The following is a 72,089-nucleotide window of genomic DNA, read 5'->3' as shown; positions in this document are numbered from 1 at the left end:
GCTTTATCTATTCGGAGTCTCTTGTGTTTCCATATGGATTTTAGCATCACTTTTTTCTATATTTGAAAAGGATGTCGTTGGTAATTTGATTGGGATCACATAGTATCTATAAATTGCTTTTTGTAGTATGGACATTTTTGATGATGTTGATTCTTCCAATCCATAAAAATGGAAGATATTTCCACTTTTTAATGTTTTCTATTTCTTTCTTTAATGTTTTATAATTTTCATTCTAGAGTTCTTTGACATTCTTGGTTACTTTTATTCCAAAGTATTTAATTTTTTTGTAACTATCATAAAAGGGATTGATCTTAGAAGTTCTTTCTCAGCTATGGCATTGTCTCTGCATATACAGGCTATTGATTTTGTGTTAACATTTTATATCCTTGCTGGCGCCGCAGCTCAATAGGCTAATCCTCCACCTGCGGTGCCGGCACACCAGATTCTAGTCCCGGTTGGGGTGCGGGATTCTGTCCCGGTTGCCCCTCTTCCAGTCCAGCTCTCTGCTGTGGCCCGGGAGTGCAGTGGAGGATGGCCCAAGTGCTTGGGCCCTGTACCCCATGGGAGACCAGGATAAGCCCCTGGCTCCTGGCTTTGGATCAGCGCGGTGTGCCGGCTGGAGCTGTCATTGGAGGGTGAGCCAGTGGCAAAGGAGGACCTTTCTCTCTGTCTCTCTCACTGTCCAATCTGCCTGTCAAAAAAAAAAAAGATTTTATATCCCACTACTTTATCAAACTCTGTTATGAGTTCCAACATTCTCTTTATGGAGCTTTTGGATTCCTATATTCAGAATCATGTCATAAAAAATATGAATAATTTGACTTGTCTCTTCCCAAATAGTACCCCTTAGATTTCTTTTTATTTCCTGATGGCTCTGGCTAAAACTTCCAGGACTATATTATTGATTTTCAGATGCTGAACCATCCCTGTATAACAAGGATAAATCCCACTTGGTCCTGATGAATGATCTTTCTGATGTGTTGTTGGGTTCAATTGGCAACACTTTCACTGAGGATTTTTGCATTTATGTTCATCAGGGATGTTAGTCTATAGTTCTCTTTCTCTGTGATATGTTTTTCTGGGTTAGGAAGTAAGTGATGCAGGATTCATAGAAGGAGTTTGGGAGGATTCCCTCTCTTTAATTTTTTGGAATGGCTTGAGAAGACTTGGAATTAGTTCTTTAAATGTCTGGTAGAATTCAGCAGTGAAACCCTCGGGACTTGGGCTTTTCTTTATTGGAAGGGTCTTCATTACTGATTCACTCTCCATTTTGGTCTATTTAGCGGTTCTATGTCTTCAAGACAGGTAGGTTGTATGCATCCAGGAATCTATCCATTTCTTCTAGGTTTCTCGATTTGTTGCCATACAGCTATTCGTAGTAATTCCTGATGATTCTTTTTATTTCTGTGCTATCTGTTGTTACATTTTTTATCATTTCTGATTTTATTGATTTGTTCTTCTCCCTCTGTTTTTGTTTTGTTTATTGGGCCAATGGTGTGTTCAATTTTGTTCATTGTTTCAAAAAAACAGCTCTTCATTTCATTGATTTTTCAATTTTTTTTTTTTTTTTGGTTTCAGCTTAGTTTATATCTTACTTAGTTTTAATTATTTCTTTCCACCTACTAATTTGGAGTTTGGTTTGTTGTTTTTTTTTTTTTTTCCTTAAGTCCTCAAGATGCACTGACAGCTCATTTATTTGGTGTCTTTCCAGTTTCTTGATGTAGGCACTAACTGCTTCCCTCTTAAAACTCTTAACGTTGCTTTTGCTGTATTCCATCAGTTTTGATATGGCATATTGTCATTTCTATTCTTTCCAAGAATTTTTTGATTTCTCTTTTGATTTCTCCTATGATCCACTGTTTGTTTAGAAGCATATTGTTCAGTATCGATGTGTGCATATGTTCTTGATATTCGTGAGTTTTTGGTTTTGAGCTTCAATCTGTTGTAGTCAGAGAAGGTGCATGGTATCCTTTTTGATTTTTTAAATTCATTGAGACTTACTTTATGTCCTAATATATGGTCTATCCTTGTTCTGTGCACTACTGAGAAGAATGTATATCTGCAACTGTGGGGTGAAATTTTCTGTAGATATTAGCTAGGTCCATTTGGTCCATGGTGTCAATTAGGTTTGTTGTTTGCTGATTTTCTGTATGATTCACACTGATGAAAGTGTGGTGTTGAAGTCCCCCATTACTATTGCATTCGAGTCTATGTCTCCCTTTATATTTATTAACAGTTCTTTTAACTATCCAGGCACCCTGTTATTGGGTGCATACACTTTTATTATACTTACATCTTCCTGTTGTATTGATCTCTTAGTCATTATATAATGTCCTTTTCTGTCTCTTGGAAGTTTCTGTGTTGATATCTAATTTGTTTAATATTAAGGTGGCTACATTTAGTCTTTTTTCTTTCAGTTACCATCAATATATTTTTCCATCCTGTCACTTTCAGTTTGCATGTATCTTTGTTGGTGAGGTGTGTTTCTTATAGGCAGCAAACAGATGGGTTTTGTTTTTTGATCCTTTCAGCCAGTCTGTATCTTTTAACTGAAGAGTTAAGGTCATTTACATTCAAGGTAACTATTGATAAGTAACTCTTGGCACTTCCATTTTTTCTGTGAATATTCCTGTTGTTTACTTTGGATTTCTTTTGTACTTTTACTGGGGGATTTTCTGTCTTCATATTCTTCCTTGATGATGGTTTTCTTTCTGTGTTTCTGTGTGTAGCACATCCTTTAGCAACTTTTGTAGGCTGGGGCAGTGGTGACAAATTGTTTCAATTTCTGTTTGTTTTAGAAGGTCTTTATTTCAGCTTCATTCAAAAATGAGAGCTTTGCAGGCCACAGTATTCTGGGTTGACCATTTTTTCTCTTAAGATTTGGACTATATCTTGCCATCGTCTTTTAGCTTATACAGTTTCTGATGAAAAGTCAGCTTTGAGTCTAATTGGCAATCCTCTGAAAGTAATCTGGCATTACTCTCATGTGCATTTTAGAATCTTTTATTTATGCTTTCCTGTGGAAAGTTTAATTACAATGTGTCATGGTGAAGATCTTTTCTGGTCATATCTGTTAGGAGTTTTATGTGCTTCCTGTACTTGGAAATTCCTTTCTTTCTTCAAATTAGGAAAGTTTTCTCTAATTATTTCACTAAATATGCCTTCTAGTCCCTTCTATTTTTCAATGCCTTCAGGCACTCCTAAGACCAATATGTTGGATCACTTCATAGTATTCTATAGATCCCCAACATTGTTTTTAAGTTTTCTAATTTCTTCTTCTTTTAGGGGGGTCTTTCCGTAAAATTTCCAGTTATTTGTCTTCTAGCTTGGATATTATTTATTCTGCCTAATCAACTCTGTTGTTAAGGCTTTCTACTGCATTTTTATTTTATTTATTTAATTCTTTATTTCTAATATTTCATTTTGATTTCTCTTTAAAGTTTAATTTTATGGGAAACATTTTCATTAATTTCATGTATGATTTTCTTTAGTTCATGGATTTGCTTCTGGTTGCTTTTGAGCAATCCTATGATTAATTTTTAGTTCTGTTTCCAGCATTTCCTCAATCTCTTAATCTTCATATTCTAATATTGAAATGTTTTGTTCATTTCAGAGATCATAGTGTCTTTCTTATTCTTATTTTTTGAATTTATGCATTCATTTTAAGCATTTGTAAATTTTTTCCTCTGATGGCTTTTATCTTTGAGTTATGCCCCTGTGGCTTAGTGGAATGTCTACACTGTCAGTGAATAGGAAGAGGTATGTGGTGGGTGTGGCCAAGGAGCTCTGGTCAGTGCTACAGAATGGGGTGCATATCCAGTTTAACATCCAAATTGGGCATAGTAACTCTCCTAAGGTTTACTGGATTGAGAGGAATGGTCACCTTTGTTGATGAAACCATTCCTTCTCTTCCAAGCTGAAAAATGCCTAGGTATTAGCCACAGTGTGTTCAATACTCATCTGCACCACCATATGAACTGCACATATGATCTGTGCAGTCCTTCCTGTGAGCATGGTTCCCTCTACTATGAACTGCTGTACACAACCAAGGAGATCTGAGAGTGTGCAGCAGCACCCAGTGATTGCCCAGAACCCAGGTACACCTGCCTCCTCTCACACAGTCACAGTGTTTTCTCGGCACCCAGGGCTGTCAGGGTCAAGGAGTGCCAGTGGGGTCACTCCACCCCACAAGCTCATCCTGTCCACAGGGAGACTGAAGTGTTTCCAAAGCAACTGTCCATGTGTGTTCCAGCTGACTGGATCGAGTCCAGTCTTCCAGACCAGATTCTAAGTATGGGGAACATGGGTTTTTCTCTCTGGTAAAATCTCTCTCTTTTTTTATAGATTTATTTTTATTTATTTGAAAGACAGAGTTACAGAGAGAGGTAGAGACAGAGAGATAGGTCTTCCATCCACTGGCTCACTCCCCAAATGGCTGCAGTGGCCAGAGCTGAGCCAATCCAAAGTCAGGATCCAGGAGCCTCTTCTGGGTCTCCCATGTGGGTGCAGGAGCTCAAGGATTTGACCATCTTCCACTGCTTTCCCAGGCTATTGCCAAAAGCTGGATATGAAGAAGAGCAGCCAGGACTAGAACCAGTGCCCATAAGGGATGCCTGCACTTCAGACAGGGTCTTTAACCTGCCAGCCCCGGTAAGATCTTGTGATCACAGGCACACACAATAGCAGCCAGTTGTAAACCCACTTGCTTCACAATTGTGCTAGATGTGTAGCAGAGTTCCACAGGGGGCACTTCCCTTCAGTAGGGATGCCCCCCCTCCCCACCCTTTGCTGGGTTGGTACAGTTGCAGTGATGGAGCCCATACCCATCAATTGCTCTTGAAATGTTGTGGTTGCCCTTGTTGACTGGGTGGAGGGTGACCCTGATAGTTGCTGGGTGCCTGCACAAAAGCTGGAGCAGCTGCTACCTGCTTATGTCCAAAAATGGCACTAGCCCTCCCACCACCAGCTGCAGGTCACCATGTAGAGGGGAGAAAGAGAGAGAAAGAGAGAGAGAGAGAGAAAGAGAGAGAGAGAGATGCACCACTTTCCTTCCCCCACCACCCAGGGTGAGCAGTTGCACAGCTGCCCTGAGGGATCTGGGCCAGACTCAAAAATGGTGCAGTTCACTAAGCTCTCCCTCCAGCTGTATCAATGATTGCCCATAAACTGATTTCACGGCTAAATATGAAATATATAAAAAGCAGAAAAATCTCTTTCTTCATCTTCTTAAAATGAAAAGAATTTCCATGAAACTGATTGCAATAACAATTTATGAATTAGTGCTATGCATTTGTGAATTGTACAAAACATATTTTTCTGTGCATTACAAATATGGTATCCTTTTTGATTGTCATTCTTATGGGTAAGAGTATATTTAATTTATTTAAGATAGAGAAATATGTTAAAGGGAGAATACTGACACTAGAAAAATTTATAACAGAATTTCAAAGAAACAACAAAAGAAAGTGACAATTTTGTTTAAGTAAGATATCTAATTTTCTGAAATAACTTAGAGAAATACTGTGGAACAGACATCATAAAGTACAGTACAAATGGCATTCATCATGTAAAGTTTGATTAATAATGTGGGAGAGAGGATGGTTGTTTGTTGGAGGAAAGTGTCCTGGGTCTAGCCAACCTCTGTCATGCATTTTGTCTTAGCCTGTGCTTGTTCAGAAATTTGAGGAAATTATATATAACAACAAAACCATATATAGCATTACAACACAAGCACTTTTACAAATATATATGTGTATGTTTTATAAGGATATTTCACAAAGATCAAGAAAATGGGATTAAAGGAAATATTATTTTGGTGCAAAATTTTGAAATCCATGCATAGTTTTTTTATTTAATAAATGTGAATTTGCAAAGTGGAACTTTTGTATTATTGTGGCTTCCCCCGCCCAACCTCCCTCCCTCCTGTGGCTCTCCCCTCTCCCCTCCCTCTCCCATCCCGCCCTTCATCGAGTTTCATTTTCAATTATCTTTATATACAGAAGATCAACTTAGTATATACTAAGCAAAGATATCAACAGACTGCACTCACACAACCACACAAGGTATAGGGCATTGTTCGACTAGTAGTGTTATCTTTAACTCTCATAGCAAAACACATTAAAGACAGAGATCCTACATGGGGAGCATGTGCCCAGTGACTCCCGTTGTTGATTTAACAATTGGCACTCTTATTTATGACGTCAGTAATCAGCCGAGGCTCTTGTCATGAGCTGTTGAGGCTATGGAAGCCCCTTGAGTTCACCAACTCTGAACTTGCTTAGTCAAGGCCATATCACAGTGGAGCTTCCTTCCTCCCTTCAGAGAAAAGCTCCTCTCTCCTTGATGGCCCATTCCTTCTGCTGGGGTCTTGTTCACTAGGATCTTTCATTTAGGATGGTTTTGCCACCGTGTCTTGGCTTTCCATGCCTGTGAGACTCTCATGGGCTTTTAGCCAGATCTGAATGCCCCAAGGGTTGATTCTGAGGCTGGAGTGCTGTTTGGGGTGTTTGCCATTCTATGAGTCTGCTGTGTGTCTTGCTTTCCCCGCAGGATCATTCTCTCCCTTTTAATTGTATCTTTCATTATTTGGCTACACTGGTCTTATTTGTGAAGTCTCTTCGACACTTACCCTATCTTTTTGATTAGTTATGTACTTATACTTATCACTTTACCAAGTGAGCTGGCATTGGTACATGCCTCCTTGGTAAGATTGTGTTGAAATCCCCTGGCGCATTTCTAGCTCTACCACTGGAGGAAGTCCGAGTGAGCATGGGCCGACCTATATATCTCCTCCCTCTCTTATTCCCATTCCTATATTTAACAGAGATCACTTTTCTGTTAATTTTAAATGCCTAAGGATAATTGTGTATTGATTACAGAGTTCATCCAGTAGTATTAAATAGAACAAACAGAGCAACAACAACAACAAAATACTAAAAGGAATAAAATAGTAAGTTGTTCCTCAACAGTCTAGACAAGGGCTGATCATGTCATTGTCTCTCATAGTGTCCATTTCACTTCAATGGGTTTCCTTCTAGGTGCTCATTTAGTTGTCATCGATCAGGGTGAACATATGATATTTGTCCCTTTGGGACTGGCTTATTTCACTCAGCATGATATTTTCCAGATTCCTCCATTTTGTTGCAAATGACCGGATTTCATTGTTTTTTAATGCTGTATAGTGTTCCATAGAGAACATATCCCATAGTTTCTTTATCCAGTCATCCATGGATGGACATTTAGGTTGATTCCATGTCTTAGCTATTGTGAATTGAGCTGCAACAAATATTGAGGTGCAAATGTCTCTCTTTTTCCCCCCCTTTAATTCCATTTGGGTAAATTCCAAGGAGTGGGATAGCTGGGTCCTGTGGTAGGGCTATATTCAGGTTTATGAGGACTCTCGAAACTGTCTTCCATAGTGGCTTTACCAGTTTGCATTCCCACCAACAGTGGATTAGTGTCCCTTTTTCCCCACATCCTTGCCAGCATCTGTTGTCGGTTGATTTCTGTGTGTAAGCCATTCTAACTGGAGTGAGGTGAAACCTCATTGTGGTTTTGATTTGCATTTTCCTGATGTCTAGGGATCCTGAGCATTTTTTCATGTGTCTGTTGGCCATTTGGATTTCCTCTTTTGAAAAATGTCTGTTAACGTCCTTGGCCCATCTTTTTATTGGGTTGTTTGTTTTGTTTCTGTGGCATTTCTTGACTATTTTATAGATTCTAGTTGTTAATCCTTTATCTGTTGTGTAGTTTGCAAATAATGTCTCCCATTCTGCTGGTTGCCTCTTCACTTTCCTGACTGTTTCTTTTGCTGTAAAGAAACTTTTCAATTTGAGATAATCCTATTTGTTTATTTTATCTTTGATTACCCATGCCTCTGGGGTCTTCTCCAGGAATTCTTCGCCTGTTCCAATGTCTTGAAGGGTTTCCCCTATGCTCTCAATTAGTTTCATGGTGTCATGGCATATCTCTAGTTCTTTGATCCATGTTGAGGGGATTTTTGTATAAAGTGTAAGGTAGGGGTCTTGCTTCATACTTCAACATGTGGACATCCAGTTTTCCCAGCACCATTTGTTGAAGAGGCTGTCCTTGTTCCAGGGGTTGGTTTTAGGTCCTTTGTCGAATATGAGTTGGTTATAGATGTTTGGATTGATCTCCGGTGTTTCTATTCTGTTCCGTTGGTCTATCCATCTGTTTTTGTACCAGTACCAGTCTGTTTTGATTATAACTGCCCTGTGGTATGTCTTGAAGTCTGGAATTGTGATGCCTCCAGCTTTGTTTTTATTGTAAAGGATTGCTTTAGCTATTCTAGGTCTCCTGTTTCACTATATGAATTTCAGCATCATTTTTTCTAGGTCTTTGAAGAATGACTTTGGTATTTTGATTGGCATTGCATTGAACTTGTAAATTGCTTTTGGGAGAATGGACATTTTGATGATATTGATTCTTCCAATCCATGAGCATGGCAGGTTTTTCCATTTTTTTTTGTGTCATCTTCTATTTCTTTCTTTAGTGTTTTGTAATTTTCGTCATAGAGTTATTTGACATCCTTGGTTAAATTTATTCCAAGGTACATTATTGTTTTTGTGGCTATTGTGAATGGGATTGATCTTAGAAGTTCTTCCTCGGCCACAGCATTGTCTGTGTATAAAAAGGCTGTTGATTTCTGAGCATTGATTTTATATCCTGCTACTTTGCCAAACTCTTCTATGAGTTCCAATAGTCTCTTATAGGAATGTGTTGGGTTCCCTATATATAGGACCATGTCATCTGCAAATAGGGATAGTTTAACTTCCTCCTTTCCCATTTGTATCCCTTTGATTTCTTTTTCTTGCCTGATGGCCCTGGCTAATACTTCTAGGACTATATTGAATAGCAATGGTGAGAGTGGGCATCCCTGTCTGGTGCCAGTTTTCAATGGAAATGCCTCCAAGTTTTCCCCATTGAATATGATGCTATCCATTGGTTTATCATAAATTGCCTTAATTGCATTGGGGAATGTTCCTTCCAACCCCAATTTGCTTAGGGTTTCCATCATGAAACGGTGTTGTATTTTGTCAAATGCTTTCTCTGCATCTGTTGAGATAATCATATGATTTTTGTTTCTCAATTTGTTAATGTGATGTATTACATTGATTGACTTTTGAATATTGAACCATCCCTGCATACCAGGGATAAATTCCACTTGGTCCGCATGAATGATCTTTCTGATGTGCAGTTGGATTTGGTTTGCCAGAATTTCGTTGAGTATTTTTGCATCTATGTTCATCAGGGAGATAGGTCTGTAGTTTTCTTTCTCTGTTGTGTCTTTTCCAGGCTTAGGAATTAAGGTGATATTGGCTTCATAGAAGGAATTTGGGAGGATTCCCTCCCTTTCAATTGTTTTGAATAATTTGAGGAGAACTGGGTTTAGTTGTTCTTTAAATGTCTGGTAGAATTCAGTGGTGAAGCCATCTGGTCCTGGGCTATTCTTTTTTGGTAGTGCGTTTATTACTGATTCAATTTCTTCCATGGTTATGGGTCTGTTTAGATTTTCTATATCTTCACAGCTCAGTTTACGAAGGTTGTATGTGTCCAGGAATCTATCCTTTTCTTCCAGGTTCCCCAATTTGTTAGCATACATCTCTTTGTAGTGGTTTCTGATGGCTCTTTTTATTTCTGTTGTATCTTTTGTTACATTTCCATTACTATCTTTGATTTTACAGATTTGGGTCTTCTCTCTCCTTTTTTTTGGTTAGTTGGGATAATGGTGTGTCAATTTTGTTTATTTATTCAAAGAACCTGTTCCTGGTTTTGTTGATCTTTTGTATTTTTTTGTTTCAATTCTGTTTATTTCTTCTCTAATCTTTAGTATTTCTTTCCTTCTGCTGAATTTGGGCTTGATTTGCTGCTGTTTTTCTAAATCCTTGAGGTGCATGGAGAGTTCATATGTTTGATTCCTTTCTAGATTCTTGATGTAGGCACCAATTGCTATAAATTTTCCTCGTAGCACTGTTTTTGCCGTCCCACAGGTTTTGATAGGTTGTGTTATCATTTTCATTTGTTTCTATAAATCTTTTGATTTCTCTTTTGATTTCTTCAATGACCCACTGTTCATTCAGGATCATATTGTCCATTCTCCATGTTTGCATATGGTGTAGAGATTCTTGGGTTGTTGATTTTGAGTTTCACTGTACTATGGTCTGAGAAGATGCATGGTATAGTTTCAATTTTTTTGAATTTGTTGAGGCTCCCTTTATGGCCTAGCATATGGTCAATCCTAGAGAATGTTCCATGTACTGGGGAGAAATATGTGAACTCTGTGGCTGTGGGGTGGAAGGTTCTGAAGATATCTACTAGGTCTATTTGGTCTATAGCATCAATTAGCTCTGTTGTTTCCTTGTTGAATTTCTGTCTGGTTGATCTGTCCATTGGTGAGAGTGGGGTGTTGAAGTCCCCTGTTACTATTGTATTTGAATCTACGTCTCCCTTTAAGTCCTTTAGTAATTCTTTCAGGTAGCCAGGTGCCCTGTAATTAGGTGTGTATACATTTATAATAGTAATGTCTTCATGTTGGATGGATCCTTTAATCATTATATAGTGCCCTTCTCTGTCTCTTTTAATAGTTTTTATGTTAAAGTCTATTTTGCCTGATATTAGGATGGCCACACCAGCTCTTTTTTGATTTCTGATAGCTTGGAGTATCTTTTTCCATCCTTTCACATTCAGTCTGCCTGCATCTTTGCTGATAAGGTGTGTCTCTTGAAGGCAGCATATAGATGGATTCTCTTTCTTGATCCAATCAGCTAGTCTGTGTCTCTTGGTAATATAATTAAGACCATTCACATTCAGTGTGACTACTGTTAAGTACTGTCTTTTCCCAGTCGTGCTTCCTGAAATGAGCTGTTTATGTATTTTGAAATTTCTTTGTAGCTTACTCTACATTCGCTTTTTTTGTAGTGAAGTTCTTCTTTTTGTATTTCTGTGTGCAGCACGTCTGCGCAAGTGTTGTAGGGTTGGACGCGTGGATACAAATTCTTTCAGATTCTGTTTTTTATCTTGGAAGATCTTTATTTCCCCTTCATTCATAAATGATAGCTTTGCAGGGTATAGTATTCTAGGTTGGCATTGTTTGTCTTTTAAAACTTGAAGTATATCATGCCATTGTCTCCTTGCCTGTAGTATTTGCGATGAGAAGTCTGGGATGGGTCTGATTAACTTACCCTGAAAGTGATTTGTCATTTCTCTTGGGACATTTTAGGATTTGTTCTTTGTGTGTCACTGAGCTGAGTGTTGCCACAATGTGTCCTGGTGAATTTCTCTTCTGGTCTAATCTGTTGGGACTTATCCATTTGCCTTTGTTGGAAGTTTTCTGATATTATTTCATTGAAAACACTTTGCAATCTATTCTCTTTCCACTCCCTCAGGGACTCCTATTATCCAAACATTACACTGCTTGATTAAATATTGTAGGTTTCCAACAGTATTTTCTAATTTTCTAATTTCTTTTTCCTGCGTTTGAACTGACTGTATTATTTCTGGAAGTTTGTCTTCAAATTCTGATATTTGCTCTTCTATTTCATCTGTTTGATTTCCGAGGGATTTGACGGTGTTTCTTATATGGTCAATTGAGATTTTCATTTCCAGTATTTCATTCTGGCTTCTCTTTGGGATCTCTAATCCTTGGGCTTGCTTTCTGTTCAACTCTCGAAACTGTTTCTCATTATTTCTAAGTAATCTGATTATTAATTTTCTGAATTCTTTTTCTGGCATGATTTCAAATTCTTCTTCTTGAGCCTCTGTTACGGTTGGTTTAGCCTGCTCCATTGGCGAGTTTATAGATTCTTCTATATTCTTATTCTGGATTTTTCCTTTGTTTTTCAGCATTCCGTTTGGCTTGATTTTCAGGTTGATTTCCCTCTGCTATGGGCTGCTGTGGATCTGTACCAATATCCAGTGTAAGCAGGCAGCTCTACCTTTTAGAGTTTGTTTGTTTATTTATTTATTTATTTTTGTAACTTGAGTGTGCTGGTGTCAGGGATTTGAGGTGCCAATCTCCGCCCTTTGGGGGCCAGTTTCCCTGTTCCTTTGTTCGCCCTAACGTGTCTGTGCCTGGGGTTCGTTGGTCAGCCACTCTCCCTCACTGCGCCTCATGCACAAGGAGTGCTGAGTAGCTCCAGGCCACCTTTGGACTCTGCCCCCCCGAAGTTTCCTCTTTTGGAGCAGAGGCAGGTCTCCTTTACATGCGAATGTAAACAAACAGGATGGCTGCTCTCTGCCTGCTACAGCTCTGATTGTGGGGAGGGCAGAGACACCGAAGTATCCTGGCATTTTTAATCCCTCAGTTCTTCCCCCTGGACTGTGCCCTCTTCCCGTGGGTGCTATTCAATTTTTTTTTCTGGTAACTTGAGTAGACTGGTGTCAGGGCTTTGAGGTGCCAAGCTCTGCCCCTTGAAGCCAGTTTCCCTGTTCCTTTGTTTTCCCTGAGTCCTTTGGTCAGCTGTCCTCCCTCGCTGCGCTCCCTGCGTGAGGAGTGATGAGTTACTCCACTCCACCTTTGGACTCTGCCCTTGAAGTTTCCTCCTTCTTCATAGTGCAGAGATAGAAACAGTTCTCCTTTAAGTCCAAATGTAAGCAAACAAGATGGCAGCTTTCCCCCACTGCAGCTCTGATTGGGGGGAAGGTGGAAACACCAAGGGATCCTGGCATGTTCAGTCCCTCAATTTGTCCCCCTTTCCGCAGGAGCTGTTCACTTTGTTTTGTTTTCGATTTCCTCCCCCACTCATTCCTGCATGTCTCACCTATCCTGTCCATCCCAGGGTGGGTTGGGGGAGGGGCGGAGGCAGCTGCTGCAGCGGTGCTGGGTGCCCTGTCTCACCTTGGCTTCCAGTGCTGGTGCGTAGATTCCTCTGCTGGTGTCTTGCTCTTTAAGCGTCCACATCCTCCTCGCAGGTCCACCTTGTCTCCCTAGTTTCAGAAGAGTTTCCTCTGCAGTATATTATCTCAACTTTTCCCCGAAACTACAGAATCTCAACCCTATTTGAACTTTCTTTTCCTGGACCCTCGGTGTGCTCCCTCCCAGTTATTCTTGCCCCCTCTCCTACAGTTATTTTTAATAGTACACATTTTCAATGAACTTTTTCAAGATTCTACAAATATATTATAATATTTATATATTATCTGCTAGCAAATTTGATACTTACTGTATCTCTCTGTGATACTTTCCCCTCTCCATTTTACAGATGTGGAAACTGAGGCAGAGAAAGCTTATGTAACTTGCTTGAAGTTACACAATTCATAAGGCTTGGAGCAAGGGTTTCAATCTAGGTAGTCTGGCTCCAGTACTCAGTATTTCCATATCAGGATGTCATTTTTCACTGATATTTGCCATTGTTGACCTTTTCCAGCAATGGATATCTGATTAATTCCTGTCTCCTAAGAAATATCTTATGATTCAATTCTTGTACTACCCCATTACACACTTAAAAACATGCTCGTAAGGCTGAGACTCTGTGTCTGAACTACAATTTTATTCCTGACCTTCACGATCAGTTCCTACAACTAGATGACTCTCCGTGCTCTCCGTTAGTGCATGTACTTCTAATCTGATTTTTTCAATGATTTATTTCTTTATTTCAAAGGCAGAGTTAAAGAGAGAGAGGGAGGGAGAGAGAGAGAGTCAGTCTTCCACCTATTGTTTCACTCCCCAAATGGCCATAATGGCCTGAGCTATGCCTATCTGAAGCCAGGAACCAGGAGCTTCTGTGGGTCTCCCACGCAGGTGCCAGGGCCCATGACACTTGGGCCATCTTCTGTTTTTCCCAGGCACATTAGCAGGGAGCTGGATCAGAAGTGCATCAGCTGGGACACAAACCAGTACCCATATGGGATGTCAATGTTGTAGGTGGCAGCTTTATCTACTACACCACAATGCCAACCCCTCTAACTTGATTCTTGGTTTTATTCTTCAAAATGTGCTCCACATATCTCCTGGAGAATCCTGCCTACCTCTTTCTGGACTTCTCTGTAACCACATTCTTGATGCCAACTGTCCTTCCCTCACTGAGTGAGTGGCATTCTGTCCCCACCATTAGTAATGCCTTTTATAGCCTCCAAAAATCCAGCTTCTTTCTCAGTCTGTTCACTTGGATCCATACCAAAGCAATTATATTTATTGTTCTTAGACTTAAATGACATCAATGGTATCTGCTGCCGTGTTTGCAAGAGGTAATGTGCCAGGTGGCTGGATGATGAACAGCATCTACAAATACCACAGAAAGAAAGGCTGGGTAATATGTAAGCAACTCACTTGAATATTATTCACTTATCGAAAGCTGACATTTCTCATTATTTAGATACTACTTCATTTCTATCCACTGAGCTTAAATAAATGAACACAATAAAATGTTTCATTTGTATTATCCTTAGCAGTGGTTTTTATATCTGATGGTTAATTTTATATTCCAATTGTATCTTGTAAATTCTAGAAATGTAGCCTATTATATTTTATGTTACATTGATTAAATACTACCTTATCTATGGAAATTGGTTATAAAAATGACCATACTTAAATATGTAGTCACTTCAAGTTCCTGCAGCCTTTGTATACATTTCAGTGAGTTTGATATTTCTCAATGATCTACAGCAAATCAGTACAATAGTATGACATGGTATTATGAAAAAGTAGGAAGAACACTATATAATTTCTTCTGCTAGTTAATGGAAAGCAGTGGTTCTTATGAGGGAGTATGCTACAGTGGAAAATACTGCTCAAAAACTTACTTGAGTCTAGTTCTTTACCCTCTCAGCATATGCAACAGCCCAAGTTTTGAAATAATTCTCTGATGTCTACTCTTGCTTAATTTAACATTTTCAACCTAATAGCTGATGTCAGCAAATCTGTGAAAGAACAGGTACATATTATTGATGGTATTAAAACTGGCCCAATTATATCAATTTTACAGAGTACACATATAAAGGAATTTCAAAAATCTGTGGAAGTAGAGTTAAAGGGTAAATTTATTGGGTGCAAAAAAATGTTTGAAACCCATACATACAATGGTCTTCATAAAGCCTATGTGAGGCCAGCACCGTGGGTCACTAGGCTAATCCTCCACCTGCAGCGCAAGTTCCCCGGGTTCTAGTCCCAGTTGGGGCACCAGTTCTGTCCTGGTTGCTCCTCTTTAAGTCCAGCTCTCTGCTGTGGCCCGGGAAGGCAGTGGAGGATGGCCCAAGTGCTTGGGCCCTGCACCCACATGGGAGACCAGGAGGAAGCACCTGGCTCCTGGCTTCGGATCGGTGCAGCGCACCGGCAATAGCGGCCAATTGGGGGGTGAACCAACAGAAAAGGAAGACCTTTCTCTCTGTCTCTCTCTTTCACTGTCTAACCCTGCCTGTCCAAAAAAAGCCTATGTGAAATCTATGTTATAAAAAACTTGTGCATGGATTTAAAATTTTTTAAATAAACTTTTCTTTTAATTCCATTTTCCATGAACTTTTTGAAATATCCACATATATGTACCTTTTGTTCTAGTCATTTGATCCTCAAATTTACAAGAATTTTATTTTTATGAAACAAAAATAATCCAAAATGAGAAAACAATCATCTATCAGTCACTGCAGCTTTATTTCTAATAGCACATTATTCATCGTAACAACCATCCATAGAAAGGGACAAGAATAAATAGGAATAGAATAATATTCAAAGGAAAGAGCTTTGGTACAATGGTGAAGGCACCACATGGGGCCCTTGCTTGCATATCGGACTAGCCCAGTGTGAACCTCATCTGTGTTTCTCCTTCAAGATTCTTGCTAACATACTTTTGAGATGCAGCAGATGATAGTTCAAGTACTTGGGTCCTGGCAATAACATGGGAGACCTATCTTGGTTTCCTGGCTCCTGACTTCAGCCTGGCCCAGAACTGACTGCTGTGGGCATTGGAGAGTATACTAGTGAATAGAAAATTTTTGTTGGACTGGCTGTCTATGTACAGCTATTTCTCTTTCTGTTTCTCTACTTTTCAAATAAAATGAAAATAAATTAATTAAAATAATAATTCTCAAATTGGTGTCTCAAATAGATAATTATACAACTACTAAAAATGGCGAATATTGGATCATGTTACTACAGGAGTCAACAAATTATGGCTAAATATCATCAAACTTATTCCATTACCCATTTTTATATTTAAAATTTTATAGGAACACAGAAATCATTACTTTGTGTATCTTCTATCTTGTTGCTTTTGTGTAGGAATAGAGGTGAGTAGCTGTGACAGAAACTGAATGGTCACAAAACCTAAAGTATCTACTCTATGGCTCTTTTTAGAATGAGTTTACAAACCCTTGACTTTAAAGATATTTAATGAAAATAAAACTTCAAACTGCTTATATGGTGATTAAAACTATTTTTTCTGTGCAGAGTCTGAACATATATGAAGGGGCTTCAAATATTTTGTGAAAAAATATGGAGAAGACCTTTGGCCTAGTGGTTATTATACTCACATTCCATGTTGGAGTGAGTGGGTTCAATACCCTGGCTCTAACTCCTGACTCTTTCCTGCTGATGCACATGCTAAGAAGCACTGTGATGGCTCAAGAAACTGGGTTCCTGACACCCATGTGGGGTACCTGGATTTGAGTTCACAGCTCTTGGTTTAGGTTGAGTGCAACCCTGTATTGTTTGGAGAATTGATCAGTGGATGGAAGCTTTCTCTCTCTTTCTGTCAAATTAATAAATACTTTTGAAGATTTGGAAAGATGGAAAGAAACGATACGTTTATTTTGGCCCAAAATGTCTTGAAATCCATGCATAATTTTTATATAATATGCATTTCCATGAACTTTTTGAAAACCACTTGGGTGTACAGACATGTGAATAAACAGAAATGACATTGTGGTAGCCAGATTATAGGGGTTATATTAGGTGCTTTCTGTCTCCTAATACTCTTGATATTCCTGTTTTAATAATCTACTATTATACAATTTGGATGTGTCCTAGATGCAGATGCTTGTGGCAAATGCATGTACTGTGATCTGTGATAAGTACTGGGAAAGACCATTGCTATATGGCATTGGCATCCTAGCACTTTTGGTCAATGCCAACGATGCTTAAATTACATGTCATTCTGTAGGGTGCCCTCACATCACAACATTGCTTATCTGCTTTCCATAGACAGTTCTTCCCCTGCTGCACCCCTGGAGTCTAGCAATTCAGGGATGGAATAGAGCACATATGATAAGAAAAGCATGCTGTTTTCTGACAGCTCAGCAGTGTTAAAAGTAGCAAGGTAATTTATTTGACACAACACTCTATAGGTACTTTTAAAAATTCTGGAAATTCTCATGGCTTTAACTCGTGGAACTCCTCATTTGCCTGGACTAGTCTGTAAGTTGGAGGAACTGAGCTCATTGGAGTCTATTAAACTTTAAAGGGTTGGGTTAAAAAAGTAAGCCCACATAGTAGCTGCCCCCCAATGATGTGGGCATGTCTCCACACTTTCTGTTCAGAATAATGTCGTGGTCTCTATTGCCAGGAGGATGCTAGAGATATAAGATTCAAAGAGGGGAGCAAATGTCACTAAACCAATCACTACTTAGGTCTAAATTTCCCCATATAAAAAAATGTAACTGCATCAGATGAATGCTTCCCAACCTTGACTGCACATTAGAATTACCTGGGAATCTGAATGGCAGGTAGGAGGAGCAGAGAGAATAGAAGTAAGAATTGGAGCAGCTTGTAATCATATACTATACTTTCAAATCCATCTGGATGACTTGAACTGCAGCTGGGTTTGAGAACCAGTGTTTTTTTGTTTGATTGTTTGTTTGTTTTTATAATTCACAAGCTTTTATTGGGATTCTGCTCCCAGGCGAGGTTCCTGGTCCCAACAGAGCGTGGGCTGGGGAAGTCACCCGTCAGAGGTTGGGAGGGCTCCTTTTATAGATACAGGGTATGGGGGTTAAAGGTGAAGGCAGGTCTGATCCTCATTAGTTGACCTTTAGGCACCCGTGGGCGGGGAGACCTTGACAAGGACTTTTCTTCCCCAGAAGTGCGAGTAGGGACTCTCCATTCCTGGAAGTATAGGCCTTCTCTCCTTGCAGATCCCAAAGCTACCATCCCGACCTTTTGATGATAGGAAAGGGGGCAACAATGAGTCTCTCTGGCTACTTCCTGCTGACTGGGGACATCGTCTACAGGGGCTCTCTGGGGGTATCTTGGGGCTCTGCAGGGACAGGCATGTATGGATGGAGAAGCATCTGTGTGACAGCCTGGTTGCCTAAGGCCTTGGTTCATTCCAATATCACCTGCTGTAAACACTTAAACCGACACTATAGTATACAAGTAAGGGTGAGAATAGCAACCGATGATCCTAAGAGTGGCATTAACCAGGTAATGAAGGGATTTCATAGAGGAGAGGAAATGAGGGGTGTCTCTGGACCCTTGTGAGGATTGTTTGATGGACGTGATTTAAATCTGATCCCAGCCAAGACCGGGAGAAAGGCCACTCGACTTTTGCAGGTAGAAGGGTTTGTCTGTAGAGAAATTCTGAATAATTATACAACATTAAGTGGAGGAGAGGACCATCAATACACACAGGTTGGGAGCAGAGCCACTGATGTTAGAGTAGAGGTTATTATTACAAAGGAATGAGATCCAAGTGGGCTAGACAGGGTCTAGAACAAAGGACAGAGTCATTATTAGAGGACCCAAGAAAGGTGCTGTCTAAGCCACAACTAAGTTTTCTGATTGAGAGGCAAATAGAACCTGACAGAAGGGGCTTGATAATAATTTGGTGGGCTTTAGGCCTTATAGTTAAGAGGCCCAAACCTATCTATCTCTTCACATAGGGTACATCCTAAGGGAGGTGTGAACCTCCTTGGGGAAGGCACCCTGTTGACTTCCATTATCTAGCTGGCCTGGGAGGGGAGCTGGCCAGGTAAAGGCAGGTGGCATCTCTAACAGAAAATTTACAGTTCTGCCTACAATGTTGCAGACCCTACTTGGCCATTTCCTCAGCTGTGGTGGTCACTTTGGAAGCTGGGCAGAGTGAAGGGCTTTTCAGCTTAGAGTCAGCAAGATCTGGCTCTGACCTGGACATCCTTCGACTCCAGGGCAGGTCCATTTCCAGTGATCCAACTCTTGGCAGAGATGCCAGGGCTCTTCACAATCTGACTTCTGCTGAAGCCCAGGCTTATCTCATTGAAAGCCACTGCTGTGAACTGCCCTGTTGGGTCTCTCTGATGGCAGATCACTGTACAGAGAAGCCTTTAATAGGCCTGCCACCTAGCTTTACATTTCTGATGCCTAGCTTTCTTTTCCTCCTGATTTTTGTTAAAGCAGACCAAAGGATGCAAGTCAAGGGGTTGCTTAAGTCCCATCTCTAATTTTTGTGGCCTAAACTAGAAGTCTGTAGTCACAGGCATGTTCTGGTAGTAGTTTTTCTGAGGTAGATTATGCCCTCGCTTTAAAACTTTCTTACCCTTTGGTCTGAAAGGGAAGTCTTGCCTGTTTACTGTGCCCATGGAAAAGTAAATCTAACTGTAAAATTATAATATAAGCTTTCATTTTGGCTATACTATTACAGAAAATGTTAGCCATTCCTTTTATAAGATATCAAGATCAAATTTTACATCTTGGAGAGTCCTTCAGAATAAAATTACTTTCCTACCTTGAAGAGAATAGAGAAATGAGAGAACAAGTTGGACTTAGAATAGAGAAATGGGGGTGCCAGTCCCAGATCACTTACTGACAATAGCAATACCAAATGAAAACTTAGAAAGCAGTTTCAATCATTAGATAACAACTTAGGAAAACATTTACCAGAAGGTCTAATGCCTTCTATAATTTTTTTTAAACTTTTATTTAATGCATATAAATTTCCAAAGTACGACTTATGGATTACAATGGCTTCCCCCCCATACCGTCCCTCCCACCCACAACCCTCCCCTTTCCCACTCCCTCTCCCCTTCCATTCACATCAAGATTCATTTTTGATTATCTTAATATACAGAAGATCAGCTTAGTATACATCAAGTATGGATTTCAACAGTTTGCTCCCACACAGAAACATAAAGTGAAAAATAATAGATGATTTTTTTTAAATGATGATGAAATCAGAGCAGACCTATTGTCATGTTTAATCCCAGTGAGAGTCAAGTTGGGAATTGATAATTTCTTTATTTTTATTTTTTTTTTTACAGAGGATCAGTTTAGTATGCATTAAGTTAGGATTTCAACAGTTTGCACCCCCATAGAAACACAAAGTGAAATATATTGTTTGAGTACTCGTTATAGCATTAAATCTCAATGTACAGCACATTAAGGATAGAGATCCTACATGAGGAGTAAGTGCACAGTGACTCCTGTTGTTGACTTTACCAATGGACACTCCTGTCTATGGCATCAGTAATCTCCCTATGCTCCAGTCATGAGTTTCCAAGGCTATGGAAGCCCTCTGAGTTCTCCGACTCTTATCTTGCTTAGACAAGGTCATAGTCAAAGTGGAGGTTCTCTCCTCCCTTCAGAGAAAGGTACCTCCTTCTTTGATGACCTGTTCTTTCCACTGGGATCTCACTCGCAGAGATCTTTTGCCAGAGTGTCTTGGCTTTCCATGCCTGAAATACTCTCATGAGCTTTTCAGCCAGCTCCGAATGCCTTTAGGGCTGATTCTGAGGCCAGAGTGCTATTTAGGACATCTGCCATTCTATGAGTCTGCTGAGTATCTCACTTCCCATGTTGGATCACTCTCCCCTTTATTTACTCCATCGGTTAGCGTTAGCAGGTACTAGACTTGTCTATGTGCTCCCTTTGACTCCCAGTCCCTCCACCATGACCAACTGTGAACTGAAATTGATCACCTGGAACAGTGAGATCGCATTGGTACATGCCACCTTGATGGGATTGAATTGGAATCCCCTGGTATGCTTCCAACTCCACCACTTGGGGCAAGTCAGCCTGAGCATGTCCCAAATTATACATCTCTTCCCTCTCCCATTCCCACCACCATGTTCAACAGGGATCACATTTCAGTTAATTTTCGACACTTAAGAATAACTGTGCATCAATTACAGATCTAAAACAGTCATATTAAGTAGAACAGATAAAAAAACTACTAAGAGGGATAATGTATTAAGTTGTTCATTAACAGTCAGGGCTATGCTGATCAAGTCACCGTTTCCCATAGTGTCCACCTCACTCCAACAGGTTTCCCTCTTGGTGTTCAGTCAGTCGTCACCGATCAGGGAGAACATATGGTATTTGTCCCTTTGGGACTGGCTTATTTCACTCAGCATGATGTGTTCCAGATTCCTCCATTTTGTTGCAAATGACTGGATTTCGTTGTTTCTTACTGCGGTATAGTATTCTAAAGAGTACATATCCCATAATTTCTTTATCCAGTCTATCGTTGATGGGCATTTAGGTTGGCATTTAGGTTGCCTTCTATAAATTTTTAAGAATACATAACCAGCAAATTCAAGCACAAGCATTTAAAATGTTTTTAGTTTCTTTCTACCAACAAATTTAAAACATCTGGTACAGATATTCAGGCCACATGAATCAAATATAACTTTGATTAATTTTAGCTGTTTAAATTTATGGACAATCTTATCTTTAAGCCAATTAAAATGAAAGTCTTAAAATTTCCCCATGTAGACATACAATATGTATATACATATAACATAACATAATAGAACAATATAACAGTTTCAATACTGGCTTTTTAAACTCTTTAATTGTTTTTTTTTAATTTACCAATTGATTTGAATTACTTTCTGCTCTTAGTAATCTCAGTTAACCATACTTTCTCTCAGTTGGTACCTATAATACATTATTGGCTTCATCTGTTTATAGCACCATCCCAAAGTATGGAATACAATAGATGTGACTGCAAAAAGTCCATCAGAACCTATAGGAGGACAACTAAGCACAGAACCAACAACGCTTTTGTTTTATGAGCAGCAAATCTGATATATAAAACTATGGATGAAAAAAAAGACTTTAAGTTGCCAAGTTTAAAATTATAAAATTATTATAAACTCAACAAGAGGCACTTGCTTACTTCACTCAGCATTTTTGAAAGCATCTGTAGGATTTTACAAAACATTTAACTCTTCAGGCTTCTGTGGCTTTCTCATTAAGATCCAAGATTTCTTTTGTAGCCTTCTGTGATTTCCACACACCCTCTTCAACTTACTTGAAACATTCCATCATTTCCATTCCAGTCTAGAGTAAACTAGCCATCGGGATGAAGTCAATCTTACAAACCTTGTCCTTTCTTTATTCAAAATAACTCTTTTCTTTTAACATTTCTTACCAAATGCACATTTCTATACTTGTGATATTTTCCATCTGTCAATTTCCTTGATTTATGTTTTGAAATAACCTGTTAAAAATCTCAGATTAAGATTAAGGTAACACATCAAATTTCAGCCTGAGTTACTCCAAGCAATGTTGAACTCTTTTCATAGACAGTTTATAAACTAACCCAAAAATTTTTTATAGAATATAACATGCTGAGTATATGAAAGTTTACATTTAGACACATTTATCTCATTTGCCTATACCCAATTTAAATTAGCAGTTACACCTAAATGACTTAAGATGCTGATATTAAATATTGCTATCTGAATTCAATTGAAATTAAAATTTCATTCATCTAAAACAGGTACTAAGTACCCATTGCTGTTTCATTGAGTACTGATTGCCTAGAAACCTGTTAAAATAAATTGCAAAATAAGTTCAGCAAGTTACAAAGTGATATTTTCAAAGGTAGTGATTCAAAGAGAAATTCCTTCAAACTCAGTGTCTTTTTACAGTTACAGTTACAGTTGCCTTTTTCCTAAGAACATCTTAGGCCCATGATGTCATATTCAGTTGGCCATGTGGGGCTTAGGCACTTGACCTAAAACCCAGCAGACCAGAGGAGTGGGTGAAGAAGGGGAAAAAAAAAAAGAGAGAAGGAGAGTGTAAAAGAGAGACAAGAGAGGAGAGGAGCTAGTGAGGAGAGAAGAGAGAGATGAGAGGAGAGAGCAAGCAGGAGAGAAGAGAAAGGAGACCAGAGGAGGAGGCTAGAGAGCTACGTGTTCAGGATCAGGTCCTTTTAAAACTTTGCCGGAGGGCAGCCAGGGAAGCAAGAGCATCCCATTAGGATGGGGGTGGATCTTGACACCGGTGGTTGGGCCACGTGGCTACCTGGCTTCCAGCAATGGCGGCGGGGGGAGGCAGGACATGGTGGTGGGGTGGAAGAATGTGCATATGGGGGACGGAGGTTCCTGGCTAGCTGTGGGGTCCCCAGGAACTCGGGAGGGTCCGAAAAGGTGGAGGGTAGAGAGTTTGGCAGTAACACAGAAGAGGCATCCTTAGGAGGTGGGGGCCCGATCTTGGCCAGCAACACCTGGGCTGTGGAGCAGGCAGAGAGGAAAGTAGGAGAGAAGGGAGTAGGACCGGAGTGGAGGTTTCAGAAAGCCTGGCCATATGGGACCTCTGACCATTTTCTCTCCCTGCGGCAGAAATTCTCAAGGTAATTAAGCCATGCCTGGGTGGAGTAGAAGATTAGGCAATTATGCCGTAGGTCCTGGGCCAGTTCCAGTTTCTTTGAGTTCTTTAGCAGGCAGGCCAGGGGCATTTTGAGTCCCACCCTCAGGATTGGCCAGATCCCATGGTCTCCCCGGCAGCCGAGATCTACTGAAATTCGGGCAAGACATCCCCTGTCCCAGACTTCAGTAGACGGATTAGAGGTCAGTCCTCTACGGCACCAAGCCAGCAGCGGGACGTCTCCACAGCCACTGGGAGGCTAAACAGTGGAGAACAGAGCCCACGTGTTTACGATTTGGAGGTCTCTGTCTGGACGGAGAGCTAGCCGGAGATCACAGAGACTGGGCCAACCCAGAGGAGGGATGGAGAGCAGGCGAGGAGTCACTTACAGTTGGCCAAGCGTGGTCCATAGTCAGCCTGGGGCACCAGACAGGTGCAAGGAGTGAGGGGGCCTCAAACCCAGAAAGGGGAGGTGTGCACCCTCAGCTCCTGGGTTTCGGCACCATCTGCAATATATCTGCGCATAACAAATCTTCCCAGGCAGATGAATCAATTAATTCACAAGCTTTTATTGGGATTCCACTTCCAGGCGAGGTTCCCTGGTCCCAACAGAGTGGGGGCTGGGGAAGTCACAGAGAACCAGTGTTTTAAATAGTCTATATTTCGTTCGGATTGTGCTGCATAATACATAAGAGAGGGATGCAGGTCTTTGGTCTAACTGTTAAGATGATAGTTGGTACTGCTGTATCCCACATGAGAGTGCCTGGGTTTGATTCCTGGCACCACTCTTGACTCTACCTTCCTGATCATTCATATCCTGAAAGGAAGCAGGTGATTATGGTTCAAACAGTTGGGTTCTTCTGACTCACATGGGAATTTATTTTGGTGCAAATAATTTTTGAAATCCCTGTATACTTCTTTTCATAATACGAATTTTTTGTGAACAATTTGAAGAGTCCTTGTGTATCTGTATATGTGTGTCTGTATCTGTGTTTGTGTATGTATGTATACATTAGTTGAGATATTGTGGGGGTATTTGTTTTATTTTGTTAGCAAATGACAGTTATAAATTATGAAAATAAATTATTATTTTAATAGTATGGCTGTTATTCTTTGAATTTTTATGTTTGTCAGGTATTTGCTATGCCTTCTTAAAGTAAAAATTGTCCAGTTTAACCAGCTTAGCAAACCTCTAAGATTGATCTTATTACCATAATTCCAATTTAAGTTCAAGAAACCAAGGTTTATCAGGGATTAACTGTCTTGCCGAACATCATAGAGCTAGTAAATTGCAAGATTGGGATTTCAATTGAGGTTTATTTAAACCCAAGGTAAGATCCTTCTCCACTGCATGCTAGTCTTTTCTAAGGTAATTTTCCCTAAAACCTAAAATCATTTTGATTATTCATTCTTAGGTTATAAAAAACCATCTAATTTAAAGATTATTGGATTAATGCTGTAAGGTACTTATTTGCTTAGAGGATATTCACACCCACACCCACCTCCACATCTCCCCCCCACCACACAAACTGGCCCATATCTCTTGTTTGGATATTGAAATTTTTCATTCATATGAATAGGGCTTTTTTTAAAATAGAGAAACAATTGGGAAAATACAAATTTTTATTTGTTTCCAGGAATTGGCTTGTATGATTGTAGAGGCTGGCAAGTGTGAAGTATGAAACTCTAAGGCAAGTGTCCTTAGGCAAAATTTCTTCAGGGAAACTTTTTCTCTCAAAGCCTTTCAACTGTTTGGATGCTACCTATGTACATTATCGTAATAATCTCCCTTTCTTGAAATCTACTGATTATAGATGTTACCCATAGCTACAAAATACCTCCATGGCAACACTTGGAGTAATATGAGTTTGGACTAAAAAAAATAGGGGACCACGGTATGATTCATTCATGTGACAAATACACTAATATAAGCTGCTAGGAAGCTGGCTGTGGTTTATTGATGGTGATGAATATATCATACTAATATAAAGTGTTAATAATAGGGAAAGCTGGGTATGGGATATATTGGAATTCTTTGCACTACTTCATCATTTTTGTTTTGTAAATTTAAAACTATTCTGAAATAAAAAGTTAAAAGAGAATAATTGTAACCTAGCCAAGTATTTTGTTTTTGCTTCACTAACATACTTGCATAGTTAATACATTATGACTTGTCAGAATAGAGTACCAGGCACTGTCTTACATGTTGTGGCTAAATAAAGGAACAGGATAACTGTCTTCAATATCATAAAAGTCCTGCATTTTAGTTCTTTGCATCACTTCTTATATGTAGCAGAAATTCCAATGTTTATATGAATAGAGAACATTTTGATACTCAAATTGTTCACTAATATTAATGCCAAAAATAATCAACATTTATTCTGTAATCCTCTTTTTACTCTGGGCAAATTTCTTATAGATATGTCATGAAAATAATCCTACAATCAATGCAATATTTTAGTTTTTTGATATTTGATACTTCTGGAAGCAGCATGATTTCAGAAAATCTATTCAGTTCAGCCAAAAAAAATCAGTCCAGTTTGTGGTAATTCAATGACATTTTGCCAAATCTGGGTATGTCACGTAATACACATATGCTGTGGTTGCAATTTGCCATAAAATTGAATCATTCAGTGAATTCAATGGGAAGAAAAAGAGAAATAATACCTAGTTTTTCATGATTAAAGGTTAATACCCAATCATTACATCTGTTGTTTCAAGTTACCTTATTACTGGACAGTTATGCTGCTGTGAAATGGAACTAAAAATTATAATGAGCTTAGAACTGATGAATGATATTCACCAATCCTTACTCTCTCCTTGAACCAAAAATACCTAAAGGACTGCTGAAAACACTGTTACTGTATTAAAATTATTAATAAAAATTTTTAACTTTCCTATAACTAACTCTGTGGTTATATATAAATTTGTAAGATGCTTCAAGTGATTTTGAAGCTGAATAAAATAAGAATTGAAAACTTTCTATGGACTAAGAAATTTGTAAATATAATCTCATTTATTCTTGCTAGCAACTCTGTTTTATATATGCTAATATTCCATATTACATTTGGAGAAACTGAGTCTAAGAGACTACACAGCTGGTAAGTAGTACAACTGAAATTTGAGCCTAGATCTGCCTGACTCTAAGGATTGTGTTATTTTCATCATGCCACACTGTTTCTTAGTAGCATAATTCTGTGTTTTTTTTTAAGATTTAATAATTTATTTATTTTAAAGGTAGATAATGGTGGTGGGAACATCCATGTGCTGGTTTACTTTTCAAATTGCCACAATCCCCAAGGCTGGGACAGGCTGAATTCAGGAACCAGGCACTTCATTCTGGTTTTCCACATGAAAAGCAGGGGCCCATGTACTTGGACCATCATCCAGAATTTTCCCCAGTGCATTACAATGAACCTGGATCACAAATGGAATAGCCACAATTTGAACCAGCACTTTACTATGGGATGCCAGTGTTGTAAATGGCAGCCCAAAGAGCTGCACCACAATACTGGCCCCTTTTTATTCTTTGATGCAAAAAAAATTTTTCTTTATTTAGTAGAAAAGCTAATACACTTACACTATGTAATTGAAGATTATTTCAAAATCATCAGTCTCTTGCTAATTATTTTGCTAATAGCTTTTCCTAAGCAGCTCTTTTTAGCAGATGAAATAATCATTCTCATGGCTGCATTTAGAAATCTTCCTTTATTAAGTCAACAACAGGAGTCACTGTGCACTTACTCCTCATGTAGGATCTCTGTCCTTAATGTGCTATAACTAGTACTCAAACAGTATTTTTCACTGTGTGTTTCTGTGTGGGTGCAAACTGTTGAAATCTTTACTTAATATATACTAAATTGATCTTTTGTATATAAAGATAACTGAAAATGAATCTTGATGTGAATGGAAGGGGAGAGGGAGGGGGAAAGGGGAGGGTTGCAGATGGGAGGGAAGTTATGGGGGGGAAGCCATTGTAATCTATAAGCTGTACTTTGGAAATTTATATTCATTAAATAAACGGTTTTATTTATTTTTTAAAAAAGAAATCTTCCTTTAAAAAATGAGCAATTGTCTCAATCCCCTTTCAGATGTCAGGTACCAGAGTTCTGGATCAGGAATTATTTCCTGTTCATGAACACACTAGTTATTTTTCATTTGTGCTAAAAATGCACAAGTGGCTGCCACCGCGGCTCACTAGGCTAATCCTCCACCTAGTGGCGCCGGCACACCGGGTTCTAGTCCCAGTCGGGGCGCCGGATTCTGTCCCAGTTGCCCCTCTTCCAGGCCAGCTCTCTGCTGTGGCCCGGGAAGGCAGTGGAGGATGGCCCAAGTGCTTGGGCCCTGCACCCGCATTGGAGACCAGGAGAAGCACCTGGCTCCTGGCTTCAGATCAGCAAGGTGCGCCGGCTGGGTGAACCAACGGCAAAGGAAGACCTTTCTCTCTGTCTCTCTCTCTCACTGTCCACTCTGCCTGTCAAAAAAAAAAAATGCACAAGTAAGTATGTGTGATACATAGTTTTTTACATTGATTTTTTTCCTCTTGTGACAATTCTTCCTCATGTGCTCTATATTTTCATATTTGAAAGCAATTGATGAATGGTTTTAAAAATATGAAAATGGGCTTTGTAGTTTTCCATTTGACTCAGATGTCTGAATATATGATGGAATCATTAGGGTTAGATGAAAAACAGAGGCTGCATTTTGCCAGATCCTGCTGCAAATGAACTTTAAGGATTACACTTGGGCTAATAATAAAATGGCCATATAATTAACTCTCCAAATGGTATCGTTTTGAGAGTGAAAGCAGAAGCTCTTAATAATTAAGTGGGATAGCACACATTAAATTGGAAGTTGGGTCACCTTGTCTCATGAACATCATGATGAAAACATTGTTTCCTTTATCAAAAATTTAATGCTAAATTAATATGTACGTAAAGCTGACATTCCTACTCATGTTAATTTAATAAACATTTATTAACCATCCAATGTGTATTAGGTTCTATGTTGGATAATGTGCATAATTTTGGGGATTAGTATTAGAGGATAGAGGATGAGCACAAAGCTGGGTAGATAAGGACATAAATGATTGCTCCTAATATAGTCCAGATGTTAATAAAGTATGAGCGTTCTCTGGGAGCATAGTTAATGTGATAAATTGTGACCCAAATTTGGGGGTTAGGAGAGAAGGATAAAGGAAGACTTCTGAGTTAAGCTTCAGAGACAATGTTTTGATTTGTGGTAGGACATTTAACATAAAGTACAAAGCATACGTGAAGGTACTTGCATATGGAAAGCGTGTGAGTTTGGAGAAAGTAGAGTAGTTTGATGTGGCTGTAATATGAAGAGCATCAGAGAACAAAGTGATTGAGTACCTAAGACTCTAAGTGATTAAGTCGCTAAGAGTAGGTTACTAGAAAGACCAGGAGAGCTTAAGGATCTTGCCTTAAGAAGGGAAAATAGAATATTCCTTATATAAAACACTTAGAAAGAAAATTAGATGATGATAGCATGGGTAAAGTCCAAGCAGCATATCTTCATATATGAGATATTCAAAAAAGTTAAGAATCTTCTAGAAGAATTTAGGAAGAAGAACAATTCCAGAAGAAAGGTCTGAGTTCCCAGAAAGAATGAAAGGTATTCATATAAAATACCATCAAATATTTCCATAAAATGTTTGGTATATAGTGATTTTATTGTCATTTGGTTATAAGTTACACTGTTGTGTTTCCATTCATCTCACTATTTATAAAGAAGAATGTTTTAACATTCCTGTGTGTGTATTTAAGTATTGAAATCCATGCATACAGGGGGTCTTCAGAAAGTTCACAGAAAATGTATATTTAAAAAAAAAACAATGTGTGTTTTTTTATAAATGTATGCTCCAAATCCACTTATGTTTTATATTTTCATTCCATTTATCCGTGATCTTGTGAATATATACACATGTGTGTTTTTGTGTTTGTGTGTGTGTGTGTGTGTTATGGTGTTAAAGAGTCATTCAAGTGGGATTTTAAGAAAAATATGCTTACAAATATGTTGAGGGATATCAAATCACCTGAGGGCTATGGGCTGTGAGAATCTTTATCACTGCCAAGGCTGAGAGGATAAAGGGAGAGAACAGCATTACTAGAGTTCAGTGAGATGTTGGGGAAGGGCACTGTCAGAGCCATGGCACCAAGGTAAGGAGGGAATACCGGAACAGTTCCTAGATGGCTTTTCTTTATGTTCTCCAACTTTCTACCTGTGTTTCTCATTCGCCTTGACTTCCTGGGAGCCAGAGTGCGAGGAGTCCATGCAGTGCAACTTACAGCAGTTGGGTATTCTTTTGTAGGTAAGAAGGTGTAAGTTCATGGGCACAAGTGAAAGGACTGGCTTCACAGGTTATCAAGTATATTTCAGCTATAGGGGCTGGCGCTGCGGCACAGCAGGTTAACGCCCTGGCCTGAAGCTCCGGCATCCCATATGGGCGCCGGTTTGTGTCCCAGCTGTTCCACTTCCAATCCAGCTTTCTGCTAGGGCCTGGGAAAGCAGTAGAAGATGGCCCAAGTCCTTGGGCCCCTGTACCCGCGTGGAAGACCTGGAAGAAGCTCCTGGCTCCTGGCTTCAGATTGGCATAGCTCAGGCCGTTGCTGCCAACTGGGGAGTGAACCAGTGGATGGAAGACCTCTCTCTCTCTCTCTCTCTCTCTGTCTGCCTCTCCTTTCTCTGTGTAACTCAGACTTTCAAATAAATAAATAAATAAATCTTTTTAAAAAAAGTGTATTTCAGCTATGGCAACAGCATTTTTCAGAGAGCTAATGGGATGTGACCAAATGTAAAAGTTAATTATAGCATTAAGAAGGTCTCAAATGTTTCAGCGTGTGATCTGTTCCCAAATTCCACATGCATAAATTTGGCTAGGGAGAGTCTAGATTTTAGAGAATGGACCTGGAGGCCTAATTAATTTCCAAATACGCACTGGGTACCTTATTAGAAAATGTATGGTTAAAGTGGGCTGAAGTGTAAGAATGAAAATCACAACATTCTGCTTTCAGCCCTAGAATTTCATGAACTCTTGATTCTTCCATCCACCTTTTGGGAGGCCAACAGTGTATCTAGTTTAAAGCATGAATCACCTCAATTAAATATGATTTTTGTGCATGAGTTAAGAAGATCCTCATAGAAGTAGTGCTTGTATTTACCAACTAAAGTCCATGAAGTATTTTTGAATATTCATATTCCAGGCACAATTTCACACTTCGCAAAAATATTTAGTTATTTATTTGAAAGGCAGAGTTACACAGAGAAAGCGAGAAACAGAGATTTTCCATTCATTGGTTCACTCCCAAATGCCTGCAAGGGCCAGGGCTGGGTCAGGCCAAAGCCAGGAGCCAAGAGATTCTTCAGGGTTTCCCATGTGTGTGGCAGGAGACCAAGCACTTGGGCCATCTTCTGCTGCTTTTCCAGGTCCATTAACAGGGAGCTAGATGGGAAGAAAAGCAGCTTAGTGACGAACTGGCCTGCACACTGGATGCTGGCTCTGTAGATGATGGCTTTACCTGGTACATTTCACATTTTCAAATTTTTTAAAAAAAATTTGTCTCACTATTAGTTCATTTAATTATTTACAACTGTAACAATACAACTATTTTAGATCTTGTAAATTAAATATATAAATGGCATAACAGTTGTGATCAGACATAGTAATCATTCATAGAATAATTTATAATTTGACAGTAATGAAATTTACAAATAAGAATAGCAGTGCTAAAACCAGCAGAAAAAAATCTGAGTTATAATGACCAGTTACAATAAGAAAATAGCTTTTGGAATTGTAAAGGTTGATAATAGTTAATTGCAAGCTATTAAGTCGGAGATAAAATCTTTCAATCTGCTTAACTTTTAAATTAAATATTTTTAATACCAATTCTTGGCTGCCTGCAGTAGTTTTATAAGGAGAAATCCAATTATTTTATCATAACAATGAATCTCTATAACAATTGCTTGAAATTACCATTGTTGAAAAGTTTGGGTAAAGATGACATAGAAACCCAGCAATTTCACTCCTAGGTATATTAGCTAAGAGAAATTAAAAATAAATGTCTATATAGAAACTTATACATGAATACTTATGGAAGTAGTAATTGTAATAGCCAAAAAGTAGAAAGGACCCAAATTTCTATCAAGTGAAGAATGGATAAACAACTGTGGTATGTGCACAGTGGAATATTATTTGGCCGTAAAAGGAGATAAATTACTGATAAATGTTAAAATGTATATTAACTTTGGAAAAATTATGCAAAGTGAGAGAAGTAAAAAAAAAGTCCACATGTTGTATTATGCAATTATTTATGTGAAATGTGCAGAATAGGAAAATCTATAGATACAGAAAGGAGATCGTGACTGTCTGTGGAGGGAGCAGCAGGTGGGAAGAATCAGCAGGGACTGCTAAGAGCCATGGAACTTTTTTTATACTAATGAAAATTTTCTAGCATTTTGTGATGACTGCACAACTTTGTGAATATATTAAAAATCACTAAGTTGTTTCCTTTAATAGAGTAAATTTTACAATATGTGAATTACATCTTTCAAAACTATTATTAGCTGAGAAAAGAAGAGATTACGGAAGTTACTTTATATTGTCACTTAAAACCACTTTCCAATTGGTTCAGAACTTCTATTTCTAATCTACTTTAAAAAAAAAAGATTGATTTATTTATTTTAAAGACGGAGTTCAAGAGGGAGAGGGAGAGGCAGAGAGAGAGAGTGGCTATTAAAAGGTAGATTAAAGGTCAAAGGGACAATACATTTCTAGAAATATTTTTGAAACTATTGATATCTCAGACAATAAGTGTTGGCTGTGCAATCTAAAAGAAATGGAGAGATATGGAAAAGTTTCATTGCATTGTCAACTCAGTATTTGGAAATTTCTCTCTAGAATAGAATATTTTTTTTCTTTGCTTATCCCAACTAAAAATAACTATGGGAATCACATTTTAATTTCTGTTATAGGTGAGCTTGTGAGGGCCACAGTGTGATGGAAAAATGCTGACGTAATGACATTAATGTTCATCAAACTGTTAAAAACCCAGAATATTGTCTCTTTCCAAACAATTCAATAGTATCCTATCTATATTTCTTCCCAGTGGACAAACATTTCTTTAATTCTTTTGAAGAATTCAAGGTGTAAAAGGAAATGAAGTTAACTGAATAAAGCAGCAGAAACATTAACAGTTTAAGTTGGTTACTTTTAATAGGATAGTCAATTGTACTTTGTAGGATACACAGTACACTCACAGGGATCATCTTATTTGAGCCTCTTAATAAACTTGATCTTGGTAGGATTTGTGCCCTTATTCCTGTTGTACTGATAAGGAAGTAACTTGCTACTGTAACTAATTTAGACCTAATATATGTCCTGGTCAGAAACTGAACTTTCATTTGTGACTTCTCTGCAGGGCTCTTTTCATTGCATGCTGCTGCCGCCACCAACCAGGTACTTGAAGAGAAAGCCTCCCAGAACCTCCTTTGACTGGTGAGGTATTAACTTCTGGTCCTCTGTGACCATTTTATCAGGATTTTAGAGAGCACTGATGCCACCAGGCTCAATGACCCCCAATTCAAGCTTTGATCTCCTTTACATAGTATACTGTTTCTTCACTTAGGTTTTCCATTATCACATTTACAATTGCTACATCATATCTACTTATTCCTTCTATCTTATTTCATTTCATCACTACCACCCCTTGGAAGTATCAAAGCAGAGTAGTCAAAAGCATTGACATGGGAATCAAACAGAAAACAAGCTTCACAGCCCACTTTTGTCACTAGCTTTGTGAATTTGTAAAAGTTACCTAACCTAGCTGGTGTTCAATTTTCTATGTAACACTGCAATAGAAACAAAACATATCTCAGATCTAGTGACATTTAAATGTATAGTAGCAATGCAATTCACTATCTACATAATCATGATTATAGGTATAAATGAGATTGTCATGAGTGTCTAGAGGATAGGGTCATCTTATAGAAAGGGAGCAGCACACTTCCTATATGACAGCAAGACTTACACCTGTGATGTTATCTTTCACTTAAACATTATCCCCACACCCTTCCCTGGATGGCTCCTGGTCATTCTTTATATCTGAATTTAAATGATGCCTCTTCTGTGCAGCCTCCCCTAATCAACCTATCCAGGTCTGTCTTTACTTTTCTTCCCCAGGACTTAGAATCTGAAGCTTGTTCATGTATTTGAGTAATTTTTGATTGCCATTATTCCCTAGTGGAAGCCCCATTAGGGCAGAGACCACTAGCATGATACTAATATAGAATAGGCATTCAAAAATTTTTGGAATGGATGAATGAATGAATGACTAATAATTCTTTTAAAATTGGAATGATTTTTCCCTAAGGAAATATTTGACAGTGTCTGGAGACAGTTTTGGATGCCACAACTAGAGTGGGGGCTGCTATTGGCAACTGGTGAGTAGAGGCCAGGGATGTTAAACATGCCACAGTGCATGGGACAACCTCCACTTCCCATCACAATTAAATAATTCAAAGTATCAATAATGCAGTAGAGGAATCTTACTCTATTCCTAATGATATAAGAGATGTTTATTAAAGTGAATTGGTGTCAAAATAATGGCAACACTGAAAAATATAATATGCATTTTAATCTTAAGTATACATACTCCCAAAACTGTGATATACTGTCAATTAGATTCCTTTTGTATCTCAACTATTGAGCTGTAGATGGCACTAGAAGGCACCATAACTTACTCTTAAATTTCTCTGTAATTGTGTCTTTATAATACATAAATTATCATAGTTATTTTTCCCCTTCCTATACTACTTGTTTTTCTACTAAACTTAAATATGTGAAAATTCTATAGTAATGTTGCTTCCATTCAGCTCGATGCTGGTACCTAGTGTGTAAGGAGAAAAGTAAGACACAGGCTATGTCTATACCATCTTACACTACAGAACTTATTCCATGTTGTAAGCATCATATCCTGAAAGCCTGAGTCCATGTCTTGGAGTCATTCATTATTCAGGATTTCCAAGGTCCTAGGTAATTAAGTCACAAGAGTGGTATAATGCATGACCTCCTAGAGGATTCTCAAGGCTTATCAGATATCTGGAAGTTTTATTCCCATAGAAAAGAGAATCCATATTCTTTACACATAAGATCAAGCAAAGGATTTATTCCTCAGTTGGGTTAAATCACACAGAATCACAGGAAATGCACATTCCACACATTATGGATGATTTTTGCTACAGAATATATGCCATTTTTTTCAACTTACATTAATGGCACTATCTGTGTGTCAGACACTGTACTAAGCTTTGACTGTAAGAAGATTAATAAAACTCAGTCCTTGCACTGTCACATCTATTTCAGATATGTCTACTTCTCTTCACTTGCATCAGCATCTACCAGCATAGTCCAAACCATGTCTCACTTGAACTACTACAGTAGCTCTATAACTGGCCTCTTTGCTTCTGTTCCTTAATGTTGATTTCTTTGCTTAACCTGAGTCGCCTTTATAAAATGGAAGTCAGATTTTGCTGTCCATTAATGGCTTCCTGTTGCAGTGAGAATAAAATTTTAAGTTACGTAATCAAATGTATGCCAATCCATTTAATCTCTTCTCTTAGGTTTTTCATCCCTGTTCCCTCTGCTGAAGTCTCACTGACAGCCATTTTTGTTTCTAGGATTCAAATGAAGTACACTCTTACCTGATGACCTTTGTACCTGCAATTTTCTCAGTGTAGAATGTTCTTCCCTATTACTCAAATTTTGTACAGTTTTTGGATGAAATCCCTCAGCAAGGTGTTTCTTATTTAGCAGCTACTATGTCAGTGTTCAACCTGCTTTATTTTTCTTTAGAGTTTGCAATAATGTATTTGGGATGACAAATGATTTAAAAACATTATATATTTTTCTGAAAAATAAAGATAAGAACATGTCTAATATTCTAATATGCATTTGCTTATTGACTTTTTTGTCACACCACTATAATGCAGGCTTTGTGAAAGCAGGAGACTTCTCTGTTGCTCACAATTGTATACTTGTGCAAAAAATTGTTTTCAGTATATGGAACATACTTAATAAGAGTTGTTGAATGATCTGATTTTCCAGGATTCCATTTAACATGAATAAAATCCATGTTAGACAACAGATTTTAAAAGTAGTATTCCTTTATTTTGATTTTAATAAAGAGTATTTTATTGATAATTTAATGGGCATATCTGTGCAGGAATTTTCATAAGAAATTAGTTAATCATAATTATTAAAATAAAAAGTGTTTTGATAAACCAGCAGCAACAGTTAAGAGTTGAGTTTCTAATTTCAGCTCTGCATGACATATGGCCTTGAGCAAGTCACATCACTTTTAAGCATGTTTCTTCATTTGATTAATGAATAATTCTCACCCTTCTTATCTCATAAAGATTTGACATAAATATTAGGTAATACATATAAAAATATTTATTGACTATATCATCTTATATGTTTAAGTGCAGAATTTGGTATATTTTCGAATACTTTGGGAATTTATAGTGTCTTTCAATTCAATTGATTGTATCTTTTTATAAAATCAAAAGTGAACCAAAAATTGTAATGTGACTATTTTCACAAATCCTTTTTTTATCTGTAGTATTGATTTAGTGATGTAAACAACTGAGAAACCATGAAAAATAAAAGATAAATACAGTAAAATATTTTACAAGAATACCAAATTATTGAAGTACAATTTGGAAATATACTGAAATTAAAGAATAAAAACATGGAACAAAATGGACATCTGTGACATGACTATTGTTTTTAGCCCTTGTTTGTACTCCTGTGGAACTGTGGTTTTCCTACTTTTTACTTGTTGAATATTATGGTTAGTGGTGAATTAAGCCTGTGATTGTACAGGGGACTGAAATTATGTCTTTGAGAAATATAAAAACAAGGGAGGAGGATGATTGAGGAAGGAAGAGGGGTAGAAAGGGAAATACGCTTATCATCTTAAACCTGTACTTATGAAATACATGAAATCTGTTCTCTTTATATTAATAAAAATAATGTATATGTTTTATATATAAAACACTGGGGCTGGCGCTATGGCTTAGAATGTAAGGCCACAGCCTGTAATGCTGACATCCCATATGGGCACCAGCTCAAGTCCTGACTGCTTCACTTCTGATCCAGCTCTCTGTTATGGCCTGGGAAAGCAGCAGAATATGGCCCAAGTCCTTGGCCTCCTGCACCCACATGGGAGACCTGGAATAAGCTCCTGGCTCCTGACTTTGGATCTGGCCACTTGGAAAGGGAACTAGTAGATGAAAGACTTTCTCTCTCTCTCTCTCTCTCTCTCTGCCTCTGCCTCTGCCTCTAACTCCGCTTTTTGAATAAATAAATAAATCTTAAATATATATAACATTTATTTTTAGTCATTTCCTTTATTATTCATTTGATTATTTTGCTCTTAGATTCATAGCAAATTGAATTTAAAAAATCAAATTGAAAACTTATAGTAGAAATAATAAATATAGAAAGGGCAAATTAATCAACAAACAGAATACAGTCAACAGATTAAAACAGAAGCAAAAACTCAAACCAGTTGCTGCATTTTAATGATTGAATTGAATAAACATTTGATTAAATGTTTCAGTCAACTGTGGCCCGAATTGAAAATAATAATAAAAATAATATTGAGGGACCAACTACAATGGGATTAGTAGTGCTGCTATAATTTCAATATGGTTCTGTTTTCATTTTCTGCTGATGGACACTGCTAAACAATCACCTCATAAGAATAAAAAAAAGTTTGGGAATAATAAAATCTGAAAAATATATCTATTGAAAATCATTTGATTTTTCAGTATTTTTATGTTTTTTTTTTAAACTTTTATTTAATGAAGATAAATTTCCAAAGTACAGTTTATGGATTACAATGGCTTCCGCCCCCCCCATAACGTCCCTCCCATCCGCAACCCTCCCCTTTCCCACTCCCTCTCCCCTTCCATTCACATCAAGATTCATTTTGATTCTCTTTATATACAGAAGATCAGTTTAGCATACATTAAGTAAAGATTTCAACAGTTTGCTCCCACGCAAAAACATAAAGTGGAAAATACTGTTTGAGTACTAGTTATAGCATTAAATCACAATGTACAGCACACTAAGGACAGAGATCCTACATGAGGAGTAAGTGCGCAGTGACTCCTGTTGTTGACTTAACAAATTGACACTCTTGTTTATGGCATCAGTAATCACCCTAGGCTCTTGTCATGAGCTGCCAAGGCTATGGAAACCCTCTGAGTTCACCGACTCTGATCATATTTAGATAAGGCCATGGTCAAAGTGGAAATTCTCTCCTCCCTTCATAGAAAGGTACCTCCTTCTTTGAGGACCCGTTCTTTCCACTGGGATCTCACTCGTGGAGATTTTCATTTAGGTTTTTATTTTCCCCAAAGTGTCTTGGCTTTCCATGCCTGAAATACTCTCATGGGCTTTTCAGCTGGAACCGCATGCCTTAAGGGCTGATTCTGAGGCCAGAGTGCTGTTTAGGACATCTGCCATTCTATGGGTCTGCTGTGTATCTCACTTCCCTTGATGGATCATTCTCTCCCTTTTTTATTCTATCAGCTAGTATTTGCAGACACTATTCTTGTTTATGTGATCCCTTTGGTTCTTAGTCCTATCATTATGATCAATTATGAACAGAAATTGATCACTGGGACTAGTGAGATGGCATTGGTACATGCCACCTTGATGGGATTGAATTGGAATCCCCTGGTATGTTTCTAACTCTACCGTTTGAGGTAAGTCAGCTTGAGCATGTTCAGTATTTTTAAAATATATAAATATACCCAGTTACATGAATCATAGACCAGTATGTGTCTATATATCATCGAAAATACAATGGGTAGATCCCACTGCATGATTTAATGTGTATAGTATGATTCATATAATCTCTAAATTGACACTCACATAATGGATATTTTAACCTCTTTTATAGACAAGAAAACTATTCAAGATTAAGTGACTTGTCTATTGTAATAAAACAAATACAGTAAAGTGCATGCAGCTAGAAATTAGGTATTTTCTTCATGAAACTACACTACTGCCCCCTCCACTACAGCCCCAATAAACCACTTTTATGACCAACTGCTATTAACCTAGCATATTGGGAAATAAGTCTGTTAGACACTTGTTCCATCATCAAAGAGTTGAGTATGTACGTTCAGACAGATCATATTAAAATATTTTTGAGATGAAATGAGTTAATAACTGATTTCTCACAATATGGGGAAGACATTCTAAAGGAAGGAAACTGAATTCTATCCTAGATAATATGAGAAACCATAACAAAGTGAATTAGGGATACTAGGATAAATTAACTTGAGTTTGAATAAACAAATAAAAGCTTCTTCATTTTTCCCATGGCTTTAATCTACAGTTCCATTTGTACAAGAAAATGCAAGGATTATAAAGAAATATGGGCATATTTCAACATCTGTATGACTATTTGTTTCCAGAAAAAAAAAAAAACTTAAAATATGCTTACTGTGTACTTTATGTCAGGCAGTATTCTAACGATTTTATCTTTCTTCATTTGATTCTTGCTACAATTATGTGCCAAGACTGTCATAACCCTTTTTGAAAACACACGAAACAGAGGCACAAAAAGTTAGCAATACTTATCCAACATTACAGAGTAAATAAATAGAACTGATATTTGAGTCTAGGTCTATCTGCTTCAAAAATCCACTTTCTTGCTACTAAAACACATTACACCCCTATTGTGCTGTTAAACTAAATAATATTCGTCATGATATTATTAGTTACATGGGGAAGCGTCTCAAGTAAATAGTTCTTGAAAATTTTGGGTATACGTTTGAATCATGTCTGATTTACTCAAAGAAGTTCTTTGTTTTGCCTCAGTGACTCTTTGGAAAATCATTTTCCACCAATACAAAAGTATTTGATCTGTTAAGGCTGTTCAAAATGAATTGCTGATTTACCTAAGCATAAATTTTGTTTGGAAAACACTTGCAAGAGTGGAGACAGCTTCAGTATGAATTATGGTGTTGGAGTGCTCAAATAAGATTGATAGTGGCTGGACTCTGGATTAATATCATATTTTGCTGCAGAAGATCTTTAGTAAGTTTGCTTACGGCACCATTTGAAGTAAGCTTAGTCAGTTGGGAATTTTAATTAAGTTCTGGGCAGCCACTAAGTATACCATATTCTAATGCCAATTTTTTCCAAGTGGCCATAGAAAATTGGCCATGTGTACATGAACACCACTCATGGACATAAATCATGGCCAGCAGGAAGGTTCAGAAGGTGGAAAAGTTGGCTTACAATGATGTTTGCAGAAACGTCAAGCTAACTTTTGCATCATGTTGGTTTCTATTTCCTTTAAAATAATATTCAAAATTTTCATTTTGTGTTTGGAAGGATACCTTATCATTTATAATCATACGTATCCTGCAAATTCATTTTTCTAAACTTCAATGAGTGCTTCCTATACCCAAAGCATGCCAAAATTCTGTACCTTTCTTCTTTGGATACAATCACTTTCCACAATCATGGCTTTCTTCAAGTATATGTCTCGGAGCCAATGCTGTGACGCAGCTGGTTAAAGCCCTGGCCTGAAGAGTCCGCATCCCATATAAGCGCCAGTTCTAGTCTCGGCTGCTCCTCTTCCGATCCAGCGCTCTGCTATGGCCTGGGATAGCAGTCGAAGATGGCCCAAGTCCTTGGGCCCCTGCACCTGCGTGAGAGACCCAGAAGAGGTTCCTGGCTCCTGGCTTTGGATTGGCGCAGCTCTAGCCATTGCCACCATCTGGAGAGTGACCCAACGCATGGAAGACCTCTCTCTGTGTTTCTGCCTCTCTCTGTAACTCTGTCTTTCAAATAAATAAAATAAATCTTTTTTTAAAAAAGTATATGTCTCTCTATATGAAATCTCTTTCTTTTAAATATATTTACCAATTTCTTGGTATGGTGGACATAATAATGGGTGGGCTGAGACTGCTGCTTCTAGCTCAGAGTTTGTTACTTGTAGTCCTGCTAGCCTTATGACACTGTTGATAAAACTGTCCATTCTGCCTGTCAAAAAAAAAAAAACTTACTTGAAAGATTGCTATTCCCAAGTTAAAACTTCAAAATTTTTTATTTTGAAAAAAGCTAAAAATTGTACTTCTTGTGCACTATATAATACAGGCTTTAAATGTGAGGAGAAGATTGTGACCATTAAGAATAGCTATCTCTTTTTTTGTCACTTTCCTTCTTTCCCCTAGTATTTTTACTTTGAGTAATGATAATACCATCCTTGCAATCACTCAGCCTTAAAAGACCATTCATCATCTGATTTCTGTCTATTCCTTAAAACCTTATGTCCAATCAATAACATCTTTACAGTTTCGCTCCTAAACTGTTTGCCGATGGCCCTGTTCTTTTCCTTTTGCATTGTTATCACTTACTTTCATCCTCGCAATCAGTTGAAATCATAGACTCCATGATTTCTCTTGTCCCCAAGAGTGCTACAGATTTTCTATGTAAAGGTTTTATAGATGCTCATTATGCCTTACTTGAATAATTAGAGGTGTCTCTTAACTGCTCTTCTTAACGCTACTCTTGCCTTCATTGCAATAATGTATTTCCATGTTGGACTCTCTTGTGTAGTGCTATTAGACAACAAGAATGCTGTCTTACTCAGTGCTTCAATACCTATCACAGTGTCTGCCATACAATTTCAGATGATTCAACATTTATTTAATTAAAGTTTATTGAACACCTACTCTGTGCTAGCCACGGGAACTACGAAATTAGTAAAACAGACAGGGCACTGTCTTCATGTCACTTAAGATATAGCAGGTGAGAAAGATCAAGTAAAAGCAATAAATAAACAAAAACTATGTTGTATAATTAAGCCATATGATATAAACAAGAAAAAGGATGAGACAGAGAGTAATAGAGAGATTCCTCCTTTAGGTAGGGATCTCAGAAGCCTGAAGGAGGAGAGGCGTCAAGCCAAGGAACGAATGAACAGAAGCATGGCAAACAAAATAAACAATATGTACAAACATCCTGAGGAGGGAAGTGTTCAGTCTGTTGAGTAGCAAAAGAAGATCTTTAGCTGAACCCTAGTGACATGAGGTTGTGTTGGGAAAGCTAGCTCAGGGTTAAATAATATAGGAACTTAAAGGCTCCATCATGAATTCTCATGCAAGGGGCAATAAGAAACAATTAAAGGGCTTTAAGGATGAGAATAGGGTCATCAGATAAACATTTGAACAGGACAGTCTGGCTTTTATGTTGGGGACATATTAGGTGCTATTATAAGAATCCAGGTGAACATTATTCTTACTTGAATAAATGGATTCTTGTCTGAACTTATGTAATTGCCATCCATCCTTGTCATTCTAATTCATTTGCCACTCCAGATTTATTTTTTTAATGAAGTTTTAATCATACTTCTTTGCTCTGCATTTTTTAAAATACAAAACCTTGCAGTTCTAACTCCTGGATATAGGATTTTTAAAACTGCCTATAACACTTCTCTGTGCAGTTTCTTTTCCTATGCACATATATATTTTGGGCCCCAGTTAAGCCTAAATTACCCATCATGTCCCAAAGGTGACACTCCCTTTGCCACCTCCATATATTTAACTAGATGATTCTGCTTGCAATGTTTTCTTTCTCATTTCTCTCTATTAAGTGCATGTGCACCTATTTGGAACAGGTTTAGGTGCTGACACATACATGAAACCCTTGATGACATCAGTAACCAAAAGCAGTGCCCCTTCCACTGAATCTGTACTTACAGCACAATTTTTCCCATTCCTACCTTGTTGTATTATGTTATATTTCTCTGTGTCTATGTCTTCCAAAATCTACCACAATACATTGAACATACATGAGCTCAGTTAAGTATGTATTGAAATCAACACATTGTCACATATGCAGTATCCAACAAAATAGTACATGTATTTATTTAGTCGTCTGTAGCTTAGTGGTTATTGCATATTTATATCACAATTTAAAAAAAAAACTAGGTTGCTTTAGAACTTCATGTTGTTGGATACTTAGCTTTAATCTGCGAACATCTGATGCTTTGATAAAATAAATTTATGTGCACAGGTTTGCTACAGAAAATCTCCCTACTTCAAAGAATAGTAAGAGCTGGCTTGGCATTTGTCCTTAAATCAGAATAATTGAAAATATTGCAATTTCAGAACATAATGTGCATGTGAAGATAGAAAGAAGACAGTGACTATACCAACAGCAATTAAAAAAAAAAAAACAGTGGAAAGGAGGAAATTATGTCAGGGTTGGCATTAGCTAACCAGATAAACCAGGAAAAAGCTGAGATATGATTACAATCCCAAATTCCAAAAGGAAATGAAGATAATCAATGAAAGTCTTCAATAAAGGGGATGAGCAATCTTATAACAGGAAGAGATGTTTATCTGTTAGATAATTGAATGACTCAGGATAAACAGTCTAATGTGCTTCATTGCGGATCTACACTGTGACTATTATTGTTGATGAAGCAAAGACCTTCATCTCACACAGACATAGGTTCTACCTTATGCCTCTGTGGTATGAAATCAATTTGTAAAACTACAGAATTATTTTCAGTAGAGTTGCATTAAGGTATAAGTCTTAGTTTCTTTCCTGTTGGTATAAATGAATTCCAGAGACTGGATAATTTATAAAGCATAGTGGTATATTTGGCTCATGGTTGTAGACTAGAGCCTTGGAAATCCGAGTTTGGTGCTAGCATTTGCTTAACATGTGGTGAGGGTCTTCTTGCTTCATAATAACATGGAATATAGCAACACATGCTTACAGAACAAGAATGTTAGTTTGGGTCTCTCTTTATCTTCCTATAATTCCACTAATACCCTCCCAAAGGGCTTCACTCTCATGACTTCATCTAATCTTAATTACCTCTCAAAGTCTCCATCTCCAAACAGCATCAACATGTGACTGCTGGTACTAGGTTTCCATGACCTGAACTTTTGGAGGACACATTCAGATCATAATAGTCACATATATAGCCCTACATCCATGCAAAACTGACTTCAAACCATATTTATGCTGAGTTATTTGTTGAATAGGATACAGGCTTTTATCTTTGTGATCCTCAGCTTCCTCATTTGGAAAATGGCAGCAACACCACTCCTTATCACCTGTGTGATCATGAAAAAAAAAAAAGTCTTCTAAAACGTTTAACATAGACTGGTATACCTAAGTCCAATTAATTTATCTCTTTCTACTTTTATATTTCCAAGGATCCTAATGGAGATTAGGTCTTTATATATGGTCAATTTTCTGCTATTGAGAAGATATCAGCCTTTTTGGCACACTGATATAAGAAGTCAATTGTTATCAATCATCATCATGTTGAGATCCTATACTACATTACAGAGAAAGTATCACTGTAAAAATGATCCCCGTTATTGCAATTTTCACACTTCTATTCTGCAGCTAAACCCAAGAGCAAGTGATTTATTTGCAGCACCAAAGAGATTATTATGAGGCTTTGGGACCTAGAATGGGTGGGGATTGGGCAATTCTGAAGTTAGGTAGACTACTTAGAAGGCTGGAGCCTATTAACATAGATTATTTCAGAGGATGGAAATAGAAGAGGCAAAGGAGAAGCCATTAACTTCCTTATAAACATATTTTGCTTAATGTAACAAGAAATAAGGATGTCTTTTGTAACTAAAAATAATAAAATGAATTATGCAGGCCGGCTCCACTGCTCAATAGGCTAATCCTCCACCTGTGGCACTGCACAACGGGTTCTAGTCCCGGTCGGGGTGCTGGATTCTGTCCCGGTTGCCTCTCTTCCAGGCCAGCTCTCTGCTGTGGCCAGGGAGTGCAGTGGAGGATGGCCCAAATGCTTGGGCCCTGCGCCCGCATGGGAGACCAGGAGAAGCACCTGGCTCCTGCCATCGGATCAGCGCGGTGCAACAGCCACAGTGCGCCGACCGCGGCGGCCAATGGAGAGTGAACCAATGGCAAAGGAAGACCTTTCTCTCTCTCTCACTGTCCACTCTGCCTGTCCCCCCGCCCAAAAAAAAGAAAATGAATTATGCAGAATAATTTAGGCAAGAAGTCATAGTGTCCTATTCTACATTAGTGGCAATAAGGAAAACAATTAGTAGAGGAGAAGGGCAGAAGAGTTTCCACTTAGTTTTTGACAAAGTGAATTTAAGGAGCAAATGGGTAATTATGGTGGCAATATCAAGTAGGAGGACAGCTTAAAACTCTGGAGATCAAGAGAAAAAAGTGGACTAGAGATATCAAACTGCTATTTGTCATCATACAGAAGGGCAGCAGGCATAAAAATTGGTCAAACAAATTTTATAAATCATGATCACCTATGGCAGGACCCCATAGTTTAAGGATGCACAAAGGAGATGAGAAAGTATGAGTAGGAACCAATTTATCTTGCTCACTCTTATAGCCTCAGAGCCTGGAACAATGCCAAGTGCATCATAGTACATAATACATATTTCTTCAATATTTAATATATTACTCAATGAGTGATTAAAATGGATGAAAGGGTGAATGGACTTATTTACAAGTGACAATGACCGAGATAAGGCTAGAGAGGCAGAAGTTTGTCCTTTTTTAAAAAACCTGCTGCACTAAACAAATTTATTTAGATTGTATATAATATCTCACCAGTTCTTGCAAAATTGTGTTAGAATTAGCTTGGAGTTTTTAAAAGTGTTGATTTCTGTTCCTCACCTTCTTTTCAGAAAGTAGGAGATATTACACAAATTTGTATATGTTTGGTCACCACAATAGGAAATTCCATTTCAGGCCACATTTTGAGAAACATTTGTCTAATCTAGAGTATGAGGAAGTTAAGAGTGAGGAATTTTTTGAATTGGGAATCAGCTGCATCAGTTTTCCTAGTTTAGGTATATTGTTCTTGAGCTGTTAGTACAAGATTGCCTTGTATGATAGAGTAGTTATAGATCCAAAACTAAGGCATTCACTAGCATGTAGCTATGGAGGAAGGACCAGGAAGTGGATAGTGTAATATAATTTCTGAATATGTGATATTGGTATTTTCCATGGGTAGTCATCATTTAGTGATAACACTTTTCAAAACATTTAAGCATAAAATGTTGGTCAATGAAACCTCTACTACCCTAGAATATAAGCAATTTGGAAGAGAAGCAATCTAGGTATAAGTCAATGAAATCAAACAAATTATCTAGGCTCCAAAAAAAGCAACAACAGGGAGTGGAATGCTTAGTAAAAGTATTTAAAGAGTGAAGGAAGCACATAGGAAGGAGCTGCTTTATATTGAAGCCTGAATTTCAAAAAGTAAAGAATTATGATCCAAAGATAGCCGCAGAACAAGAAATATGACTTAAGATGCTTCCATGAGTGTTTGGGGAACTCTAAAGCCTCAGGGTCTCATGATTAACAGATACAATTTTTATTTGTATATTTTAAAATAGATATACTTTGAAACTTATATGAGTTTTTAAAGATGAACCGAATCAACCTCTTTCTCTTGTATTCTCTATGGTCTAAGCTGGAAATGACCTTTGAATGAAACTGGAGGAGTTTCCAAGAAAAAGTGTATGTCATAAGGGCAGGTCAACAGGGGCAATGCAGAACATTGTGGAAATGAAGCATGGGTCACAAGGAACACTTGGCGTGCCCTTTGTGGAAAAGGGAGACAGAGGTCTGGAGAACAAGAATATGAGGATCAGAAAATAGAGCCTAAAAATGTCATCTGGCAGAGGTTATGACTTACCTAATGGTTTCTGATGCCAGAGTCCCTGTATTTTTAGCTACTTTAGGATATATTCCCATCTCTGTAGCCTGAAAACAACTTTGATGCTGAAGACAAAGGGTAGAAGAATCAGTGCTACTACACAGTGAATCTTGTCCAAAATATTCTTTCCACTACTCTTTACCTATCTCATCCACTTTATTTTCCTGCATAAACTGTATCATTACTTGATGCATTATTTTAATGTATCTTACATGTCTTCTCACTAGAATATGATCCATTAGAGCAGTAAGGGATATTTCCTGACATTTGCTACTCTACTCTTGGTTCCAATAAGAGTATCCAGCATATAATAGGCACTCAGTAAATATGATATATGAAAGTATGAACAAACACTCATGAACACTGAAGAAGGTAGGATATGGTGATGAGAGGGCAGCTTCTATTTCAGCTGCTCATTGGAAAGCTGACTGGGAAGGGAGAGAATATTACAGGAAGAAAAGGAAAAGATAAATCAGGATAATATGTCCGAAGAAAATGGCCACGTAGGAGGAATCGATAGGGAATCTAAGAAATAGCAAAATGGACAAAGGCCAAACAAATATTCCCGGTTTTAGCAGATCATGACTACAAACTAAAGTCTGTTAGAAATATTGATTGAGCTGACAGTAACTGAATGTGTTAGATCAAGAATCCAGGATTTTTTTTTATTTTATTTTTTTAAGAATCCAGGATTTTGAGCATCCTTAGCCCAAAACTGCTCTGTGTGACTCGAGAGAGAGAAAGGCACACAACAAGAGATGAGAAATAGAAAACAAAAATTTCCCTTTATGATTGTATCAACTAGTGCTGGATAAATTCACTAAATTGGGACCTTTCTGGTAAAATAGGCTGTAGCATGAGGTTTGCATTCATGATATAAGAAGCAGCCTTTGTTGGTTTTGATTCCTCAGGGGTGATCAACAGGGAACAAAATCCCAGCAGGAAATTTAACTTGTCCTATTGGTTCATTGACTAATATTACAACATAAAATGTGTGCACTTGTAAAGAGATTAACATTACTGGTTTTAAAAATCTTGTTTGTTCCGAATTGCACATCAACAGTCAGGGTGAGGGCTGATCAAGTCACCATTTTCATAGTGTTCATTTCACTTTAACAGGTTTCCTTTTTGGTGCTCAGTTAGTTGTCACCGATCAGGGAGAACATATGGTATTTGTCCCTTTGGGATTGGCTTATTTCACTCAGCATAATGTTTTCCAAATTCCTAACAGGGATCACTTTTCAGTAAAAATTTAAACACCTAAGAATAATTGTGTATTAATTACAGAGTTCAACCAATGTTACTAGAACAAAAAAAAAAATACTAAAATGGATAAAGTATTACATTGTACATCAACTGTCAGGACAAGAGCTGATCAAGTCACTGTTTCTCATAGTGCAATTTGGGACATGCTCAAGCTGACTTACCTCAAATGGTAGAGTTAGAAACATACCAGGGGATTCCAATTCAATCCCATCAAAGTGGCATGTACCGATGCCATCTCACTAGTCCCAGTGATCAATTTCTGTTCACAATTGATCATAATGATAGGACTAAGAACTAAAGGGATCACATAAACACGAATAGTGTCTGCAAATACTAGCTTATAGAATACAAAAGGGAGAGAATGATCCAACATGGGAAGTGAGATACACAGCAGACCCATAGAATGGCAGATGTCCTAAACAGCACTCTGGCCTCAGAATCAGCCCTTAAGGCATGCGGATCCGGCTGAAATGCCCATGAGAGTATTTCAGGCATGGAAAGCCAAGACACTCTGGGGGGGGAAAAAAAAAAAAACTAAATAAAAGATCTCTGCGAGTGAGATCCCAGTGGAAAGAACAGGGCCATCAAAGAAGGAGGTACCTTTCTCTGAAGGGAGGAGAGAACTTCCACTTTGACCATGGCCTTGTCTAAATATGATCAGAGTCAGTGAACTCAGGGGGCTTTCATGGCTTTGGCAGCTCATGACAAGAGCCTAGGGTGATTGCTGAGGCCATAAACAAGAGTGTCAATTTGTTTAGTCAACAACAGGAGTCACTGTGCACTTGCTCCTCATGTAGGATCTCTGTCCTTGGTGTGCTGTACATTGTGATTTAATGCTATAACCAGTACTCAAACAGTATTTTTCACTTTATGTTTTTGTGTGGGAGCAAACTGTTGAAATCTTTACTTAATGTATGCTCAACTGATCTTCTGTATATAAAGAGAATCAAAATGAATCTTGATGTGAATGGAAGGGGAGAGGGAGTGGGAAAGGGGAGGGTTGCGGGTGGGAGGGACGTTATGGGGGGGAAGCCATTGTAATCCATAAGCTGTACTTTGGAAATTTATATTCATTAAATAAAAGTTAAAAAAAATCTTGTTTGTTATCTCATACATTAGAATGGAAGCAACGTGAAGGTAGACACCATTTGTTGCTTTGTTCACAAGTCTGTCCGTGGTGCCAAAAATAATGTCTAGCATGCATATCAAATGCACATGAGTAGATGCTAAATTAATGAGCCAATCTGTATTTTATGTCTCCCAAGGAGAAACAAGAGCAATTGTATTTCCTTGAGAGAAAAAAAAAATAGCATATGATTCCCTACCTGCTAAAGCATATCCCAAGCACCTCCTGGTGTTAGCTATGTTGGAAGAGGCAACACATCAGCTATTTGTCAAGAGCTGTGCAGGAGTGGAAGAGAGAGATGGCTGGAGGACAAAGTACTAAAAGGGTTTTTACAATAAATGCTATGAAATAAGCACTTAAACTCATCAAATATTTGGGAGAACCAGGCATGGATAAATATTGGAAATCCCGTTTGAATTGTATTTATTTTTCTTCTTTTAAAGAATTTATTTTAAACCTCTTATAATACAGAGCATGCTTTAAACACTGACATATTATCTCCCTAGTGAGATAAAATAAAGACAAAGTTTATCTTATTTAGAAGCAATATACACCATCACTTGGTCTTCAAACCTATTTGCAATTTTAACTTTCATAATTCAGTAAAGCACGCATGCAATTATCTGCAGCCTAGTTTTAACAGACAAATAGCACCTTTAAATAGTCATGACTGTCCTAAATTGTTTATGGGATATGAATTTTACAAATAGTACTTGAGTTAGCGGTAACAGTGCAACTGGATGGCACTGTGCTTTCTCCAGACTTCAAGACAAGGTCCACCAATAGTGTGGAGGAACCTGTGGTCCTTTCCAAGGCCATGATTCTTGCTGCCTTCAAGTGTCAGCCCACACATTTCCCTGTGCTTCTGGACTGGTTGGTGATCTACTGGGTGTCAGGATTTCTTCTGATGGCTTTATGGAATGGATCAATGAGAATAACTTCAAAGAAGATGTATGTGGAATTGTCAACCAACCCAGTAAGCATTCATGGCTCTCAGACCCCAAAGTGGCACCAAGATCATTTCTCAACAACAGACTTAAGGCTTCTGCAAACGTTAGCTGGTTAACACCATGATGGGCAGGCTTGCCATAGGATGCACCCTTAGGAACTGGGCGCTTGTAGCCACCATGGTGCACACAAATTGTATATATAATGTAACCTTGCTTCACCTTGTATCCCAGTCTGTGTACCTGGTTGGGCTGGGTGGTGCGGGGAGCCCCGTAGAGCATGGAGAGAAGCAGTACTGTGAGCAGTGGGCCCTTAGGAAAAAGCACATCTGAACTGATTGGTTCTTTTTCCATAGCTCCTGGATGTACTTGCATGCATGCATCCTGGATTACCTGATGATTGCCACAGACAGAAGGCTAAGACTCTGGAATATATTGCCATCAACTGAATCACTGCACTAAGAAGAGGCTATGGAGATCACAGCTTCTGTTTTCACATGTGAAAGCTGAAGTTGCATGAGATACTAAGAGCACTGATATTGACTATCTAATCCGCAGAAGCAGAGCTGCTAGACTGGCAGGATGTTGAAGCGGACTAGAAAATAGGCAGGAAAATCAGGAAGTTTTCAGCTAAGAAAGTCTCACTATTGTGCCCAACAATGGGAATGCTGGTTTTTGTTTGGTTTTATTTTTATAAGCATCTCATGTATCTCTAGTGGCTAGCTTGAGACTTAGGCAAATATATCTTTGAAGAAGTTTTACTTCAAAAGAGAGTTGTACAGAATTAGGGTGAAATGTTTTACTGCTATTACACTTGGAAGACTTTTCCAAATACCAGTATTTCAGCTCTGCATCCCAGGAACGAATTATAAACTTTGGAATTAAAGATGACTGAAATGTATTTGTGTTACTTTAATAACCCTGTGGACTGAGGTAGATTCCTTTTCCCTCTAAACTTAGCTGTTATCACCAGTAGATGGTAGAGGCTCACACAACATGGACTCCAGAATAGCTTGCGTGAGGTCCAGATTTCCTTACTTACTTCGCTGACGTCAGCTTCTAGCTCAATTTACCGTTTAGAGGAGTGATATAGAAGAGAATGCATTCCTCTAGGATACAGACCCAGCTCAGTTTACTTTTCTGGGGGTATGGAGAGGGGAAGGTGAAGAAAGAAAAAATATCCACATATTGTAACATATTGTTACACATATACACATATTGTAACATGGTGACCCAGGGCACTATGAAACTTGGCCTCATCAATGACCCAAAACTTAACCCAATCTAATGAGCAACACATCTTCATATGGAGATACTAAGACAAAATGGAGAGACAATCTCTCTGTTTGCTCTAGGTTAGGACTTGCCTAATGGTTTCTGGTGATAGAGTCACATTTTTTAAAATGCAAATTTGAATAGTATGCATCTCTCCAATATTGATTGGCATGACTTAACTGTGTTAAAACAAAGCTTTTTGCTGTTCCTCACATGTATCTAGAAACCACTCTGGAAGCTCCAATCTCCATGCCTTGTCTCTGCTTGCTTTGTTGTTCCTCTTGTACTCTGATCCCCACTCATCTAGATGAAAGTCATGTCAGAAAGCTTCACTTTCATTTCCATCTATCATAAGAATGCTAATGTATATAGCAAAATATGAATTTTTTCCTGGTTGCTCCAAGACCTCAAGTTTTTACATAGCCAGGACAGTCACTGCTAGTAAAAATACCTTTGAGGTCTCCAGTTTCAGTTCCCCTTTTGGCAGTGGGAAAAGTCTCAGTTTCTCCATTGTATCACCACGTCTCCCTGAAGAGTTCTGTCAGCTTCTGTCCAGAAAAATCAGCCTTGTCCCAAATCTTATAGATTAGCTCTTTGAAATCCTATCAGTCCTCAAGGCCTCAGCAGTGTCCAATAACTATCAGCACAATAGGCCACAGAAGCATCAACAACGGCATTTGAACTAACTACTAACTGGGTAAACCATGTCATGAGCTCTTCTTTAAGCCAGGGGAGTCATTAGGATCTTGAGATAAAATATGGCTGTCAGAGTGCACTTCACGGACATTACTGCTCCTGAAGTCACATAGAGGCAAAGATCTCAGCTATGTGACAGTTTCAGCAATCAGAGCAGGCTCTCATTAAGCTATTCACTAGAGGCAGGGAACTGGAAAAGGGAAGGAATCAAGTTGTAGGAGCAAACTCAAAGCACCTCAAACAGATTACATATTGTGAGCAAGGAAGTGGGATTGGAGAGGGCATAGAGGACTCAGTTTTTAGTTAAGAATGAAGGGGAGATGATGACCCACTGCTGTTTGTCACTTGCTTTTCAGCCTTACACCTTTGTGTCACCATTTTCTACCTATGCATTCTATATTCCAGCAAAATGAAGCATTTCTTCTGCCTGTCATGCATCCCTGCATTTTCCCTTTTTTGTGCCTTCACTAATGTTAACGTTTCCATTTGAATCTCTTTCTGCCAATATTGAAACCCAAATCTTACCACTAACACCAGACTCTTGTTTATTATGTTTACACAAGAAAAATAGTAGAGTTCTCAAGAACTGAAATTTTGAAGGGAGACTGTGTTCAGTTCCTGCCTCTGATACTTAAAAACTGTGTGACCTTGGAAAAAAGGTCACTGTAAATCAAGTTCCACATCCCTATACTATGTATATAAGAAAGGTAATGACCTCAGTGTGTGGTTAAGATGAATAGATATAAAGTGTTTACATAAAGCATCTGGGGTAGTTCTCAGTGGGACATGTTTGCTGTTACTAAATTACTATTACTGAGCATTTATTATGTATCAGAAAATGTCCTGGGGGTTGAAGATCCAGTAGTCTCAAAGGTGTGATTTCTGTCATTATCAGGTATGATATATTAGGTGAAAAGCACACATGTGAACACATATTTGGAATATATGAGACACATACCTGTAAGGTGAAATGGTGGATGACTTCATCAGTATCTGGAAGGGAGGAATGTGTACTCTTAGTGGAAGAAATGGAATAACATATACAGAGGGAAATATTCTTTGGTGCTTCCATCACCGTGTCATTTCCCCAATTCCTCTTAGCTCAAAGGATGTTCTCCTCCTGAACAACGCAAGCTCAATAAAAGACCTTTAACTAGACTGTGAACCTGTGACAAGCAGTTGCTGTGTTACTATGTAGGCTTTCCTAAGCAAAGAGCGGGGGTTGCCGCCTGAAGTAGGTGTGCTCATGGTAAGAGAAGGGAAGGAGAGGAAATCAGCGGGGGGCAGGAAGAGCCAGCAAACTGGAGCATAGACGCAGTAGATCATACTTGGCACAGAGGCCTGGGATCACGGAACAAAAGGCCTATTTGGAGGGCCCTCAGGAAAGCTATCACGAAAGACAGTGCCACCAAGTGGCTACTTCTGAAGTTGGCCCTGTAACAGAGGAGGGGTTACTTCTAAGTTTCCAGACTAAATAGATGACAGCTGACGCTGTAGGAAAAAAATGAAATAAAATTCATCTCCATAATTCAGAAGTCCTCTCAGAAAGTAACGAGCCCAGTTTTGTGCGATGTTCAAGCTCTTAAGGTTTGAAGACGAGAGTGTTCAAGCATGTTTTGCACAATTCTTTGTTCAGTAGTTTTTCAAACCCAGTTAGGTAAAGAGTGGCTGGCTTCTTTAATGATGTTTCTCATTTACAGGGCACCAGGGCACCTATTTAAAATCAACAAACAAAAGCTACTTGTGGTGAATAAAGTTAATAAAGAGGGCTTTAAAGTATATTAGGTATAATAAACACTTTGTTTAGATAGAACATTTTTGGTTGTGCAAACCCTATAGAGACCGGCTATGGATGTATATGCCTAGAAGTCATATATCTAGAAGTTTTGTTCCTCAAAAGGATTTTTTTTCATACCAGGCTACTTCTGTAAGAGAAACATATTCTTTGTACAAAGAGTCAAATGGGACTCATGTTTTAAATAGGCATAAGTTATGCATTCCTTGACATATAAGATTTTTATCCCCAAACTGCTTTTTCTTTTTCTTAATAAAGAATCTGGTGCAGGTTTTACTAATTCTATCTTTTTCTTATTCTGTGTATTAAGGCTTTTGGGGGAAAATTAAACTTGTGGTAAAACCTGATTTAAAATGTCATTTAAAGATAGAAAAGTGCTGCTTACTGCATTATTAAATCCTTTCCTGTCTAATATTGGGAACCAACAGAAACATCATTCTATTTGCTCAGATTTAGAGAAGAAAACAAGGGAAATTCAGGTCCTTCCTTCCAATTTCATCTATTTTGAAGCTTCAAAATTTTGGTATGTTGTTTATATTTTGGAGTACTTATGCTTAACAATGATGTGAGATCATCATCATCATCATAATACCAGGAAATTGATATTCAGATATTGTCAATTTATCTTTAGTATATTGCATATTTCTGATTTTGAAAGCTTTAACTTGATACAGTCACAATTATTTTTATCACCATCAAATTTCTCCAACACTTAAGATTATTTGGAACAGCCTTGCTGTTTTGTTGGCTCAATTTTTGCCAAGTTTAAGCTTCTTTTTAAAGGAATATATGTATATATCATTGATATATATATATATAGAGAGATGATACTATTTACAACTTTCCCCTTAAATATATAAGTATAGCCACCAAGGAATCTCTCTGGGGCACGTTTTGATTTTGCTCATGTTTTTCTTATCCCTCTCTGAGATTACATCAACTATTCTGCAGCATGTCACCATTTCCAAAGATTACAGTCAGTGTTCACTGTAAGTCAATTAATCCACTTGAACCTGTGAGGTGATAGTCATAGAGGGTAAGGGAAGATTTCCCCTGGACTGATCTGACCATGTTTTGTGAAACTAAAACCACAAATATGTGGAAATGTTAAGATGGGATTGTGTGTCCCATTGGTCCCGTTTGTTCCTGTCCTTTCCATCTCTGGTGGGAAGATTTTATTATTCTTATTACTCATAGTGGCATCTTAGAACTAGACTATGAAAAAGTAATTATTTGTTTAATAATGGCTTACCTTGTAATATTTCAGTTTGACCCTTAAAATCTAAGACATGGAATCTGGAAGCAGGCTGCCTAGGTCTGAAGCTTGAATAAGTCATTTAATGTCTCTGTGACTTAGTTTTCTTTTCTTTTTTTTTAGTCTGTGAAACAAAAGAAATGACAATCTCACTTATCTCCTAAGTTTTCTATAAGAGATAAATGTTTATGTGAAGTATTTGGACAGTGTCTTGAATGTTCTGAACATTGATGATAATTGTTTTTCTCTGAATGTCTTTTATTGACTTCATAAGTAGGTTTTTAATATATATGCATTATAAAAAGTCAAATCTCCCACAAGGAAGCTGAGAATGAAGTTTTCCTGACTTTGACCATACTGGGATGGGTTGCAGGAAAGATAGAGGTATGTAAATAGTAGATAGAGGGAAATCAGTAAATAAAGAAAAATTACTTATGTCCCCTGAAAGCATTTCCATTTTGAGTGAAAGGCAAATAAATGGGAAAAGTAAAGTTTGCAGCACCCTTTTGAAAATGAGTATGGTTTCTACTTCTAACTGTAAGTTTGCTATCTTTCTAGTAATAGATTGCATCTGAGAACTTTCTCAAACATGGTGAGCTCTAACAGAGCAGTGACACAAAATATCTATGTTATAATCTGGGAAAGAAGATACATGCCAGTGGAAGGAGTTTGAATATTGGTGTACTGCAATGATCGGGATATTTTGATAATTGATGGAAACATTGGGAAATACGTTTCATTTGGAGATCATGGCTCTGGTTTTGCTTTATCCCTGTAGGGAGAGATCAGCAGATGCTTGGCTACCTATCTTGTCTTCCCGTTATTGTAAGAAAAAAAACCTGTGGAGAGATGTGAAAAATTGCCTCTATTTCTTGTTAGGTTACAAAAATTCACTCTTACTTGCTTGACTCCATTATGAGATTAGGTTAAGCTTTATCACTATGTGGAAGACTTATTTAAATTATGTACAATATTTTCTTTTAGCTAAGTTGGAGTGTTTTGGTAATTTATTGGTGAAGTATGTAAGAATGTTGTCTTGTCAGAAGAAAGATGGCAGGTTTTTAATATGATGAAACCTGTAAGAATGGCCTGGGAAACAGATTCATTGAAGATTCTCCAGAGTCTTTGATATGCTACTCATTAATGCATGCTTGTATCTTTCATTTCTCATGTGACCATGTGCTTTGGAATGTTTCATGGAATAGTCAAACACAAAATAAATGAGTTTAAAACTATGTCCGTCTTTGTAAATGTCAAATAGTACATTGAACATTTTGATTAATTAAAAAGTCTATATATTCTAAACGATTATTAAAAGCTATTTTTATATGAAAAGAGATAGCCCTGGAGAGCCACATAAGTATATGTGACACATGAAAAACAGGGAAAAATGTTTAATAATCAGAATGTTAGAGCTAGAAGGAACATTGAAGACCATTCTCTCTAGCCTTCCTATATTTTAGATGAAGAAACCAAAGCCCAGGTACTTAGTGTCTTGCTCACATTTAACACAGCTCATTATACTTACTGATCAATCCATATATTCCAATTTTCAGCTGAAATCGTCTTTAATTCATTACTGCAGGAAGACTATTCATTGTGTAAATGAATATGTTTGTGAAATGCAATGTGAAGCCAAACTTTCCTGGTACTCTTTTAGAATCACTCTCAGTTAAAATTGCCTCAGGATTTCTCATGCCTGGATTTAGGGATAAAGTTGAAACCTGATGGTTATCTGTAAACACCTTTGTGTCAGAGCTTCACACAGGGATCTTGGCTTTGCTTGGAGCATTTTAGCTGCTAGCCATTGTAAAAGTGATCATGGGGATGGAACTCATGGTGAATCAGTTTCTAGTCACACTTAGGGGAGTTGCAGGGGGATGGCTACTGCTCCAAACTAAGACTATAGGTCTTACTCACTGGATAAGTCTCAAGATTTTTCTCACCCAGGATTTCTTGTAGGGATTTTATCCCAACAGAATTATACTCTGTACTACATTCCACCTACCAGCTAGCATGCCCCATGATTCATCTGAAATTATTAAAAACACATCCAAGAAAATGTGAAACATACTGATTATGCGGTAAATGTTGGCCATTAGTACTTCATGATTTTGGCATCAGAATATATAACACCTCTTTCCTATTATTTCTTCCCAGAGCATTAAACAAACACCTTGTTTGAAGTTTAGAATCTCAATACCTAATGACCCTTCTAAGATTCTGCAGCTCAACACCCTCCTTCACAGAAGTGAAAGTGAGGGCTAAAGATGGAGAGAGACTGAATTCAGGTCACTCTGGGAGTTAGGTGTGTTGTGCCATGTGTTATCTGTAATTGCGGTCGTATTTCTTGACACAACCAAAGAATAGCCTGCTTTAAAACCCCAGCTTCATCTAGAAAGAGGAAAGGACATTTTGGGAAAGGATAATGAATTTTCTTGAACTGTGGCTGATGGATTCTGGGAGCAGAGGCAGTGTCAGCAGGCCTTGAGATGAGCTCCATAAATTGCATATCAGCTGATTCCTAGGTCCCTAGGTCAAAGATGGGAAGATGGGGGAGGCAAATGCAAATGCAAAAAAAGAAAAACTTCCAAGATGGACTTTGCCGATTGGTCCGTGGCTTGCTTGTGCAAGCTTTGGTAATCTATCTGAAGTACTTTGGGTAGCTACATTCATGAAAAATGTGAACTGTTTAAGGTGATAAAAATCCAACAACTCTTCCAACCTTAAGAGAGGCAAACTAGTGGAATGCTTTTTTCCCCTTTGTTATTGAATAAAAAGTGCTGAACAAGTAGACTGTTTTCCCTGCTGGACTATGATTATTTTAGAAAACGTACTAGTGGAGAATTTTGAGAATTGTGATTAGGGAATGTAGACTGAATTAATGACAATTGGTATCAGCTTATTCCCTTGGAATTAAAGTCTTTCTGAAAAAGATTTACTCAGGGATAACCATGTAATCTGAAGGATGATCACACTCTCATCCTGAGGCATTAGAAATATAGATGAGATGATATGTATTCTTTCCACACTGTTCCACATTAAACTTCCTTCTATTATTCCAGTTTTCCTACAGGCTGAAGTTGAAAATCCTTTGAACATTATTTTCAAGGCCCTTATCAATCTGACTGTAACCTGCCTTTCAAGATCTCTTCATTCTTGCTCCAAACTGCAAAATACTCAGCACTCATCCAAAATTATTTCCCTTTCTTATAACAAACATCCTTTTCCTCTATTTCATACCGTGCCTCATGCTTTCTCTGAAATCCAGTACCCTATCCTTTCATATGCCTTTTTTAAGAGTTACATCAACTGTATTCTTACGCGTGAAACTCCACCGCCATTAATAGTAGTTGTTAGCTATTTAGTACCCACTGTATATCAGGCATTTGGTAAGTACCTTTTATCATTCAAATCTCATTAAGAATCTTTACTGTACAGATGAAAGACTTAAGATCCAGAAAGTCAAGTATCTGCTCAAAGGTCATAGAGATTGTAAATAGAGGTCAAAATTCAAGCCAAGTTCTGTGTGACTCCAAAGCACTTGATGTTGTTCACTCTGTACACCATTCATGCACCCATTCTGTTTTGTCTTCTTTTGGCAAAGTGAATGATTCCCTCCTCTGTGAACATACAGTCTTTTAGTCACTCAGTTTTTATGGCACTTATCTGTTTAGGTTGTCTACACATCTATATCTCCTCTGCTAATCTGTGAGCTCCTCAAAGTAATGACTGCATTTTATTCATTTTTGGTAGTCTTAGAGTCCAAAACAATGCTGGACACTGACTAGATGCTCAGTATTCACTTGATGTTCAAAGGGTTACAATTGTTGCAATAAATAATATATATGCCCCCTAAAACTTATTATCTATTAAGGAAGACTCAATAAATTCACACACACACAAAGAAATCAAGGCTCTGAGATAAATTAATGCAAAATTCTAAAGAAGATGTTCATATTTCTTTTTTTTCCGTATATTTATGCTCATACTCTTCTCTTGGGATGCCACAGAACAAAGGTTTATTGAATTGCCTGGAGTCCAGTGTACGTAGGTTAGTGGAGCAGTTCTGAAAAAAGAAAATGTGTAGTGTTGCTCTGAAGCACAGCTGGGGCTAAAGCTTAGGGCTCTGTCTTTTGAAGGACATCATCGCTGCTGAGCTCCTGCCAAGAAGTCATCTGCAAGCATCTTAAAGAAATCCATACTAGCTGCCCTGTCAGAGGTAAGAGTGAGGTAAATACAAACATGGACTCAAGAGATGGCTTGCTTCAGTATGAACCTTATTTGTGAGTCTCAGCAGTTGCAAGAACTTGGAATTAACTGCCGTCCATCACTTTTTTACTCAACAGATGGCCTCAGTGGCCAGATCTGGGCCAGACTGAACCCAGGGATCAAGAACTCTGACCTGGTCTCCTACATAACTGGCAAGGATCCAAACACTTGGGCCATCTTCTTCTGCCTTCCCAGGAGCATTGGAAGGGAGTTAGGTCAGAAGTGGAGCAGGTTGGACTTGAACAGACACTCCAGTATGGGTTGCTGACTTCACAAGTGATAGCTTAACTCTCTGCACCACAACACTTACTGTTGATTCAGAGCTTGTCCAGAGCTCTGAATTGGATACAACATGGCAAATAGGTAAAGCAGTGGTTCTCAGAAGGAGGGAGGGGTGCAACAGAATCCTGTGGAGCTCTGGGAAAACACAGCTTGCTTGGACCCACTCTTATTGATTCTAGTTCATTAGGTTTGGGTTGAAGGCTAGGAATTTGCATTTCCTACTAATTGACAGATGATGCTTATTCTTGAGTCCATGGACACCTTTGATAATGACTGGGCTAAGGAAGAGTGGCAACAGTGGGGTGATTATTTTCCACAGAAAATAATTCCATTTCCACAGAATGGTTAAGGAAGGATTCTGAAGAGATGAGACGTGAAAACATGAGAAAGAAGCCAGACAAATAACAGAGGAAGAAGAGGTTTTAGTAGAGGAATGATAAAGTAAATGAAAGTATGAAGATTGGAATGGGATTATGCATTTCTTTCAGAAAGACTGAAAGAAGCCCAAAATGATTGAATTATAATACAAAGGTGAATGATAGACTGAATAAGAGTAGATTATTATTCAGTGTCTTCTACTGTATTCACTGCAATCACTTCTCCAATTCCTGATCAAATACAACACCGTTTTATTATCTTTTGGAATAAATTCCTACTTGGTTGTAAACCTACAAGGGTAGGAAATGTGTGGAACATATAGCAACTAGTATTTATATTTATAATTTCTCAATTTATTTTCAAATTAGGCCCATAAATTATATAAATAAAATAATTCGTGGGTCCATCGCTGTGATGTAGCAGGTTAAAGGTCCGGCCTACAGCACCAGCACCACATATGGGTGTCAGTTCTATCCCCAGCTGCTCCACATCCAATGCAGCTCCCTGCTAATATGCCTGAGAAAACAGCAGGGTATGACCCACGTTCTTAGGCCCCTGCACCCGCTGGGGAGACCTGGAGGAGACTCCTGGCTCCTGGCTTTGGATTGGTTAAGCTCTGACCATTGTGGCCATCTGGGGAGTAAACCAGCAGATGGAAGACCTCTCTCTCCTGCTGTCTCTACATCTATTTTTAACTTTGTATTTCAAATAAATAAAATAAATCTATAAAAATTATTTTCCTCTTTTCCAATAGTTATACTTATTTTTCCATTCTATGTGTTAATATGTTGACTATATTTTCAAACCAATTCTTTTGAATAATAAAATGCTCTTCTGTATCTTTTCCTCTAATAACCATACTAAATGAACATATAAGAGATGCTAAATTTCATGAATAATGTAATATGAATTAAAATAATAACAAAATATGGTTTCTCACCTATCATTGGAAATAAATAAATAATGATTGGTATAGCCAACTGCTGGCATAATTATGGGAGAATAGATTCTCATATTCTACTATATTTTAAACATTATGAAAGTACAAGTTTTTGTTTTCTTATTAATTCAATCTGTATTCAATAGGAAGATATTTTCTGTTTTAAATGTACAACTTTTCTGTTTGTTGCTCTTCTCACAGAATTTGATCCATCAATTTTTCATGTCTCAAAATTTCTGAATTTTTTTTGGTGGATGCTAGCAAGTGATTTCTCATTTTAAAGATTTATTTATTTATTTGAAAGGCAGAGTTACAGAGAGGCAGAAGCAGAGAGAGAGAGGTCTTCCATCCGACGGTTCACTCCCCAGATGGCCACAATGGCCAGAGCTATGCTGATCCAAAGCCGGGAGCCAGGAGCTTCTTCTGGTTCTTTCCCATGGGTACGGAGGCTCAGGCACTTGGGCCATGTTCCACCACTTTCCCAGGCCAGTTAGCAGACAACTGGATTGGCAGTGGAGCAGTCAGGTCTCAAGTCAGCACCCATATGGGATGCCATATCAGCATATTTGCATAATGGGCTGCAATGTCTAAAATAGTTAATATTGCTTCTGTATAGAAATGGTTCACCCTTCCTTCCTCCCTCCCTCCCTTCCTCCCCCTTAATTCTTTCCTTCCTTCCTTCTTTCCTTTTCTTCTTCTTTTTTATGATTTGTCAGAGTAGAAATACATTTTAAAAGCTTTAGTAATTCTGTTTTAAATAGATCTTGATTTCATGTGTTTGCCACATGAAAGTGACAGCTAGCCTATAAAATGACATTGCAATATTTAGTACTTTTTGTCCTGGGTTATGCCTGAAAATAATTTTCTTTTTTTTTAATTTTCTTTTTTTTATTTAGTAAATATAAATTTCCAAAGTACAGTTTATGGACTGCATTGGCTCCCCTCCCCCATAATTTCCCTCCCACTCGCACGCCTCCCATTCCTGCTCCCTCTCCCATTCCATTTAAACCCAGATTCATTTTCAATTATCTTTATATACAGAGGATTTATTTAGTATATATTAAGTAAAGATTTCATCAGTTTGCACCCACACAGAAACACGAAGTGTAAAAATACTGTTTCAGTACTAGTTATAGCATTACTTCACATTGGACAACACACTAAGGACAGATCCCACATGAGGAGTAAGTACACAGTGACTCCTGTTGTTGACTTAACAATTTGACACTCTTGTTTATGGCCTCAGTAATCACCCTAGGCTCTAGTCATGAGTTGCCAAGGCTATGGAAGCCTTTTGGGTTCGCTGACTTCGATCTTATTCTGACAGGGTCATAGTCAAAGTGGAAGTTCTCTCTTCCCTTCAGAGAAAGGTACCTCCTTCTTTGATGGCCCCATTCTTTCCACTGGGATCTCACTCACAGAGATCTTTCATTTAGGTCTTCTTTTTTTTTGCCAGAGTGTCTTGACTTTCCATGCCCAAATACTCTCAAGGGCTCTTCATCCAGATCCAAATGCCTTAAGGGCTGATTCTGAGGCCAGAGTGCTGTTTAGGACATCTGCCATTTTATGAGTCTGCTGTGTATCCACTTCCCATGATGGATCGTTCTCTCCCTTTTTGATTCTATCAGTTAGTATTAGCAGACACTAGTCTTGTTTGTGCAATCCCTTTGACTCTTAGACCTATCAGTGTGATCAACTGTGAACAGAATTTGATCACTGGGACTAGTGAGATGGCATTGGTAGATGCCACCTTGATGGGATTGTATTGGAATCCCCTGGCACATTCTTAGTCCTACATAAGTTGTATGTTTGCATGGTAAATCTGTGCCTTCTATCTTATTATTAATCTTTCCCACTGTGTTGGGAGCAGTGGTGAGTGAACAGGAATGGCTCTGAATGGCCTAGAAAGTGGCTCACAGGGAGAAGGAACTTGAGGTTCCATGCTTATCATCTTCACAATGGGCCTCTAATTCTCTGATCATGAGACATGAGGTGTGGGTGGGTGGAAACTTCTTTTCCTCTTTCTGGTGTGATTATGTGTCAGAGGGTTAGTCATGAGTTGGATTCCAATTATATTATCTCAGTTGGGACCGTCTGTTCTAAGGGTAATTCTTTTGGAGTATTAACATGTTATTCATTAATGTCCTTAGATTTCAAACCTCTTAGAACTTTATGGCTTTTTGTTTGTTATCTTGAATTTACTACTTTCGATTTTAGGATAAGTGAAGAAAGTAAAATAAGTAGAATGAGCTGGTTGTATCAGTACTCATATTCTCACATGAAGTCTTAGAAATTCCTAAATGTTGAATAATATTGATTAAATCACTTTACTTTTAATCTGGCATTACATGAACAATCATTTAGACTAGTGATTATGAAGACCATATCCCACACTGGAGTACCTAGGTTCAGTCCCCAGCTTTAGATCGTCACTCTAGCCACCTACTAAAGCAGACCCTGAGAGGTGCCGTAAGGGCTCACATAATGAGGTCCCTTCCACCCATGTGGAGGCCTGGATTTAGCTCCTGGTTCATAACTTTTATTCAGATTTAAGTGCTTTCTTATTTTATTTAAAAATAAATAAAAATGGATATATTCAAGCATTGTTGTCATTATTTAATAAAACTGATAAAACCCTCAGGACTTCTGAAAGCAGTGATTCTTTGGTTTTAGTTAAATGCAAAATTTGAGTTAACTTGAAAAAGTAGAATAAATTCATAACATAAACAAATGCAATACCTTACACATAAATTAACATGAAGTAGGTCGTAGATTTAAATGCAATGCTGAAAAGCTTCTAGAAAAAAAAAAAAAGAGAACATCTAAATAACCTAGTTTTAAAGGATGAGGTTTAAGTTCATGCCAAAAACACAATTCGTGCAAAACAAGTAGACAAATTAGACTTTATTAAAACAAAAAAAGCCCTGTTCTTTGTGAAAGACACTAAGAAAATGAAAGAAAAATAATCAAGTCACAGAAAACATTTGCAAAACACATGTCCGATAATGGACTTGTATTCTAAACATACAGGAATCTCCTAAAATTCTCCAGTAAGAAAATTAGCAAAGCAATTTTAATAATGGCAAAGGATTTTAAGAGAAGTATCGTCAAGAAGATACACAGATGCAAACAAGCATATTAAAATATGTTCAACATCACTTGTCACTAGGGAAATAGAAATTTCAGCAATGAGATACCTCTATACACCTATGAGAATGGCTAAATTACATATATATATATATATATACATATATACATATATATATAATACTGCAGATACTGTGGAGCAGCAAGAATTCCCTTCGTGTTCAGCTACCTTGGAAAACAGTTTGGCAGATTATCATGACGCTAGACATAGTATTACCATCCAGCAACTACACTTCTATGTATTTACTCAAATGTGTTGAGGTACCACTGAAAACAGATAAGAAATTCCCCAAAATATTATACATACATGGCACTATAGTTAATTTACTTTTTACTATGGAAATAATACATGTCATTTGCAAAGAATTTCATGAAGATAGAAAATTCCAAATAAGAAAGTAAAAATTCTTTGTTACAACCCAGAATTAACCTCTATGTACATTTTTGATTTAGCTTTTTATGTATTATTTATTGTTAAATGTACACATCTATGATTAAAAAATATTGGGGTCTTAATACATTTAATTAATAAATTAAACCTTCTCATCTATTTTGAGAATATTTATAAACACATTCCAATATCATAAATAGTTTTTACATATGTCTTATTTTTAATCAGCTTTTTATTTTTTAATTTCCATATTTTTAAAGTAACATTTTAATTGGGTGGAAACAGTGTAGTGTATGGATGTAATTGATCATCCCTATATTGTTACATGAATTCAGATATATGTATGTTGAATATCCATTTTTTTAGCTATCATAAGTAATGCTGTGAAAAATATGAGAGGATTTTCACAAAGTCATGGAAAATGTGTATTATGAAACACTATACGTAAATTTCAGATAATTTTTGCACCACAATAAACTTATCTTTTATTTTCATTTTCCACAAACTCTTTGAAGTTCCTTTATATCTCTGTGCATGCATTCTGCTTAAAATTTAGAATAATGTTTTATAGATCAATTCCTAGAGAAAAAAATATGTATACATTGGCACACTTGAATTAAGTGCAGGCAAATATTGCCTTTTTAAAAGTGAACTCATAGTATTTGTATAAGGAAAACAATTGTTATCAGTACAGGGCCCTCTCCTAGAAGACATTTAGTTTGTGTTTTCTTTTCACAAATGAATTTTTATTTTGTGGGCATTAGGGAGATGGTACATATTAACATTCTCTCTTCCCATTAGCTGCTATGAATCTTGGACAAATGAAGTTTATGAATTTCATAATATATTGTATGTGACCCTCATTTTAAGCTTCCACTTGTTCTACACAGTTAGTCTTGTTTCAGCTTTTGGAAAACTTGTATTTCACAATTTGATACTATGAATATTTATTCTCCTGGAACATAGTGGGGAATAAATACATAAAAATAAATTTATAGTAATTTTTATAATTGTAAGTGCAAGTGCAGATTTCACCAGAAGGAATGGTGTTTGGAAATGAGTACCTAACTAGTAATATGATTTTCTTTGTAGAACACAGACTTTTACTTGCTAAAACATTTATTGAAGTATTCTAGACATTGCTTCCTGTTTGCTTTATTATCTTTATATTCTTCACGTGTTCAGGCAGGCCAAGTGATATTAATATCTTGTTCTACCAGGCTGTACAGGAATAAATGGCATGTAGTTGAGAAGTGTAAGTAGCCAAATGTATTCATTTCTCTTTCTTTTGGCTGACTGCAGGTAATAAAATATTGAAAAAATGTACAAATTTAAGCAGAGAAAAATGTTAACTGCCCAATTGTTAGTAGCTACTGATGAAATTGCATGTGTAATGATGTCTGTCAAGAGGGTGATTCTGTAAAGGACAATTAGTCTCACCAGAAAATTGAAATTTATTTGTAGTGAAATGAGCCTGAAAGTATCACATGAATTGTATTTGACAATTAAACTTGATTGGAAGCTGCTGATCTCTAGAACATGGTGATTATAGGTGTAGACTTAACATTGCTGATCAAATACTTACTGTCTGGCACTTCCTGTTAACAAAATTCTCTCAGGATAAGAAGCAGTCTATTTATCAAATTTAACGCTTGTACAGAGCATACGAATTAACTTGAGCAGCCTGTGTACCATAGACACATCTTATACTGGACTCATGGACAAACACATTTCATGTTTGTAAACACTGTCTTGTGCCGACTTGCTTCCTTGAAGAACTCATGATTAAAACTTTGCTCCATTCTGCCAATACTGAGCATTTGCCTCCTCAACGTTAAAGTAGCAATTTAAAATAATCAATTTTAGCGCATTTTCTATGTAATTGTGAAGGTGAAAGTTCTATAATTTCTCCAAGTTTTTATGAAGGCAAATGTTTGAATTGTGTTTATTAATGTGAGAAGTCAGCCTCTTATAAGTCTCTTAGAAAAATATAAACTTGAAAAACTAAATGTTTATCATAGTGTCCATTTCAGCCCTTGTCCTGATTGTCGAGGAAGAATTTAATACTTTATCTGTTTTAATATTTTTTGTTCTACTTAATACTATTGGTTGAACTCTTTAATTAACACACAATTATTCTTAGGTGTTGAAATTTAACTGAAAAGTGATCCCTGTTAAATATATGAGTGGGAATAAGAGAGGGAGGAGATGTACACTTTGGGACATGCTCAATCAGACTGGCCCCAAATGGTAGAGTTAGAAATGTGCCAGGGGATTCCAATTCAGTCCCATCAAGGTGGCATGTACCAATGTCATCTCACTAGTCAAAGTGATCAGTTTCAGTTCACAATTGATCATAATGATAGGATTAAGAGTCAAAGGGATCACATAAACAAGACTAGTGTCTTTGAATACTAACTGATAGAATTAAAAAGAAGAGAATGATCCAACATGGGAAACGGGATACACAGCAGACTCAGAGAATGGCAGATGTCTTAAACAGCACTCTGGCCTCAGAATCAGCCCTTAATTAGGCATTCAGATCTGGCTGAGGAGCCCATGAGAGTATTTCAGGCATGGAAACAAAACAAAATAAAACACAGCAAAACACCTAATTGAAAGATCTCTGTGAGATCCCAGGGGAAAGAACAGGCCATCAAAGAAGGAGGTACCTTTCTCTGAAGGGAGGAGATAACTTCCACTTTGACTATGACCTTGTCTAAATAAGATCAGGATCGGCGAACTCAAAAGGCTTCCATAGCCTTGGCAACTCATGACAAGAGCCTAGGGTTGTAACTGACACCATAAACAAGAGTGTCAATTGTTAAGTCAACAACAGGGGTCATTGTGCACTTATTCTCTATGTGGGATCTCTGTCCTTAATGTGTTGTACAATGTGAATTAATGCTATAACTAATACTCAATAAGTACTTTACACTTTGTGTTTCTGTGTGGGTGCAAACTGTTGAAATCTTTACTTAATATATACTGAATCCATCTTCTGTATATAAAAATAATTGAATCTGGATGTCAATGGAATGGGAGAGGGAGTGGGAGATAAGAGGGTTGTGGGTGGAAGGGAAGTTATGGGAGGGAAAAAAAACACTGTAATCCAAAAGCTGTACTTTGAAAATTTATATTTATTAATTAAAACGTAAAAAAAATCTAAATGTAACCCTAATAAATAAGTACAGACTAACATGCTTTATTTGAGCTTAGAGAAAGTAGATTATGGGTAAATATATGGCTTCTGGGTTAATGCTTACACACTGCCACTTATTCTCTGAGAGATCTGTGACCAATTACTTAACCTTTCTGAGCCATAGGTTTCTTATTGTTAAAAACCGCATTATCTTCTATAGAAGCAGTGTTGTAGAGATGAAATTATATGGTGTCAGGTTTCTTCCTCTATGCAGAAAGCATACTTGAAAACTTTGAGTATATGAAGTAATAATAGGCAAGGTTATAATGTGCATATGTGTTTTCTCAGAAAGCTTTTAAAAAATATGTATGCGCAGGGTTGGCATTGTGACATAGCAGATTAAGCTGCTGTCTGCAAGGCTGAAACCCCATATAAGCGGTGATTTGGTTCGCGTCCCTGCTGCTCCATTTCTCATCTGGCTCTCTGCTAATAGCCTGAGAAAAGCAGCAGAAGATTCCACAAGTGCTTGGGCCTCTGCACCCATGTGTGGGAGACCTGGATGAAGTTCCTCGCTCCTTGTTTCAGCCCTGACTATTGTGGCCATCTGGAGAGTGAACCAGTGGATGGAAGATCTCTCTCTCTCTCTCTCTCCTCCCTCTTTCTCTGTGATTCTGTCAAATAAATAAACCTTTAAAATGTGTATGTATGTATGTATGTATGTATGTAATATTGCTAATTATAACTTTCTTGAAGTACAGAGAGTTGATTCAACCTTACTCCTCACTTCAAGACACAGATCATGTAAAGTCCTTCTCTTATTCTGTTTTCTCCTCCGTGTCTCTGGTCACTCTCTTTCACTTACACCATATAAACACTAATTTTAAATAATTTGATGAGTCTTATCTTTAAATTTTATATAAATTGTATGATGCTGTGGATTTTGTCCTGCTTATTTTTTTTTAAATCAACACCATAGTTTTGAGGTTGACCCATGCTATGATATGTGCATCTGAGTTCATTGCTTCGGTGTGATGCATAACAATTAATCCATTGTGTGTATCCTTACGTATCCCTCACCTGTGCCTAGGAGATGGACATTTAGGGTCAATGATACTTCATTACTTTAATCACCACACTGATAAGCGTGCTCACACACATTTCCTAATGAGCATATGTGAAAAGCATGATTATTTTTATTTCCCATAGTATCGCCAAGAAATAATAGTATCCTATTTTGAATTCTTACTAGTTGATGGGTATCATTAAAATGCTATTCCATTGTTCCAAAGGTTTTCTCTAAGGTTGAGTGTTTCTCCATGTATTTGTTAGACATTTCCATTTTTTCCCATGTGTGATTTGTTCATTACATTCCTGACCATTTTTCTATTCCATTTAAAGTTGTTCTCTTGTTAGTTTAACAAGTTTCCTGTATACTTTAAATATTAATTCCTTGTCAGTTTCATGTGAGATAAACTTCTTATTTTAGTCTCTTACTCATTTGTTAAATTTGTCTTTGGTTTACATCATTGACAATAAATCCCTAATTTTATGTAAAGGTTTCATTTTTAAATAGTATGATATGTGTCTTGGGAAATATTTTGGATGACTTTCTCCAATATAAGTTTTCTTCTTTTGTAATACCTTTTATACTAAATTTATAACTTATTTTGGGGTGAAATTGGTGTTGGTACAATGTTAAGTCATCATATTAAAGGTCATTGCATATCTCTCTCTGTCATTATTTTATGCATTTTTGAGTTTGTAACTTTATGAAAAGGAATCTAAAGAAAGTCATTAACTTAATAATATTTAGATGGCTTGTAAATATTTTTGTTATGAATGGTACCTTGCTTTCTTATTATATTTCATTAATTACTGCTACAAAGCAAAATGACTAATTTGTATCAGTTAATATAGTACCTGGTAACCTTGCATTATTCTCTTATTTGTTCTAATAAAATGTACACTTATTGGATGCACATTATTATTCCTTTGTAGATCATCCTAGCATGACAAATTATGACCATTGTGCCTTTCAATTTACAATGCTTTATTGTAAATTGATGTGATGGCTAGAAACTATGGTCCAATATTTAAAAGGATCAAGGTTGGTGAACCTTTTTTTTCTTGTTTCAGAAAAGCAATGGCCTTGTAGTTTCTTATTTTAGTAAATCAATAGCCTAGCAGTTTCTCTATTAAGTAAAATATTTATTGTAGGATTCTGGGAGAAGTTTGTTTCAATAAAGTCAATAAAGTGTCCTTTTATTCTAACTTTCTGAATTTTTGCCTTCATTCAGAACTCTTTATTATTATAAAATATTACTTTTTGAATTAATTACAATAATTACACAGTTTTTTCCTTCATTCAACTTTTTGTCATGTATGATTTTAAATACTTGTCTTCTGGCTTCCATTTTTGTTGATGAAAACTGAATAATTTTCTTCCAAACGTAGAGATAAAATTGACAGATAAAATTATATATATTTAAGGTACACAAAAGAATATTTTATATGCATATGCATTGTGAAGTAATTACCACAATCAAGGTAGTTAACATATCTAAAACCTCAAATAGTGTGTGTGTGTGTGCTGAGATTACATAATATGTACTCTTAGAAAATTTCTCAAGTATAAAGCAAAATAATATTAATTATAATCTCCATCCTGTATTTTAGTTCCCTAAAACATATTCATAACTGCAATTTTTTTGCCCTTAGTAATGTTGCAGTGAATGGGGGAGTACAAATGTCTCCTACAGATGTTGATTTCATTTCTTTGGATATATTCTCAGAAGTGAGAGTATTGGATCAAATAATAATTCTACTGTTAATTGTTTGTAAAATAGTCTTAGTGTTTTCCACAATGGTTCTATCAACTTACAATACCAACTTACAATACCAAAAAGTACCCTTTTCTCTACATCATCACCAATACTTGTTTTCCTTTGATCTTTTGGTACTAGTCATTCCAACAAATGTGAGTTGATATCTCATTGTGGTTCTGATTTTCATTTACTTAATGATTAGTAATGTTCCAGAGTTTTCCCTGTTTTCTTCCAGGAGTTTTATAGTTTCAAGTTTTATGTGTAATTCTTTATTCTATTTTGAATTAATTTTTGGGTAATATTTAAAAAAAAGGAGCCAATTTCATTTTTATATCTAGATATGTAGTTTTGTCAGCACCATTTATTAGATAAAGTATCCTTTCTTCATTGTGTATTATTGGCCAACCTTATTATTATTTCTCTCTTTGTGTGTATTTGTTCTGGCTACATTCAAGATTTTCTGTTTGTCTTTGCTTTCAGTAGCTTGACTGTACTTTTTCGTGTGTATTTTCTCACTTAAAGGAGAATAAGTTTCTTAGGTCTGTATGTGATACAGATAATGATTTTATTCCCTTCTCATTTTAGATAACAGGCACTTCAATACTTATATTTTTTCCATGTTTTCCTACTCTTCTGAGATTCACATTCTATTAATACATTGTGACTCAATTTTTCTTTATGCTACTGAAACCCGTTTATAACAACTGCTGTAAAGACACACAACGTCTAATTGTCCTGTGTAGGTTAATACTAATTTTCATTTTTTGGGGGGGCAGCGCTGTGGCACAGCAGATTAAAGCCCTGGCCTGAAGCATCGGCATCCCATATGGGTGCCGGTTTGAGTCCCGGCTGCTCCTCTTCTGATCCAGCTCTCTGCTATGGCCTGGAAAAGCAGTAAGAAGATGGCCCAAGCCCTTGGGCCCCTGCATGTGCATGGGAGACACTGAGGAAACTCCTGGCTCCTGGCTTTGGATCGACACAGCTCCGGCCATTGCAGCCAGTTGAGGAGTGAACCATTGGATAGAAGACCTCTCTCTCTCTCTCTCTCTCTCTCTCTCTGCCTCTCCTCTGTATAACTCTGACTTTCAAATTAAAAATAAATAAATCTTTAAAAATTTTGAACATATACAAAATTGTGGTATTCCAGTGACTAGCACATTGTCGGGAACACAGCCAACATCAGACGTTGGTGTGTGTGAATAAGGGGGATGCAGAAGCTTATTACGTTCACGGGGAAGCCTGTGGGCACAGGATCACACATAACAGTGCCACAAGGAAACTAATGAGATGACACTAATTTATTTTTACCTCACATAAGGTAATGCTTGGTAAAGACATTGCTATTCAACTTTTAAAGTGTTAGCACAGTGCTATGCACATAGTGGGTGCGCAGTAATGTCGAATGAACAGATTTGCAATAACAGGCATAATTCCAACTGACTACTTTGTTACCTTTTTCATTTAAGGGCAGGCGCTGTGGCACAGTGGGTTAAAACCCTGGCCTGTACCGGCGTGAATCTCGGCTGCTCCAATTCCATTTTAGCTCTCTGCTAATGTGCCTTTGGAAAGCAGGGGAAGATGGCCCAGGTGCTTGGAGCCCTGCCCCCAAGTGGGACACCTGGAGGAAGTTCCTGGCTCCTGGCTTCGGATCTGCCCAGACCAGGCAGTCACAGAAATATTAGGAGTGAACCAGCAGATGGAAGACCTCTCTCTCTGTCTCTGCCCCTCTCTGTAACTCTTGTGTTTCAAATAAATAAAACAAATCTTTAAATTAATTTTTCATTTAGAGTGTGAATACTGCAAAATCCAAATACACATTAAATTTTGTTTTTGAAACTATGCCATCTAAAATACTTGTAGAAAAAAAATTGTCACAACTGATTTGTATGCGTGTATTTTATTTTGTCTTTGATATTGTCCTGTATTATCCTCTTCATTTTATGTAATATTAGTTGAACATGTAACTCTATCAAAATCATGAAACTTTCTCAATGATCAGTTGTATGGAGCCATTGGATGAACTGTTGGGTTGGATTTG

General features: G+C 37.5%; 1 pseudogene; it reads right to left on the bottom strand.

The window, feature by feature from the left end:
• Positions 1 to 49,424: 49,424 nt before the first annotated feature.
• On the bottom strand, positions 49,425 to 50,036 carry LOC138847614 (large ribosomal subunit protein eL15 pseudogene; annotated as a pseudogene).
• Positions 50,037 to 72,089: the final 22,053 nt, after the last annotated feature.

Source organism: Oryctolagus cuniculus, chromosome X (assembly GCF_051225735.1).
Source record: "Oryctolagus cuniculus isolate XC-2025 breed Fujian yellow rabbit chromosome X, ASM5122573v1, whole genome shotgun sequence".
Lineage (NCBI taxonomy): Eukaryota > Metazoa > Chordata > Mammalia > Lagomorpha > Leporidae > Oryctolagus > Oryctolagus cuniculus.
Note: the sequence above shows the minus strand (reverse complement) of the source record. Positions and strands in the feature narration are given on the sequence as shown.